General features: G+C 30.0%; 2 protein-coding genes across 4 annotated transcripts in view; both read right to left on the bottom strand.

The window, feature by feature from the left end:
* Window positions 1–5,574, bottom strand: part of LOC136978118 (F-box and leucine-rich repeat protein 13-like) — a gene marked incomplete at its 3' end in the record, with an annotated part of 38,474 nt that extends 32,900 nt beyond the window's left edge. Inside the window, exon 1 of the mRNA XM_067273778.1 lies at window positions 5,242–5,574. The remainder of the gene's footprint in view (window positions 1–5,241) is intronic.
* Window positions 5,575–17,007: 11,433 nt separating this feature from the next.
* On the bottom strand, window positions 17,008–65,540 carry LOC136978132 (uncharacterized). Of its 3 annotated transcripts, none has more exons than XM_067273789.1 (7): window positions 65,525–65,540; window positions 56,450–56,918; window positions 30,077–30,685; window positions 18,614–18,696; window positions 18,379–18,515; window positions 18,130–18,293; window positions 17,008–18,045 (listed from the first exon to the last, which is right to left on the bottom strand). In XM_067273789.1, the coding sequence occupies exons 2-7, from the start codon at window positions 56,834–56,836 to the stop codon at window positions 17,869–17,871; spliced, it is 1,557 nt and encodes a 518-aa protein (XP_067129890.1). In that variant the 5' UTR covers window positions 56,837–56,918; window positions 65,525–65,540; the 3' UTR covers window positions 17,008–17,868. The 3 variants fall into 3 exon arrangements, with proteins under 3 accessions (XP_067129890.1, XP_067129889.1, XP_067129891.1); XM_067273788.1 differs by lacking the exon at window positions 65,525–65,540 and adding an exon at window positions 64,450–64,551; XM_067273790.1 differs by lacking the exons at window positions 56,450–56,918; window positions 65,525–65,540 and adding an exon at window positions 37,709–37,909.
* Between the last annotated feature and the right edge of the window lie 6,549 nt (window positions 65,541–72,089).

Here is a 72,089-nt window from a genome sequence, read left to right as displayed (position 1 = left end):
AATTTATTATAATTTAGAGGAATTTCAATATATACACTTTTATTTTTTAATTAATTTCAATAGTATTTTAATTATTATTTTTTGAATTTAGTGATATGTACTAGGTGTGCTTAAGTACCTCATTTCACTCATCAAACTTCAATGGATCTTTCCAATTGCATTAAAATATATTCATTACTCTCCGGCATTTCTTTCTTTTACATATAATAAACAAGTAATCTAAAACTGCTGATTTATATTTTATAATATATTTTAACATCCTCAGAAATTTTCTGAATTAAAATTTAGGCTAGATTCTTTTTGGAAGTAGGATAAATTTTAATTGATGTTTCAGGTGCTTCTTAATTTTGAGTAGTAAATTTTGACACCAAAATTTGCTACTTGAAATTTTGCCTATCAATTCAAATTTAGCCTACTTCCAAAAATAATATACCCTAAATTTTAATTAAGGAAATTTCTAGGGATGTTTCAACATACTACAAAATATAAATCAGCAAAGTTTTAGATACTTTGTTTATTATAAGTAAAAAAAACAAAGAAATAAAAACCTGAGAGTAATCAAAGCAATGGAAAAGATCCATTGAAGTTTAATGAGCATACATACACTCTGACATCAACTTTGCCAGTAGACTTAATATTGTAAACTTTGACCTTGCATATATCTGGTCACAGGTCAAATTGGTCTAGGTCATGATGCAATATATCTGTTTGCATCATGACCTAGACCAGTGCTTCTTAAACTTTTTTTATTCACGACCCCATTTATGATTGTGATTTTTTTCGTGACCCCCAAAAAAATATAAAATAAATGTATATAAATATTTTGCAATATACATATGAAATACAATGAAAATATACATATATATTGAAGATATATACAAATTTGCAAAAACAATAGTGGTGTAATACCACAGTTCACTCTTGTGTTACAATAGGACAGAGACAACTGAATACACTGAAAAGCAACAATACTACATTAGTTCACACTACAATCAGTGTTGTTGAATCATTGTCTCGCTGCACTCGAAGTGACACAAAATGCAACTCACGAAAGCTAAAACACAAAGCATGTCATTTTCAAACTCTCACAAATTATTTTAATGCATGGATTTCGCTAAGCGACCCCAAATGGGGTCGCGACCCATAGTTTAAGAAGCCCTGACCTAGACCAAAGTGGATTTTTTTCTTATGCAAAAAATGATTTAAATTAATTAAGTGATTTTTGAGCAGTTAATTGTCATACAAACATCAAACTCATCATAAGAGAGCTTCACTTCACTACACACTCAATTATTAAATTCAAACGTATTCTAAATTCAAAATAAAACTTCAGCAAAATTTTAAAATTTTATCATTTAAACATTTGTATTTTCATAAAAAATATTAAAAATCAAAACCTTTGATAAAGATATTTTCTAAAAAAAACAATTAATATATCAATTATTTAATCTTTGTCTCCTTTTATTATTTGTTTATTTCTTTAAAAAAGTTGTTTTAATTTGTTTGGTTTTTTTAATTGTTGTTTTTGATTTTATTGTATTTTGGGGTGGAAATCCTTTGTCAACTGACAGTTCCAATTAAAAAAATATTATACAAAGTGTTTTTAAACTAATCAAAGAAATAATGAAAAATAAAAATAAATAAAACGTATTACTATTTTAAAGAAAGGTTACTGACAAATATCTACAAGTTAACAAAAATCATATTAAAATGAAAATATAAATTTTTTGTTATAGGATTACAAAATAACATTACATAAATATATCTTCATAAAATTCAACTTCTTAATATATAATCAAAAATTATAAAATTAATGCAATTTAAAAAGTAAAATTGATAATTTTAAGAAAACAGAAAACTATTTTTCTGTTTGAAACACTGAATTAACATCTCTATTACAACAGCATATTAAATTCTCTTATATTTAATATAATATAAAAAAATGAACATAGTGTCAAAAATTTTTTAACAAGAAAATGTTGATCGAACGATTGATCAAATATTCATACAACAAGAAATCATTATATAAATGACAAAGTAACTAGAATTTTCTTTTCAAATTTATTAATTATGGATAATTAATAATTTAGTATCAAATAACTTAGAATTTATCAAATAGCATACATTCTTGTGTATATTTTTCACTACAGATCTATATTCACTTAAACATATGAAAAGTATCAAACTTAATGCATTGATACAATTTTCCCCATGAAAATTTTTTATCATAAGCTCATCATTTAATTTTTATTAATAATTATTTTTTCTAATTAATTTTTTAAATAAAAATATATTATACACTTACAAGTATTATACTTAATATTTAATCTATTACTATGATGTCAATGTCAATAAATATAAAGCACTATTTTTTAATGGAAATAAAAACATATAAAATCTATTTATATTCATTCCCTTAAAATTTAAAAATATATATATTGTTTGCATTACAATACATCTAGAAAGTTTAACAATAATGAAATCAGTAGCAATGGGTTTACATTTATGTTAATAATTTTGAAGTTATCAATGAATAATAAGGAAGTCCTACATAATTTTAGATAATAAAATTCCTATCTATTCTAATGTCAGTAGATTGTACACTTTACTAAAATTTAATATTTTCTAAAACAGTTCAATTTCAGTAGATTCTTATGATAACAGAATATTTTATATAGATTAGAACATAAAAACTATTACTTCAACTAAGTATTTTCATCATGCATATTAAGATAAGGAATTCTCATTTTTATCACTTATTTTCATTAAGAAAAATAAGATTCTGAACATTTTAAAATCTTAAATTAATTTATGTTTCTTTTTAAACAATTTTTTCTTTCTTTTTTTAAGCACAAAGTACAGAATCCTATATCTCAATAGAATGAAAACAAAGATAATATATTCACTATGGAAAAGTTCTAATTTTATCAGTAGCAAAAAAAAAAAAAAAAAAACCTATAATTGTTTCTTTTATGGTACTTCTGTTAACATCAATAAAAAAAATTTTTTACCACCAGTTAAAACTGTTCAAATAAATTTGTGTAATGACTTCAATATGTATAAACTTTTATTATTTACAATTATATTTATTTAATTTTAAATCTGTTATAAACGAAAAATAGCAGTTTGTAGATGACAGAAAAACATTTTCATTTATGTTCAAATGTCACCATGATGGTAATTTTATGTTAAAATACAATAATTTATAATTTATCAAGAAAATTATTTAATTATTAACAAATTCAAATTTTATATTACAGTATTTTTAATTTCTTTATATTTATTACAAGCATAATTGTTTATATTCTCATGGTATGTATCTTTTATTTTTTTCAATCAATATCGATAGAAGATGCTAGTAAAAATAAATTCTGAAAATATGAAGAGTTTATCACTTCATCTATCAGTTAAAATTTATAAAATTAAAAGTACAGTACATACTAAAATAGTATAAACAATTCTACTTATTCTATAATTTTTAAACATTGTTGGGATCAAAAATTATCATATTTTCCGGCATATAAGACGACCCCTAACTTTTACAGTTAAAACATAGTTTGGGATATACTCTCCCTATAAGACAACACCTGACTTTTGAGAAGATTTTCCTGGGTTAAAAAATTGTCCTATACACCAGAAAATATGGTAATAATACTGTCATTAAAGTTCTTTTAAATAAATTGAATACTCAAATTTTAACAAATATCATACTTTAAAACAGAAAAGACATCACTTAACTGAATGTTCACAAATTACATTTTTAAAATGTGTAACATAATATTGTAATTTCTGCATAAATAATTTATAAGAAAATTTCATGTGCAATTTTAGAAGTTACATTTGAAAATATTTTACTTAATGAGTAGAAAAGTATACAATATTTTTTAATCTAAAACTAAAATGAATATATGATTAAGAGAATAAAATTATTTTTGATAAATAATACTTATTTACGTTCTAATGATTTAAACAGACACACAAAAAAAAAAAAAATAGATATTGAACGTGACAAATTTCACAATCATAATTTTTATTCTTGATCTATATATGCTTACAAATACTTATTAAAATTTACAAATAAAAGTTATTTCATATTGTATAAGATGAAATAAATTAAAATGATAACATAAGATAAATATTTAAAATTTTGACCCTAAGTAGTGTACATTAACAGGAATGATGATTTTCCTGTTTCAGGGGCCTCAGAAAATAAGGAATCAAATAACGAGTCATCATATTAATTCAGTTTAAATTTAGTAGGCAATATCTTTACTAAATTTAAATATTGTTTAATTTATAACCGTACAAAATTTCATTACTTTTATCCATACCATAACAGATTTCATATTACACTCGATAAGAAACAGAAAATAATGAAAATTTATTAATATATAAATTTAAAGGAATAAATTCTTCATTTTAATCAATTTTTTAAATTAATTTTTTCTTATATTAATATTTTCTTTTATTTTCTACTCGATAAATAACTAAATATCTTTGACATACCCAACATTGACAGTTTGATCAATATATCAATATTTCGCTTCTTTACAATACAGTTTTAACAGAAGGGGGAAAAAAATCTATAAGAAAACAAGTGAATTTCTGAGAAACTTCAAACTGTCAAAATTAAATTTAAATTATATTTAATTATTTTGTATTTTGTATATGCAAAAGTATTGTAGCTTGCTCTCTCTCATATATATATAAAATATAACAAAAATAATAATAAAAAAATTAATTTTTTTTAATCTGATTGTAATATGTCATTTCCTTAAAACAGTATATTGCAGCTATTATTTGAATATAACAGTAAATATATATTAGGTAGTATAAGTGAAGAATATAGGTATACATCTGTAATTTCTATAATTTAAATTTCATTTAAATTATAGAATTAGTAATGCCAATATAGTAATAAATTTATTACAAATATTTTAACTATTTTCAGTATGTAAAGCAGAAATGAATAAACACAAGTAAGAAAATTGAAGATACTGGATAAACAAAATATTAATGTATTAACTACATCAACATAATAATACAAAAGTGGTTTTAAAGAAATTTATATCATTATAGTATTTGATGTAAGCATATATATATTATAATTACATAACTTATTTTTTGCAATTATAATTAAAAATTATGCATCTTTTATTATCACTTTTTTACAGTGATAATTAGCCTATTATTATTATTACTAGAAATTGAATGAATTTAAGCACAAGTATTTAAACTTACCACTAAAATGAGATGTTAAAAAAAAAAGAAAATCCATCATTTGCTTTGCTTAAAAGATTCTTTTGAAAAATAAGATGAAGAAGAATAGGAAAAGCTCAATATTCAAAAAGCAGGGAATTTTCCTTAGATGCCAAGGTCACACGATCAATTCTTTTTCGGCGGTATTAGCCACGATACCGTTATGTATTATATCCTATACCGCTAAATATTTTATATCGGTTGTAAAATTACATTTAGGATAAGAATTGCAAGCGTCAATCGTTTCAACATAACCAAATACTTAATCTGTCATCTGATTAGCTCGGTCTTGTCCGCCATACGTTTCGTCATTCGTCCGCTACAAATCTGATGGCGCTAGTGTATAGATAATTAAAAATATTGTATTATTAATATTGATAATTTATATATATATATGTATATATATAATTTGTTATTATTATTATTGTATTTTAAATTAAAAGTAATTTTTATTAGAGAAATATAAGTCATTTCATTACATAGATATATAGAATTTAAAAACGTTTCTATTTCACTAAAATATAAATATAAAATTGTTAAACTTATGTAAAGGTGCCAGTATTTGTCAAATAATTAATTCACTAGCAAAAATAATTCTATCTATATCATTTCTTATAATTTAAATTTACATTATAAAATTGGGATTTAAATGTTTATATTATTAAGGAAACTGATAGTCACTGTTTGTATGGAAAAGTATACATGACATATATCAAAATGGTGGCTTTTAAGGATATTTTACTACCTTCGGAAGCAGTGTCGTCTTTAGAACGTAAGGGGCCCTGGGCCAGAAGAATGTTGGGAGCTCCCATGAAGAAACAGAATTAATACTAGATTATAGACTTAGGGGTCGCTGGTGTAGGTAGCACTGGCGAGACCGGTTACGGATATCGTGCTATCACCCTTTTAACATATCCCAGAAAAATCTGTTGACCTTTCTTTTTTACCCAGTGAGATTTTTCACCCTATACTCAATACTTCACACTACGTGTTGGAGGAGTGATTTCAATCGTATTATTAATGGTTTCTTCATTTCAAGTAACCTATTTGTTTTCTTTGTAACTTTATTACTTTCGGATTCAGGGCCCCGTAGGCCCTCCCCTAAACACGACACTGTTTCAAAGAGCTCGAGTTCGCTGTTTGCTCAAATGAAATGTTTTTCTTCGTTTTAAACAACCTTCTTTTAGGCCTGTTAATAAATGATTAAAAAAACTAAAAAAGAAAAAATCAGAAGCAAAATCACATTTTGTAATGACTGTAAGACATTCTTCTACTGCCATGATGGACTTATATTCCAATTTAATTCAAATTTCCGAATATTTATACTCTAATAATTTAGGCCATCAGAAAGAGATATACTGTACTAAGCATAAAACAGAGGAAGTTGCTTTTACTGTATTTAGAAACTCGAAAAACTTTTATATATTTATTCTTCGTTTTCGTCAGTAAGAGGAAGACATTAAATGGTCCTCCTAGTGATAGGCTCTGATTCAAAATTAATCCTGGCTCTTGTTATTTTTAATAGATAGGTCGGATCAAGATGATATTTTCACTTTCCTGGCTGTTATAACAGAGGGAAAGTATGGCGATCGGGCGAAAAATGACCCCCAAGATTTTTACATTTTTGGACTTAGGTCACCTTCAAAGATCGAGAATTGCAAAAAAAAAAAAAAAAAAAAAAAAAAAAAAAAAAAAAAAAAAAAAAATTTGGAGTTTATTCTATATGTATGAATGTTAGTGGTGTGTAGGGGACACGATTTTGTTCACCATGTTTGAAGCTTAATAACTTCTGTGCTTTTGGTCTAAAATTTCTGAAATTTTGCAAGGAGATTTGATTATTAGGAGGATTGATGCTATTAAATTTTGGTGATTAAAGGTCCAGGGGTGGGGAGATAAAGGTGGTCGTGTGTATCTACAGTAGGGTGGGACTTAATGACGATTTTATTCGTTATTAGCATTTACAATTTTTTTCATAAACGGCATCCTTACCCTCAAAATGAAGCTTCTTGCCGTTTTATAATAGTTAAAAATATAAAAAGTTTTAAATAAAATATGATAACAGATGGCGCCATCAAAATTGTTGGGAAAGCTGAGCAATTGGTTGTTGGTTTATTCAGCATTGAAAATCATAATGAACAGCCTTTTATTACTGAAATAATTATTTTTAGGGATATGCTTTTTGTTTTTTTTCTTTTCTTTTTTATAGAAAATGCTCTAATTTTAATTTTTATTCAAAAATAGAAACTTTCTTCCACCTTGAAAAATATTTTTGTTGTCATCATCAACAGCCGTCTAAAGCCCATTGCAGAAGATATGTCGGCTCCCGTCCCTCACCACCCGGCCGTTCCATTGTGGGCCTGTACGAACCCTTAAAGGGCTTGCTAAAAGAGGCGCTCTTAGTGCCCACAGGGCGGAAAGAGTTAAAAAAAGGAGCCCATTGTAGGACATAGGCCTTCTCGTAGATAGCCCATTTCCTCCTGACTTGGACTAGTCTGCGTTACTTTGTACATGTTACACTTAAAATACTTTATAAATTCAAGTAATAATTAGTTAAGTAAAAAATTTTTCATTGCTTGTTTTTTATCTCCGTTCTGTAAGCGTTAAGAGGGCCTTTTTAGCAAGCTTATCATGAGTTCAGCCAGGTCCACGATAGCGCGACCGGATGGTGAAGGGTAGTGTCTGATATATCCAAGACGGACTACCCCGAAAAATTCTTGGGGTTTTTCGATCCGTCCGGATTTAATCTCGGACTCCGCAGAGCGGTAAGTTGCCACTTTACCAGCTCAATCATCTGGCCGTCAAATTCGATCGATTTTTTTTTTTATGCATTGGTTCTCTGCATGCTTCGAGGTGAAAGACACACCCATTGAAAAATAAGACATTAAAAAACCGACCAGTTAGCATAAAAAATAATTTTAACTTGACAGAAGTATTAATTAAACAGTTTTATCTAAGAAATATACATTATAAATATAAGATTTTTCATACAGAAATATTTACTATATTTAAGTGAAAATTAGGACTGGGAAGAAGTATGTTAAATGGGTATTTTTAAATATAATCGTAAATTTTACAAAAAAAGTTTACTGTGTAAAAGCTTCAGTTATATAAATCATATATAAACTAAGAGAGCCTTTTTTCAAATCCATCATAGGTTCGGTCAGGCTGACAACGAAGCGGCCGGGTCCGACAAATCCGAATTAGACCATTCCCGAAAAATATCCGAGATTTTCGATCCGGATCTCCCAGAGCGATATGGTTTAGGTTTATTCGTATATGGGAACGCGATATATGAATGATCTTCCAAAGGGAGGTACCTCCCGGAAGAACTTTCTGAAGGAAACTGGTCCCTATTTAGGTGTTACTAACGTAAAGAAAACCCAGAAAACTCGCCATGTAATTCGTAATGCAGCCAGATACGCATATAAGGCATTGTCTCTCGATGTTGAAAACTTGGCAATTAAAAATATATGCCGAATTTTCTGTTAGCTATAAGAGAGTTAAGGAACTAAAAGATTGTTTTCATTTTTTGGAATTGGAATATGACAATGTCATTCCACACGTGACAACAAGATGGCTATCTCTATTTAAGACTCTGGAAAAAATTGTTAATGGCTGGTCAGCAATAAAACTTTATTTTGTACAACAGGGTGAAGAAGATACACAAAACCATTTGGAACTTTGTGAAGGACAGTGAAGATGAGATTCGAGACGATGAAGATAATTTATCTTTAGCCGAATGTTATATTCACTTGTGCATCTTTTTATGGGAATTATGAATCAGCATATTTTACAGCTTGAAAATCAATTAGTAACAAGTTCCGGATTGAATGGCATAATGTTATCTCTGAAAAATAAACTGGAGAATAGATTAGAAGATCAATTTTTCAGTAGTAAAGTGAATACAAGTTTAGATTTCCTAGCTGTCTATGAGAAACAAACATTTGTTAACTCTTTCCTCCCTGTGGACACTAAGAGAGCCTCTTTTTAGCAAGTCCATTGTGGGTTTGGCCAGGCCCACAATGGGACTACTGGATGGTGAGGGACCGGACCCGACACATCCGCACAGCCCACTCCCCGAATCTGGACAGGCTTCTCCGACCTGTATAGATTCGATCCCGTATTTCCCAGAGAGATAGGCTGCCATCCGGCCGTCGAAATCCCGTTAGTTCGTAACTGTACTTTTTTTCCAATGGGGGATGTTAAGATTTACATGCTAAAAGAATTCGGTTAGTTCGAAATACGGCTACTTCGAAGTGAAACTGCGATATCGTATGTTAACTCGTTCGTTTTGATCGATGTACTTCTATGCCAGTGGTTCTTAATCCGTGGACCACGGAACACGGGTGCTCCGTGAAGCCACTTCAAGTGTTCCGCAAAAAAACAAATATACAATTAAAAATTGTTGCATAAGAAAAATCAATACAATGTAAAATAACTTTTGTATGGGAATGCAATTAGCAAACACTATTGTCGTCATCTACTAGACCGAGTGCGCTTGATTTCAAAAAGGTTTGCCACCCCTTCTTTAAAGCTGTTGTATTGTAAGTGTTCCGCCGAAAACAAATATCAAAGTTTAGTGTTCCCCGACTTCGAAAAGATTGAGAACCATTGCTCTATGCTATAAGAGAACAATAGACCAAGAACAATTCTAATCTGGTCAATATGTTTGTCTGTTTAGTTATGGCAACGCAACACTTGGGCGATCTGCCTGGGATACCTTCCGGGAGGTCTTTTTAAGGGTAACTGGCCCCCTGTTCGACCGTTACAGAAAAATTCACGTGGCCAAGCCGGCCTGGCGACGCGCGAACCTACGACTGAACGTCTAGTGTTCAGAGAACGAAACCGCTTGGCCACTGTGGGCTTGGTTAATATGACTTTGCTTTTACACTAACACATTTTCGGGTGTCACCTTACATACGGACTACATCCTTTTTTCTCTCATTTCATAAAATATGGCTGGTTTTTGAGATTGCAGGATTGGGCTATTGATATTTGTAGAACTCTAGGCTACTACATTAGGGCGACTTACTACCTTTTGGGCCACTTTAAAAATACTTTGGGCTAAATTTCGAGGAATTCTTCTTTACTTTTTATAAAACCTATCTGGGGACCTGTGAAGTTCTCGTCGGACACGTGTTGTTTACCTGTAGTTTATTCATTTTATTATTATTTATTTATTAACAAAAATAGCGTTCCGTATAAGTAACCGTATTTCGTTTCAGTTATGTGGCATTTGGTATATTATACAGAAATATGTAAATCTCGGATAATTCGAAATTTGATAATTCGATGTCGCGAATATTTCGTCCCCTGAATTTCAAACTAACGAGGATTTCTTGTAATATTGCATTAATATTTATCGATGATTGACTATATTTTAAAACATTAGATAAAAATATGTATCGCGATATACTAGTAAATAATAAATATATGTACCATTTTTCACCCAATACAAGTTTTTTTATTAACTGTTTTCAATCTACGTGCATTAAGATGGCCTTTTTCTGTACAAATCTTTATATTGGGGCGGCCGGGTGACGAGTGATGAGCTACGACTTATCTAGATACACCATTGTCGAAAAATGCCCGGAGTTTTTCGCCCACCCGGATTCGATTTCGAATTCCTAGTGCGGCAGGCTGATTCGTTGCAGTCTCGATTCTAATTACGATATAGTATTAAAATTTTGTTATGACAGTAACAATTCCGCATTTTTGTCAGTCGTCGCTGTTTAGTATTTTCCGTATTTCTATGAATGTTATCTCAATTCAAGACATTGAACTTAGGGGAAAAAGAACGATTTATTTAACGATTGTTTACTTGGAAGTACAATGATACAACGATTTTCGTTCCTACACGTACATTCATTTGCCATTTTTTATAAGAGTTACATTTATTTTAACGTCACAGAACCGCGTTTTAATTGATTATCGTCCTCGAAACGACACAGAAATCTTTATATGTTTAATTATAATAGATAAGCGGTTTAGATTAATAAAACAATATTTTTTGCTATTTTTATTTTATCTACTAAAAATTTGTCTTCGCCGATAACATAAGTAAACACTGAAAAAAAAAAATAATAATAAATTAGTCCATAAATAAAGTGCCATATAAGCTTGTCATAATAACATATTGCTCGTTGGGCTGCAATACGAAAAAAATGTAGACCTATAAATTCCCACTCTGTCTTTAATCTCAAGAACGGAGTTTGATAAATGAAAACCGAGACCAGATATGGAAAGCTTAAGAAACAGGACGCCCCGCTTAACTATAGACGAACTGCCGATGCAAATTGGAAGTTACATTACTTCAATTCAAAAATTTTCCCCGAAAGAAGTTAGATAAATGACCAGCACAACTCCATTGCTATGATGTACAGGAGCAAGACACTGCTAATTTGAGATGGAGAGCATATACTTTAAATTAAATTAATTAAAAAAATATAATCAAAAATTGCAGCCCGGCCTTGTAACCATGTCACAATAAATAATTACTTCGGGCCTGGGTGTGAAAGACGGACCTGATGTAGGGCTCGTCTCTCACACTAACAGTCCACGTGGGCCAGGCCGAACTCATAGTTAGTGCCCATAGTCTGAAAACAGAGAGAGAAAGAAAGAAAGAAAAACAAAAAACATGCTGTGAGAAAGTATTTTAATATAGTAGTGTTTATTGCTGCAATATTTAATATTGTAAAATTTCATGCTATCGGTATACATTACTTATAAAGTTTTAAATAGTCTCTGGTGTTAAGTGGATCTTATAGATAAGGTAATAGAATTAGCCAGAATATTGCTAGTTATGAGAAATCCCAACTGTAACGAGGCCAATGAAAATTGATACAAAACAATGTTCGGCTCGTAACACTGTGATAAATTATGGAAATATAAAACGGGTTCAAACTCAAATCTACTATAACAATAAATTGATACATTAGAGTAAGATGTTTCGCAAATAGAAATATTATAATCTCAAAAATTTTAATATACACTCAAACCTCCGTGTTTCGAACTTAATTCGTTCCTAAAAGTTGTTCGAAAACCAAACAAATTTTCCCATAAGAAACAATATAAAATGGATTAACCCGTTGTTTCTGGAATCTTCCTCTCTTTCTCTTTAATTGGTATATTCTTTAAAACTTAGACAGTACTTTTATGTATTTGATATCTATTAGTGGCTGTTTTTATTCTAAAATGATTTTTAAAAGCGGCTAATAAAATATATTTAAATCAATCTATTTTTCTGTTATCTAAATATTTTTATCTAAGTAAATTAATACTGATATTTGTCAAAATAATACTTTGACATAACAATGAATTATTATTCTCGAAAAGAATTTTCGAAAAATCCAGCAACGAGTTGCTTAACTTTCCTGGCAACATTTGGTGCCCAGCGCCGTAACTAGCCTTTTATGCGCCCGGTGCAAGCTTCTGTAACTATGCCCCAAAACTTGATCCAGGTCATTTCTACGCCCCCCGGGTCTGCGCCCTGTGCCTGGGCACCGCTGGCACCGCCCTAGTTACGGCACTGTTGGTGCCGCCCTCTGTTATAATATTTTATATTTTTAACTATTATAAAATGGCAAAAAGCTTAATTTTGAGGCTAGTGAGGGGTTTAGAAACAATTGTAAGTGATAGTAACGAGTAAAATCGTCATAAAGTCCGACCCTACTGGAGATATGACACAACTCCCTTTATCTCTTCATTTTCTCAACCTTTAATCACCAAACTTTAATAGCATCAATCCCCCTCATAAACAAACCTCTCTGAAAAATTTTAGAAATTTTCGGAGTTATTAAGCTTCAAATAGGATTCCTCCGTCACACACACTAACATCCATACATACAGAAATTACCCCCAAATTTTTTGCATTTCTCGACGTTTGGAGGTGACCTGAGTCCAAAAATGTAAAAATCCGGGAGGTTGCATTTTGACCGATCGCCATACTTTCCTTCTGTTATATATACCGGCAACAGCCGGGAAAGTAAAAAGATTACATGTTCTTATATAAACTTTTATCAATATAGCTAGTAAGGTACCACTTTGATTACATCGTATATAAGAAATTCTTTTAAGAAATATTTCAAAATATCATTTATATTTTATTGATAAATAAATTCCCTTTTCTCTCTAAATTTATAAAATTCCAAATTCTTTTCTTTTGAACCGTGAATTTCTTTAACTTTATTATAGAATTTTTAGTAATATAAGTTTCACCATCGATATGAAAACAATTGAGATACTTAATAATATAATCAATCCGAGTTTAGTCCAACAGTTTGTCTAGTTTTATAACATCATTTTGCCATAATTTCGAAGAAGTTTAATATTAGAGTTATGGAATAAAGGACTGCTGAAATCCGATTCGTATTACTGTTACAAAACCATAAAATATTGAAACAAATTTCGGATGGCCTTCTGATCTGTCTCTCCTCTGATCTTCCTCTCGGTCTCTTCCTCCAACTTGAGACAAAAATACTAAATTGCATTAGCTTAATTATTAAATAGGTTAATAATCCATAGACGTCTCGCAGGGGTCTCAAAATTCTTAAGTTGTGACTCCGTATTATTAATCAACTCCAATAAATTATGTGAAAAATACCATTAAAAAGAGTTTCTAGGGTGGCCAATCAGTTTGCATGTAGGGCCTTCTGGTACTCTAAATACTAGGAGGCACTATGCACAAACTGATTGACTATCTTATTAGTTACGAAGTATTATTAATTATATACAGAATTTTGAATCAGGCACAAATAGAAAAATAGTAATGGAAGCATTTCGTACGAGTCCTTCCGGGAAGAGCCACTCCTTACAGATCGTGTTGGATTATCTTATCAATCCATCCTTAATTAGAAAATCTATCTAATAGAATAATTTATTTTTTAAATATTTGCATATTTAGTATTTGAAACTTCAAATTTTCATATTTTCAGTAAATATAATGAATAATAATTACATTGATTAGTTTCAGCTAAAGCAGGAACTATAAATCATTCTGAATGTGGTAACGTCATAGATTTATGAGGTGTGAGAAAAAGATGAGATGAGAGACGGACCAATCACAAATGTGAGTTCACCCCTCTTGGAAAACCATCATAATGTGTGAATAAAGTCAATAAAAGTATATTTTTTTACCAATTTTCGAAAAAATTAATTTATTCACACACAAAACAATAAATTTTAGGGTCTTGTGTGTCATGGACTCGGGTTAAATGGTCCTGTTGACTCTCCTCTATCGAGTCTATAGGCATATTCTCATTAGGCTGCAATTTGAAAAAATTGCAGACCCATAGATTCCCACTGTCGTCCGTCTGTCTGTTTTTCCTTAATCTTGAGAACAAAGTTCGGTAGATAAAGTTGAGACCAAAGGTAGAAAGATTAGGGGTTGCAGGCCTTGACTAACTACATACGAACTTCCGCTATAGATCGGAAGTCATTTATTCTAATTCAAAAGTTTTCCTCCGAAAGGAGTTAGATAGAAAATCGGCACGACTCCACTGCTAACAGGAAAAGTATGATGTACAAATTATGTATGCTGTACAAAAAGTATAATGTTCAAATTAACTAAATTAAAAATATGATTAAAAATTGCAGCCCATTATTGTGAAGATGTAACAATAAATACAGTATCTATTCGTTATTATTAACAATTATCAAGCACGATTGTTAATTATTGTTCGATTTAAATAGGCTATATAATTAATTATTGGTAAAAACTAAAGAATGGGGGTATATTTTAAAACTCTAGCTGAACACTTAAATTTAAAAAATGTCATCGAATTAGAAACAATCATTAAAATTAGTAATAGAATTTTGAAGACAGCCTGAAGTATTTATTATATACAACAGAATTATTTAAAATAATATATCTACTTTAAGGTTAAAAAATTTATTTATAAATTAATTTTTTGACGTAAAAGTAAACGCCTAGATTGGCCTAGAAATAAATTAGATACAAACCCTCTAGAAATTAATGATATAAAATAGTTTCTAAACAGAGTTATATTTTTAAAAGCAGTGAAAAATTTAAAGTTGCTATCTTAATTAGGAATTACATACTTAAAAATTGAATTTATCTAAAAGTGATGTGTCTACATATAAATATGAAAAGAAATAAAATAAAATACAGTATATATTTTATTTAATAATTCTACTTGTAATTTTTACTGATGGTTCTGACTTGATTCATACATAACGTAAAGAAACTACATTATATATATTTTTTATAGAAAGGCTACAATTATGTACTTCGTATTTAGTCTGGAAAATCTATTAAATTATGTAAACAATTACAAAGTTAAATATGGAACATATTCTTCCACACATAACACCAAAACGTAATGTCTTTTAATATGTTATTATATACATTTTGTATTGTATACGTCATTCTATATGTTGTGTTAATTATGTGTATTAGTCATTATCTATATTATTTTGTGTTTATTGTATATTATCGTTGGGTCGTGTGTGTATTCTATACAGTACCTCGAATTATGTGTATCGTCTTTATGTAAGTTACACTAACGATCTATTAATAAAGGATGCTCTATCCACTAGCACCATCTGCACGAAAAAATAAGAATTAAAATTATAATATAATTATATATAAAACGTAATTGACATGATTGCATAATTTATATATGAATTTTTTTGCATACGAAAATATGAAAAAAACATCATATAAATGAATTTATTGAATATAAGAATAAATAACCTCCAAAAATATTGTTTAAAAAGTTATTTTTGTGAGCGTTACTAAATACTCGTATCAAAAAATATCGTAAATTATTGTAATTTATTCGATTTTTTTAAGTATTAATAATTCAAACCATATTACGTCATTAAAAGGAATGATGTCACAAAGAGTTGCAGCGAATTATTAATAAGATCAAGGACGGGAACAGATCTTCCTGCAATTATGCTGACTTAAATCATTCAAGTTAATGTAGTGTGTGTTTGGTATGTACAATAACTAAACGGGATGCAATATATATGACGTTTTAATAAATATTCTTACAAACAAGTAATAACTTTTAAGAAAAGGCAAGTATTTTCTACTTTAAACATTCGTTTATAAATTATACAATGATTAAAGTTCTGATATCTTATCTTATTATATTTATTTATGTAGATAAATAATTAAATTTTAATGCACTTTACGTGTAGCATAGTTTCTCTATCTGGTTTTTCTGTACAAAAATATATATCTGCATAATCATTTCCATATCTATTTATTACTAAATCATTTTTAATATCTAAAAACAATAAAAAGCATGTGTGCAGATAACTAAAAATTACAAATAGTAATATAAATTATTTTATAATCGATATTTATATACTTTTGTATACGAACGAAGTTTGAGGTTAGCCTTTAAGATTTCAAATTTCCTGTATCATAAGAATATTTATGAATATAGAAAATAGAGTCTGTATTATAAAATATTGTACAGGAAGAAATTGAAGTCGTAATTTTGTCTCGAAAATCTCGTTCTTTACGGTTCAGAACGAAGTTTACGATGCAGATCTTATCACTGGTAGCTTGTTTAAGCAGAGTATAATAGGCTTAATAATAAGCAGTAATTTTCAAAATTTAATTAATTATACATACTGTGCTCTAGATTACATTTACTTTAATTTTAAACTGGAAGTGTACAAGCTTAATGTTTTTGCATATTTTTAGTTTAGTATATCCCACCACAGAACTATGTATCCACGTTGTACTGTACTTAATTCATACTATACTGAGAAATAGTTATGTAAACATATACAATGAAATATTTATCCAAATTTAAGGCTAAATTCTGGCTATTTAGTCTATTTAACTTAATCGGCTACCTACTTAAGGCTAAATATTTTTGTATACATTTTAATCATGCCTTCATTTTAAGGTTTGAAGTGTCCTGTATCGTAAGAGTAGTCGTTAATATAAACAGAATGTACTGTACATAGTAAACATATTTATCCTTAGTTTACATAGTAAGGCCGAATGTTTGCACAAGTTGATAAACATTTATAGCATTGCATTACAGATTTATATATTTAATCATGCAGTTTAAATGCGAATGAAAAGGTGAAAGTAATCAAAAGATAAAAATAATATTGATTATAATTTTTATTTTTCAAAGTAAGAGAAATATGGACACAATCTATATTATTTATATAATTATAAACTACGGGAGAACATTTTTATAGTACAAACAGATTGTTATTATGGAAGAACATTATTTTAACTGCTGAAAAAAAGCAATTTTTTTTCTTTTTTAAAGGACGATACAAAATTTGAATTCAATACAAGAGTTGATGTCATTTTCTTTTTTTCTTGTAGTTTATTTTTTAATACAGTAAACAACGAATGAAATATGTACAAAAAAAGAACGAGAAGTTCTTATATTAAAAAAAAGGAATGTGACGGAAATAAATAAGATATGTGTAGTATATAAACACATCCACTCGGACATGTAGTATCAATAAATTATGGAATGTTTAAAGCTTTTACATCAGAAGAAACTTAGACCGGAGGTGACGATGATATATCACAATCTTTCCTTTCTTTTAATCTCCGGTTTACAGAAGAATAAATTTGATGAGAATTTTTTTGTATATAGGAATTCATCTCGAATCACTACACTGTAAGAGTTCCAGATAAAGTTCGGATTGCAAGAATCTTAAATACGAGTCCTGTTCCATCAAAGCCTGAATTCTCCTTTGAGCCTGATCAAAAGAATGTCTATCGGGTGTAGCCAGACTATTCATAATGCTATTTCGTATCGTCAAGTCCAAGTTTACCTGTAGAAAACACGCTTTTATTAGACTTATTCCGTTAAAATCAAACTATTCTCTAGTATAAAAGTTATTGTAAAATATCCTTACCTCTTTAGGAGACTGTGACGCTACGAAATCATTATAAATTTTCCTAGCTTTAGACGATAACTTATTCGTTCTGGCTTTCTTAAAATCTTCGCATGCTAACCAAAATTCTATATTTTCCTCGCTGAATTCTCGAGACAAGAAAGCTCTGAACAACGCTTGGCCGTCTGTTAAAAAACAAGGAAAAAAATAGGTGAAAAAAGGGTGGAGGAAGAAGAACAAAGAGAAAGTTCGATAATCAATCTAACTTACATTTACTTGACATCAAATCTTGAAAAGAATCCGCCCATTTCTGAGCTTCCTCGGGAGAAGGCCTGACAGAATTTTGAATAGACGAATCGGTGTGACGTCGACGAAGAAAAGTCAAGCGGAGTTTCGTATCTTGCGATCTAAAAACGAGATTTAAAAAAAGTGTCGTTTAGACGACCACTCTACGCTTTCCACGGTTAATTAGCACTAAGTGCGATGGACTAAGAGTGACGCTTACAGTTTTTTCTTGTGTTTTTTCTCGTCTTCGTCTTTAATCCCGGTCGATGACGCGGAATCTGCTGATTTTGTCTTGGAAACCGGCTGTAAATAAAAAGAAAATAACAAATTAACATGGCACATAAGGATGCCGATAGGTTTAAAGGGTAATAATCGGTTTTAAAGTCTGGCAATTTCTCCACTCTGGTATTAAGAAAAAGAAAAGGAAAAAGATAAAAAAATGAGACCGCAAATGACGTAAGCGCGTCATTTATAGACCATATAAATATAGACCTTTTGCTTAAACCGCAAAACTAAATAAAAAAAAAAAAACACAAACCAAATTTACGATATAGAAAAGTAAGGAAGAACGCTGTCGTCGTACATCAAACGTTCGTTCGTCATTACCGACCTTCGTACGTTTCCGCCCCGAAATAGATTCGAAATTTACACAAGACACGGCCAACAAAGAGAGATACAATAGAAAGCATCCCAATGGAAATAGAAGACTTTTAGACGAATCCCCCGAGTACGTGGTGGTATTTCTGCAGCAAATTTCGAAAGGAAGGCAAAACGAGACGAACGTAGTAACGCAAACCGAAATACGTAATGGAAAGCAACTTACCACGATCAATACCTGCAGCATTTTGCCTAAGAAGTGTCCGATTAGATTCCAACGGTTAAGAGAAGTCGCGCTATCCTTCGCCACGTAAGCCACTTTTGCTAGATATCCCGCCGACGGGTGTTTAAACGCTACCTCCCGACTACTCGCACCTAGACTAAATAAATGTCGACTGTCCTACGTCATTCCTGGCTCGCGCCGCCAATGGTTTACCACTGCCGGTGACGTCACCGCCAATAGAGGTAGCGGATACGCGCGCCTCTTTCCTATTTTAAAAAAATTCGTATTCGATTTTCGTAAGTCCTTGTAAACGTCTGGCAACGACTACTTTAATGTAACTAACGATTCGGCTCTGGCTATTTTTTGGCGGCTTCGGATGCGTTTTATTGTACGGACGATGTGGATAATCGCTGGTTCTGAGCCATTTATTCCTTGTAAATCGGTCGATACCCCTTATTAAACGGAAAGGAAAAAAGTCCACCCGTCTTACCAAATCGGATTAATTACATAGGCGACGGTCGTTACTCGTTTAACAAAACAATTGGCTAAAATTCATTTTTTACTTATTACTTATTAATTTTTGCAGACCGTCGGCAGACGAGTAGGGTGATCGGGCATCGCCTTGCGTATCCTTATATAGATTTCCACAAATATCCTCTTGCTCGCTTCATTAAACTTAACGATGAGGCGAGAAATGGAGGGTTTTGGAACGGTATTCTTTTTAGTTTATTTTTGTACACGGGCACGTCTGCAAAAGTTACAAATTATGCGCGAAATTTAATTATCGATTTCTCAACTCGCCTTTTTTGCCTATGCGGTCGACACACTATACAAAATCCAACAACCGGTTGCTTAACTTTCCCGGCAACTATTATGATATTTTATTTAAAATATTTTGTATTCATAAAATGGAAAATAGCTTAATTTTGAGAGTAGGGGTGAGTTTTTTAAAAAAAATTGTAAATGCTAACATCCAGTAAAACTGTTACTGAACCCTAACCTACTGGAGATATGACACGACCCCTTTATTTTCCCATCTCTCGACCTTCAATCACCAAAACGCAATAGCATCGATCTAATTAAACAAACCTCCTTGCAAAATTTCAGAAATTTTCGACAAAACGCGCAGGAGTTATTAAGCTCCAAAGAGGGTGAACAAAATCGTGCCCCCCACACACACATACAGAAAAAAAAAAACCCGAATTTTATTGCATTTCTCTACGTTTCGAAGTGTCCCGAGTCGAAAAATTTAAATTTAAAAATCTTTGGGATCATTTTTTGACCGATGGCCATACTTTCCCTCTGTTATATATAATAACTTGGAACGTAAAATATGCATGGCCAATGACCTTTCGTTTACCAACCGGACGTTAGTACTTTACCACCAAGTTTCCCAAATTTGACGCTTCGTTTTTGTAAATGTCAGAACATATTTATTCTTTTTCCTTCGATTTTGTATTCGTAATTAATTAATTAATCTGTAATTATCATATCAGCGAGGTCGAAAATTATGCAACAAAATCATTAATGTTTGTTGTATAATCGGTATATTTATTATTTCAATCGATACACGTATAATTGATTAAAATAATTCTAATCGGTATTTACTTTAATTTGTAATTAATTATAACTAATTAAAGTATTTTGTGATATAAACATTTAAATACTCTACGTCATAGTTAACATTGTTCCGGCCAAAACGAAACCGCAATTTTAAATTCCAGTTACCATTCTGTGCCAAAACTTAATTTTTCTCTAGGGAGGCCCAATTTGGTTAAATGCGAATTAAATAAGAATTCCTTGGTAAAAACGCATCGATGAGCCCAAATTTAGTTTGAGGCGATTTATAACATTACTAAAATTAAAATGGATGAGTAAACGAAGGTGACGATGTACTAAACTTCGTGTCGAAATGCGTATGATTTACATTCGGTAAAACGTATTTCGAGATTTCGAGGACTGGCCCATAGTGAAAAAATGTCGGTCTGTAATTTTCTAACATTAGAATTGCCAAAAATTAGCACCAGAAGCGGAATTTTAATGCTTTTTACAGAGCCGCCATCATCATAAATTATTGCTTCCATTACTATCGTGAACAATGCGTTCTCATCTGGTTTTCTTCCTCCTTCTCTTCTTCTTTTTTTGATTTATAAGTCGCGGTCCTTAACTGGCTGCGCTCTCTACTTGTTTCTTCGTTAGCGAATATACTCTCGAGGCAAGTGTGGGTGAAAGCAGTCAAGGTTACGCACTTCGAAATAGCAAATGGTGAGTCAAAGTTGAACCGTAAGAGGTCACGTATGACGTGCGGGACGTGTAAACGAAACACTAACATATTGACTGATCGACTGCTTACAAACCTCTTTGTAATTCAAATCTGTTCCGAAAGGAACTAATAAATATTTATGCGCGTTATAAGCTACATTTTTAGAGCGTTTCCCGATGTAACCCATTAGAAAAGTCGTGTTAAGAAGCGATGAAAGATGGGCGAGGGGAGAGCGCGCGCACGTTTTAGCATGTGTTAAGCACGTGTGACCAGGGAATTAAGATAACACCTGCAGCATTATACCGTGCCTTAGCGATTAAACAATGACGAGAATTTAGGGACGATGTTTTACGGTCGAAGGAATCGACGCTGATATAAATCCCGGACGCTCTTATTACTACTGGCGTGACGTCACAATATTTTTACCGCAATTTAAAAGCTATCAGTCTACCAGAGATACGGGAAACACCCGCCGAGGGTTTAAAGCGCGGCCAACTAAAAATAACATCGACGTCACAGATCACGTGCCGGAAAGATTATAACGCGCGGAACAGTCGCGGTAGAAATTGGGTCAGCGGCTGTGACGTCGTGTGACGACATCAGAGAAGAGTCGATTAGTCGAAAGTGCAACGACCTATCGTTTATTATTAATAATTTTGCTTAAACTTATTACAGTTTATCCAACGTTTAACGATTAATTAGAGTAAACATCTCCGATTAATTTTTCCTATTTTTGTGCATTCTTCTATACGAAACTACTGTTGTGCCAGTTTGCAAATTAGTACGTTGGTAATTTTGCACTAAATCATAGCTAAATTACCTAGAAAGCACGAATTGTTAAAGTCCGTACCGCATTATAGCTCGCGCCCGTTCAGACATATATTGTACTACAGTACTGTGACGTCAGAAACCCGAATGGACGAAAGTCCGAGGCGCTGCGGTGGAAAGTGGGTCATCGGATGCTTAAAAAGTTCGATTTTGTTAGGTTCGAAATTTTTATAATCTACTTCCCGCACTACCAACTTCGATTGTTTATTACCGGGAAAGTAATGCAAGGAAAAATACGGAATTAACGTCAGAGTGACGTCACTCTCGTAGCCATAAATTGTTATCCGAAATCAAACGACCGAAAAAGTACTATAAAATTTTGAATAATTATAACTTGGCCAACTTTTCCTTATCGAAACAAATCATAAAAAAATTGCGAAAGGTATAAGATGGGTGGGTTAAAAGGTAGAGACACATAAGTTAAATACTAGTTGCAACTATTTTACGCGCATTGAGAGTTACAAAATGCATTATGCAATGGCCAAATCTGCCCTTAATCGAGCCGAGAAACGTTAATATTTCGTGTAGCGCGCTATTTCGCCTCTTTAACCTAATTCTTTTTATCCTTATCTCATTAAATTCAACTCTCCAAATTATAAATCACGATTATCAATCATTCTGTAAATCGTAATAAAGGTTACTTTACCAACAATCAGAAGCAGAAAAAAGGCGTCATTCACGATTTTGTATCAACAATCGACACCTATTTTCTACCTTATAATTTAATTCTATTCTTATACTCCAATGCTATTTATAACCGGAGATGAACATCGGTTTATTTTTAGATCAAGGATAATTATACTGTATATATACGTTTTTATAGACCTATATATGCGAATGATTTAGACAAGGCCAGTGGCTATTGTGTCGCTGAAACGTTTCGATCTTGGAAAAATAACAGTATATATTTAATGAAAAACGTGTCTCTTAAACACGTCAAAAACACGACGATGTAAGGTTACTATCATTATCGTGTACGCGGATTATGACGAATAACAGAAGCCTGGAAAGTAAATGCCAATTAAACTTACAATTAATCGTGTGCGTGCGCGTTAAATAGATGCGTTTTATTTAATTTTTTCCGCACTACGCGCCTTCTATGTCGAAATCCCAGATACTAGTTCGATGACCAACCGTATATACATTCTTCGGTTACCATAGTAACGTACGAGGAACCATACCTTGAGAAATTAAAATGGCCCAAGCAAACAAGAGAACCATCGATTGCTTTAAGCGACTATATAAGTAAATAAAAGAAAATCACGCAACCCGAGTAAAAATAAACTTTAAAAAAGAAATTCTTTTTTTAATCATCGAACCGATTTATCATAGTTTGTTTTAGAATAGAACAAACACCTGTTAAAATAATAAAAATAGAAATGCCAAGGAGGCTAGATAAATTTCGATGATTATAAGAGAAAGATTAAAGACGGATGAATTGCGTAAAAGACAAATTTGCTTTCGTGGCCTTACAACTATAGATCTGTATTGCGCTGTGTAAACCGAACGAGTGCCTCCGATAATTTCGGTCGAGATTATTATTAATATCAATCGATCATTTATCCCAAAGACGACGTTTCTCATGCGGCTAATTAAATATTGCTTAAGTAAATATTATCGATTTATTTAAAAAAATATCCAGCAATGAGTTGCTTAACTTTTCCGGTGACATTTGGTGCCGCCACCTGTTATGATATTTTATTAAAAAGAACTTTTTATATCTTTAATTATTATAAAATGGCAAAAAAAAACTTCATTTTGAGCGTAGGAATGGGTTTTACAAAAAATTCTAAATGCTAATAACCAGTAAAATCGTCATTAATAACACTACTCCCTTTATTTCCTATCCCCTGGACATTTAATCACCAAAATTCAATAGCATCGATCCCCCTAATATACAAATCTCTCTGAAAAATTTCAGAAAATTTCGACAAAAAGCACAGAAGTTATTGAAATTCAAAGAGGATGAACAAAATACGTGCCCTCCCACACACACTAATACGGAAAAAACCCCTGAATTCTTTTTGCATTTCTCGATGTCTCAAGATCTCGAGTCCAAAAATGTAAAAATCTGAAGGAGTCATTTTTTTGACCGATCGCCATACTCTCCTGTTTTCTATATAACAGCCAGGAAAGTATATATATATATATTAACGAAGCCTTTTCCGTTAGTCGATAACATCCTTATTTATCTAATATTTTGATAATAACGTAATTCTTTCGTCACCCGTATCGTAGGATGTAAAGTTCTTTGTTGCTAGAATTGAATGGTCACTTTAGAAAACGATTGCCGTTTTTCGATCATAAAGGCCGATTGATAAATGATAACGAGAATGAAGATTCCAAAATAATATAGAATTACGTTTCCTTATAATAAATATTAATGATGATATTTTATTTACGAAACATTCTTGGAATTTAATGTATAGTTTATAGACGAACTCTCCCATTCAAACCACGTTCTAATAACGTGTCGAGTGGAAATCCATCCACTCATTCATATTTCGAAACGTATCTGTTTCTAAATTCATCTCGTAAAAATTAAGATTTACAACCTTTCCACGAAACTTTTTCTTGTTGTTATTATTATTATTAAACTAGGATTATCTTCTGACGTAGATCTAAACATTTATTTTGTTTCAGTTCTGTAAACAATCTTGTAATGGCCTACAGAAGATAGAGTACTAATAGTACAGAGGAGCATTGTATTATTATTACTTTTAATTTAGTGGTCACGCACTGTAGACTGCTCGTCCCTCGACCAATGCTACACCCTATCATAATTACGCAATATCTTATTAAAGTCCGGAAACGAACGTTCCTAAACTAATTAAAAAGATAGTGTTACTTACTTTCGGAGAAACTTACATTACACTGCCCGGCCTTTTCCGTACGTGATAAATATTCGTGTACTACGATTGGTGACGGGCGAAAAATAAGTTATAATTAGCGAGTACAACTTAAGTTTATAACAGTCTGTGTTTATTTAAATTTTTCATTTTGAATTACTTAGTGTAATACTTGCATCACACTATCGTAAGCAATAAAAAAAAAAAAAAAAATCCAGCAACAAGTTGATTAACTTTCCCGGCAACATTTGGTGGCACCATCTGTTACGAAATTTTAAGAAAACTTTTTGTATTTTTAATTATTATAAAATGGCAAAACGCTTAATTTTGAGGATAGGGATGGGTTTTATAAACAATTGTAAATGTTAACTAGTAAAATCGTCATTAAGTCCGACCCAACTGGAGATACACACGATCCCCTTTATCTTCCCACCCCTCGACCTTTAATCACCAAAATGTAACAGCATTGATTCCCATAAAATTTCAGAAATTTTTGATAAAAAGCACAGGAGTTATTAAGCTTCAAACGGGGTGAACAAAATCGTGCTTCCACACACATCAATATATTCAGAAATTATCTCTAATTGTTTTGGATTTCTCGACGTTTAAAGGTTTCCCGAGTCCAAAAATATAAAAATATTTGGGGGGGATTATTTTTGGCCGATTGCCATACTTTCCATAACAGCCGGGAAAGTAAAAATCTCCATTCGATACTACTTTTAGGAATTAATTATTAAATCGAATGATTCTAACCTACGTAGATAAGGGGACTGTAATTTACAAACCTAGTCTACGCAAGAAAATCTTTAATATGGAAAAAAATAAATAAAACAGAACCTGAAGCTTTCCTTATTTAAGTTTATAATATTCGAAACGCCTATTTTAAGAATACAAAATTATTTTCGGGGCCAGACTCGATTCACCGTAGTCTTAAGCTGTAATATATACTAGGCCCCAAGATGTAAGGCTCTAAGCTACAGACTTATACCCGAGGTCTAAAGCCAAATCTTGTTTATATATTAATATAATCAAAGTATATTTTAAACTAGTCATTCCGCAGTTTAGTAAACGCCAGTTTAAAATATTAATTAAATCATATTGACGAAGGGTTGAAATTTTAATTCGTAAGTTTACACTGTTAGAAAGAGTATTTTAAACTCATTCATTTCCTAATTCTGACGTTTACTTAGTATAATGACTAAATGCGCTTTATGTACTGTACAGTACAGTTATTAGATGTAACCTTAGTCAACTTAAGAAACGGAAAACAGCAAAAAAATCAAGAAGGAAAAAAGGCAAGACGAAGCGTAGGTGTTTATCACCATTGAATAACGCAATTTAATATGTAGTTATAATTGTTTTTTTATATATATCTTTGAGTGATTCCATTTATCCGGTTTTCCAAAATCGGAAATGCTTTATTTATTTATCAGATTAAAGATATTCTCGGAGTTCATTACACACATTTTTTCTCCCTTATAACTATTTCTTCTTTTACGCTGGCCAAACTGAATAGAGTATTGTAAACGAGAAATTTTTGTTTGGATAAAATGTAAAATATTTTATATTAATAACGACAAAAGCCATTAAGTTTACTTTAAAAAGTTTTAATAATTTAACAGGAAATAAGCAATTATTTATTGCGACATCGTCAAAATGCTGGGCTATAATTTTTAATCATTTTTTTCAATTTTCAAAATAATAGTTTCTTGTCCATGTATATCGTACAGTACCTTTCCTGCTAGCAATAGAGTCGAAAAGTTTGGGGAGAGGATTTCTAAATTGAAATAACATAACTTCCGGTTTGTATAGGAGGATCATATACAGTTAATCAGGTCCTCCTGCCCGACAGGTTTCCATATATAGTCTTGACTTTTTATCTAACTGCGTTTTCGAGATTAAGGAAGAACAGACAAACGGACGGACGACAGTGGGAATTTATAGGTCTACAATTTTTTCAAAATTTCAGCCCAACAAATTTATTCGATCCGTAAGGTAATTACCTAATTAACTTCTAACCCGAGTAGATTTACGTACAGATTTATTTTGTATCTTATAGCATTATAAAATCGTTTATTTAAAATCTTATTTCGAATATAAACCTTAAAAAAATAAAATAAAAAAGAAAAAAATCATTTAAACGTATTTCCTTCGGCGTAATCACGTTTCGAGCAAAGATTCAAATAGGAAATTTATGAGATTTCCATCGAAATTCGTGACTTATTTTTAGAGTTCAAATAAAAATTGCTGCCGACGATGGCACTTTTTTCATTCGCGCGAGATGTAATATTAAATAAAGAAGCCTTAGATCCAAAGTTCACTTTTTAAAAGTAAAAGTGCAACGAACTTTCTTAGCTTAACTAAAGTATAGAATGGCAACGTCGCAATTAACGTTTGTCGTCGCCTGCGAGTTTCGAAGATTTAAAACACGATTAATAAACTTTTAGACACATACAAGTATTATATAAGTGGAGAATCGTGTGTTTGCATAATACAACGACGGCTAAAATATATGACATATATATACAATGCTCCTAAACGCCACCATGTGTATGTTTGACTCGTATTTGCGGTAAGTTTCAAAGACAAAAATCTAAACAAAAATATACCGTATAAATGCTCCATATAAATATTAAATTTTTAAAACGGACCGACAGCTTTCCGGCTTTCTTAGTTACATTATCTGTTTACGGTGGCCGTGGCACGGAGATAATACATAACGATATCAGATATACAAAATAAAAGGACGGCGTGATTTGTAGAATTTCGGGTTCCTTGCTCTATATCGAATTTCGCGGGGCCTTCCATTCTCACCGTAGAGTTACCGAACTGCAATCGATATAATCTACCGTTTGTTATACTAAATAAATCGCATTGTAAACTTGCTGGGCTGCAATTTTAAAAAAAATTGTAGACAAACTCCTTCACTGTCGTCCGTCTGTTGTCTGTCCTTCATTAATTTTGAGAACGGAGTTAGATAAGTGAAAGATGAAACCCAATTTGGAAACCTTAGGGGCAGGAGACTCCAATTAACGATATACAAACTTCTGATGAAATAAAGTGTGATTTTCGGTTTGCAATTAAATATTTCCCCCAAGTGAGTTAGATAAATGACTGGCACGACTGCATTGCTAACAGGAAAATTATGATGTACAGGAGCAAGATGCTAATTTGAGGTGGAGAGCATATATTTTAAATTAAAAATTGCAGCCCGGAATTATGACTATGTCGATAAATAATTGCTCGTTTTGTCATTACTTTTCAATTACATTTTTTTCCAATTTCTCGAGTTTATTCCGATATTTTCGGTTTAATAATAATGTTGCCCAAGTTCAAATTCTGATTTATTTCCACGGAAATTTATTAAGCTTTTAGAAAATTTGAGAATTTAAACCCTATCGTTACTAACTGAAATTTTGTAATAGAAAAGAAAATCTAAATGTTTGTTTCTAAATTAATAAAATTTAGTTTAATTCAAAAATGTGAACTTACAATACAAACAAAGTTTGAGTCCTTAATCAATTTTTATCCTTTATTTCATCCAAAATCCATTCCATAATAAAATTTACTTTTAACTATTCTGTAGTTATAATAATTAGCCTATTTTTAGTATTTTCCCATCAATTAGTATGGACGGTAGACCTCGAAGATCTATTTTTGGCGAAAAAATACTTTTGTGCATTCTATCGGATATTTAAACAATTGAATAATGAGATACATTGTTTTCGCTAAATAATTATGTACATACTAAAAATAGAAAAAACAATTTATTACTTTCCCGCTGTTATATATAAAAGGGTGGAAGTGTAGCAATCGATCAAATAAGATCCCCCCCAAAGATTTTTACATTTTCGGACTCAGGTCACCTTCAAAGATCGAGAAACGCAAAAAAATTCAGCAGTTTTTTCTGTATGTATGGAAGTTACTGGTGTGTGGGAGGCACGATTTTGTTCACCCCGTTTGAAGCTTAATAACCCCTGTGCTTTTTGTCAAAAATTTATGAATTTTGCAGGGAGGTTTGTGTATTAGAGGGATCGATGTTGTTATTAAAGTTCGAGGGGTGGAGAGATAAAGGGGATCGCGTGTATCTCCAGTAGGGTGGAGCTTAATGACAATTTTACTGGTTATTAACATTTACAATTGTATATAAAACCTATCCCTATCTTCAAAGTTAAGCGTTTTGCTATTTTATAATAGAAAGATAAAAAGTGTTTTTAATAAAATATAACAGATGGCACCAACAAAATTTTAAATGTTGCCTGGAAAGTTAAGCAACTGGCTGCTGGATCTTCTAAGATTATAAATGGACACAAAATTTGATTAGAAAAATAATTATACGAAACTACAAAATTTCATTATTTTCAATCAGACAAAAAAACTTTTATGATATTTTTTCACGCATTCTCTTACTTATAACGCACAAAAGGAAGGTAGTAAATGTAATATTTGAATTACTTCTTCATTCTGACGCGATTATTGCATTACTGATACAGACAATGGTTAAAACTACATGTAATTTGTATTTTACTCGTCAGAAAAATACAACCCGTAGATAATAATATGCACCACGTATTTGATGATTCTTCATTATTGAAATTCGACGAAAACAGCTTCTAGAAAATACGTAATTATATTTGCATAACGTTCAGCAAGAGACATTTGAATGTTTAATATTCATGAATATTTAAATTGTGTACAAGTTTCATATATGCAATTTCGTATAGAATTTATGGAAAAGTTTCATTTAACTTACTGTTTTATTATATCAAAAAAATGAAAATGTCTGCAAGAAGATTTGAATTTTGTATAGTTTTGACAAAGGAAATGTTTGGATGCAAATTTCATTCGTATAAATAAATATATATTTCAATTCAATTGAAAATTTAAAGTAGAAGAAAAAGAAAAATTGGAAAATGCACTTACTCGTTTATCTCTTAGAAAAAGAGCATGGGCAGGAACATCTTTCGTGCAACCGGCACTTTGGGTTCTTCTGAGCAATCTGGAGAAGGTGCTACTCCTAGAAACGCTCATCTTTTCCGTGTTATCTGCGGAATTCTTCCTCAACTTCAATTGTTCGGCGTTATCTGCCGAATTCTTCCTCAACTTCAATTGATTACTCCAATATCGTTCGTCCTTATTAGGTTCGATATTTTCCAATCTGTCTGTGCTCAAACTCTCCCTTAGTTGAGGACTGGAAACTCGAGGTTCTCTTCTTAAGATACGACGAGACCTTTTCTTACTCTCCTCTTTAGTTTTATTTTCTTCCAAATTGTTGGTATTCAAATCACATTTTTGACCAAACTCAAACGTCAGATCCGAGGAGTTATAGGAAGGAGTCTGTTCGCAACTCGAGGTCCACGACGGACTACTCGCCTCATCCAAACCTCCATCTTCGTTCTGAGTATCTACGGATTCCGGCTTTTGATCTTTTGTCATGGGTGCGATGATACCTAATTTGACACTTTCTTCTTCGGCTCGATCACGAAGATATCGTTCCATTGCAGCCACGTTCCATTGCTTGCCGCCTGTTACCTAAAAGAAATAACAGAAAATATATCAGATCGAGCATATAATAAACGACGGTCTGGAAAGTGAAACGTCATTCGGCTTCCCTTACATCCTTTATTAAACAAGATTAGGAAACCACGTTTCCTTATATACCGAGCAAACCCCGCATTGAATCAAAAAGGAAACGCGACCCGCATCCTTATTTTAAGGATAATAGCTGATAAATGCTATTAATGATTGGATAATGGTTTCACGGTTTGATTTCGTTAAAAGCTAATTAGTATTCAGGATAGCATAATGTATAGTTTGGTTAAGGTACCACGACATACAAATTCTCAAGTAGCAAATCCACTTTTCAATATAATTCTCGTAAAAGTACATTCATTCACATCATTAGAATAGTATCTGGTGGGCTTCCACAATTTATAATATATATATTTTTTGATTTGCTGATAATATATATTCTAATATTTAAAGAAGTTTGACTTACTATCGTAATACGTTATAAATTAAGTGAAATTATTTTAAAGTGTATAATATTCCGGATTAATAAGAAAATGTCATAACACACTTGCAATATATAAAGAAACATCAACTATTAATTAAAAGAGTGAAAAAATAAAATTTATTTTATAAATAGAAAAATTAAATCATGGTTTCCAGTTGGCAACAATCCCAGACGCCATCTGTTGACAAATGAAACAAATACGATAACGATATACTCTCTCATATTAAATCAATTTAGAGTTTAAATGCATAAAATCATTATACTTAAATATTGTATAATGTTAATTAATCATTTAACAAATATAAAAATTTAAAAACTAATTTATTTACATCTAGATACAAAAAAAGATGTCCGAAAAGATAATACCAGCATATTAACTTCTAAAAACGGCCACCGTTTTTCGAGAACTTTTTTGTATAAAAATGTGTACAAAATAACCCGTAAACAACGGCCCGTCGATGGCCGTTGTTCGGAGGTTGGAGCAGTTTGCCTGTATAAAGAATATAAAAAAAAAAAATCAAAATAAATTTCTCCTTCACAAGATGGCAGCACTATCAAATTAAATCTTTTAATATTGTATATTGTATCCTCGTACGCTGGTAAAATCTTATAAGATGTATTTAATTAAAATATCTGAAAATAATAACTATTAATATAATACTCGTACTTAACGAGATTCATTTTTATTAACGTTTTACACATCTTTTGAATCTGGGGATTTTTTTAAATAAAAAATTTCTATGTTAATTGCTGCTTGGTATTAAAACGAACTGCCGTGGTTTGTGAACAATTTTAATCCATAAAATTAATTTTATTAAATTGTACATTCCGTTATGTAAAAAAGGAAACAAATTTCTATTTTAAATGGGAGAAATGCCAAAGTTTGTAACAAACCACGTTAACCTTCAAACATAACAAGAAAAAATCTAGCAACGAGTTGCTTAACTTTCCCGGCAACATTTGGTGCTGCCATCTGTTACAATATTTTATTTTTAAAAAACTTTTTATAATTCTAACTATTATAAAATGGCGAAAAGCTTAATTTTCAGGGTAGTGATGAGTTTATAAGCAATTGTAAATGCTAATAACGAATAAAATCGTCGTTAAGTCCGACCCTACTCGAAATATGACACGCCCCAACTTTATCTTCTCACTTCCTCGACATTTAACCACCAAAATTTAATAGCATCGATCTCCCTCATAAACAAATCTCCCTACAGAACTTCGGAAATTTTCGACAAAAAGCACGGGAATTATTAAGCTTTAAAGAGGGCGAACAAATCGTGCCCCCCACACACTACATCCATACATACAGAAAAAATCCATTGCATTTCTCGACGTTTTAAGGTGTCCTGAGCGCCAAAATGTAAAAATCTTGGCGAGGGATCGTTTCTTGATCGATCGCCATACTTTCTCCTCTGTTGTAACAGCCGGGAAAGTAGTAAAAATAACCACGAGAAAACTTCACGTGAACAAACCATAAACACACGTACTACACTACACGTAGTAATTAATAATGAAATATATAAATGCGTCATATTCCGGAGTTATTTATGCGATCCAGTTATATTGTTTCAACATTTATATATCAATATTTATTGCCTTCGATTTTTATTTCACTTCACTCGCTTTCCAGTTATATATACTGTAGTCACCTGAAGGACTTCTTTCCTACGATACAAAACGCTTTGTTACGAATATATATTCGAATATATTATTCGAAAGGCATTGAAATTCATTGAAAAGTCAACAAATAACCGAAAAATGTTGGAAATATTTACGATTAAATATGGCAAAGATTTGCTAGTAATTCCTAAACTGAAGATATCGTCCTCCAGAGAAAGACTTCTGCCGGAAAATATAAAATCAATTTTAATACGAAAAGTTTTGCAGAAATATTCAAAATTTCTTTATCACCATCACTCACTAAGAACGTTTATAATATATCAAATATCCATTTTAACTAAATTTTTTACTATTAAATATTATTTAACTATTGTAACAGAAATATTTGAATACATTTCTGTTACATTCTGTTATATTTAAAATCTTTACGCAAATTTCATAATATTTTATTTTGTTCGAACTGTATATTTGACTCGAATATTTCTCATAATTTATATTAATTGCCATCACGAAGAATGAGATAAATTCAAACGCAAACAGATATTCTTTCAATTTAAAATAATGGACGCAAGAATTTGTCGAAGCAAAGAAAATAAAAATTCATTAACGAGTTGCTTAACTTTCCCAGCAACACTTACAACTGTGTCTGGCGCCATCTGTTGTGATATTTTATTTAAAAAACTGTTTATATTTTTAATTATTGTAAAATGGCAAAAACTTAATTTTTAGGGGAGGGATGGGTTTTCTAAACTATTGTTGGGATGGGTAATCTAAACTATTGGCATTTGCCAATAAAATCGCCATTAAGTCCGACCATACTGAGATATGACACGACTCCCTCTATCTCTTCACCCCATCGACCTTTAACCACCAAAATGTAATAGCATAATACACAAACCTCCCTGCAAAATTTCTGAAATTTTCGACAAAAATTACAAAAGTTATTAAGCTTCAAAAAGGATGAAGACAATCGTATCCCTACACACAAACACAAACATCTGTATGTACAGAAAAAAAAACATTCAAATTCTTTTGCATTTCCCGATGTTTCAAGGTCTCCCGAGTTCAAAAATTTTAAATCTCGGGGGGTCATTTTTTAAACTGATTGCCATACTTTCCCTCTGTTATATATAAGAGAGCCAGAAAAGTACAACTCGGTACCACTTCTCGTTTAAAAGCACTCAATGACTAAGTAAGTGAACTAATAAAATAGTCCGTTTCATAAAAAACGAACCACGCTATTGGTATGCTTAATTAATTAATCGCTGGCTACTTAGAAACACCCGTTGTATCTATACTGATCATAGTCTTTAAATCGATACATCACAAAATTTATATATATAAATTACCATTGTATATATATTTAATGCATTAATATTAAATAATTTTCTAGATTTCTTGCAATAAATGATTGTAAAACTCAAGAAGATCCCAGTGGTTGGTTATAAATTTATAACGCAGTTTCTCATAATTTTCATATTCATATATCGTCAAAATTTATAAAGTCAATATAATAAACGGTAAAAGCTTAGAGGTCGTATTTTTCAACGATAATAAATTATTCATTAAGTTTCTGTTTAATATTTATTAACGCTATTAAATACTTCATTTTATTACCGAATATGATTATCAAATAATTACATTTATAATGGAAAGAATATAACAATATTGCCGATTAATATTGCTTAGTTGTTTGTAAACAGAGAAGTTAATTATTAAATTTATTGTTTAAATTTGTGTGTTACCCTGTCCAGTTTTTCGAGACAATAAATGCCAAGTAACGCTCTAGAAAAAGCCTATAAATTTACATTTTCAAGGTTTATCTTTAAGTTACTGTAAGGATACTTTTTTCAGTGTCTTCCGCATTAATATTAGCAATATTTTTTTAAAATTTAATTAATATGTCTACTTGTTTTCGGATGAATTAATTGCGATGATGAAAATTTCTATTGTTTAATACTAGATTTCCACATACACTCGAGATATTGCGAAAAGTTAAATGCTCCTCAAGAAAAGAAAAAAAAAAAAAAAAAACAGAAGAAAGACGAATTAAGTGGCGTGAAAAACATAGGGGAAAATATTATTCCGGAAGTACAGTGAAACCTGCTAATGTGACCACCGAAGGAACCGGCTCAAGTGGTCACCTTACACAGGTGGTCACATTAGCAGGTTTCACTAAAAATAGAAAATATGAACGAAAAGAAACAAAGAACATAAAAATCATCTTATTCTTTTAACGACTATGGTCAAATGGACTAATCCTGGTTTCTTTCATTTAAGAAAATATCAAAATGTACTTCGTAGAAGATGATGCCGACGACGGATTTATACGTTTCCAAGCTTTTTACATCCATAAAAATAAAGAAAAAACTCGGCTATTGCTCCTTCGCTCATAAAAAAAAGTGTAGAGATATAGAAGTTACAGCGGAACAGATTGTGTAATATAGCACTAAACTAGACAGAACCTTACAGACAAGTTAATTTAAAACGTGTCAACGACTCGAGTTTCCAACGCCGAAAACAGGGGGGGGGGAAATGTATATATATATATATGTATTAAGAAGACTTTTTATCTAAGTCTCTGTCAAACGGTAATAAAAATACTATTTGTTATTAATAAAATGCAAAAGTTACATTTTTATTTTAGAAATTGATCTTGAATTTAGAATTAAAAATCCTATTATTACTTTATTGATTTAAATATAAAGTAACGGATTAAACGAGCTTACACGTAAAATTTTACAAAGTACCATACATTAAAATTTTACAGCCGTTACTGGGACACACTTAAGTCAGCACTCGAAATTAAACAGTTTACTATTTAAACTACGCATCTTTATAAGGAAAATACTTAAAATTTTTCTTAAGAAAACTGTTTTACAAGTTGCAAGTTCTCGAGAAGGCATTCTTTATGTAGCCTACATTAAATACAGTGAAACCTGCTAATGTCACCACCCGTGTAAGGTGGTCACTTTGAGCCGGTCACATTAGCAGGTTTCACTGTAAATAAATTAGTATAATTTAAAAGTTACATATAAAAAACAAAATAAAATTGGCGAAAAAGTGCCATCAAAATGCCATTAATCTTTCATATATGAAAAAAAACCACGACGCTATGTAATTATATAACTTTAGTTTTATATTTACTAAATTTTATATTATATAAAGTAGAATATAATATATATTCTAAACACAGTTTAAAATTATTATTTATTTGCTATTTTTAAAAAGTTTACACACAAAAAATAGTGAATGATGAACGTAAACAACAATTTTGATATAGGCATAAATCTCGTTACTACTTATTTTGCTTTTAAAAGGTCAATATATTTACATTTTATTACATTACCTCTACTATTAGAAGAGGATATTTACCGCATTAAGAGTTCAAATTACTGCCTATAATTGTTATTTTTGTAGTACGTAATACGAAAAGTTCATCTACCAGGTTATATAGAAAATCGTTAAAAACCGCTTCGGATTAATAAATTTAAGGGGTGAGATTTTCATTAAAACATATTCATCAACAGATAACATTGAAATGTTTTCAATGTCGGTGGCAGATTCCTTCCATTTTCTTTCCGAAAATCGAATCGTTCTAAAAATACTTCGATCATCCGTCGAGTTCTATTTATAGAAGCAAAACAAGATTGTCCAACTCCCACGCAAAGCAACAGCAATCTGATCATTTTTTTAAATAAAACAATACGCCTTTCTGCCAATGTTTACTCATACAAAAAATTCCTTAAAATACGATTTAAGATAAGCATAAATACTAATGATATGCACACGCTATTATAAAGCTTTATGTTGTAGTTTACGACATAAAAATCGTCGCGTTAAGACAAATAAAGTCGTATTCGTATGACGTGATTTAGCAATACTTGCATAAGACTAAAATAGATCTAATTCTATTGGTTACTTATTTAGAAGTGCAATTTAAATATAGAGTCCGAATTCGTAATTACATTTAAAATTTTGATGTTTAGAAAATATTAAACTGTAAACGCCATTTTCGTCATTAAAATACGCTGGAAAATTTGTAAAAATTTGCAATTTTCCAGCAGCTTTTACAATAAAATTTAATTAAACAACCGCCAGTCATTGTTTCTCATTTTGTAAACAGTAGATTTATTATTGTGTTATATCACAAATTTTAAATTTTATTAAATGTAATTTGGTGGTAAGATTATTCTTCATTAAAAAAAGGTAAAAATTTAAGCCTTCGTCAATAGAAAATAATCATTTTCTATTAATTAATGGAAAATTCTTACATAAATATTCTAATTTATTATTAAATTTTAAAAAAATTTATTTAACTATTATCTTTATGTTTTAATTGATAAACTGTGCATTTTTAAATAGAAAAAACACAAAAAATTCGATTAAAATTTAATTTCTTAATCAATAAAAGAAAATAATAATGATAATGATGCATAATTTTAACTTTTTTAATAAATTCTTATGCACCTTAACCTTTATCTAAATCCAATTTTACGACAGAAACGAATGAAATAATTAATACCTTACGTAATACCTGTTACAATAAAAGAGCAAAAATAGCATGGAGATCGACACCATTTTCGATGACGTAAAAAAATTACATCAATTTCGATAACGTAATGCATACGTGCGGTCCCGAATTGCGTCAGAATTTATTTTTTTATTTGTTTGTTACGTGTACGAAACGTCACAAATTTGAAAATTTAAATCGTTTTAAATCATTTTCTATTAACTTAATGCGTATTAAAAAGATAATATATATTAAATAATATTTTATAAGCGTTTAAAATCGGATTTATTGCAATAATTATAATCTTTTGTTTTGGTGGAAAATTTTTATATAATTTAAATATATAGAGAAAAATATCGGGTGGTAGTTTAAGAATCTATTAGAAGCGATAATAGTTTACCTGTATAAAGCCGTCCACGATTATGTTCAGATGATTACGGATTGTTGTAGAAAGAGCTTTAACTGGCAAAGTCAACCCGCCAATTTTACCGCAGTCTCCCTTTCTCTTTGATATCAGCCCCGTTGCGTTGTCATGGTTACCGGCTAGGCCCGCCGTGATTGGTAGTTTCCTTTTGTCGTCTGCCATAGAACATGTATTCCGCTGATTTAAAATTCACTTTATTCCTTTTATTTTATTATTTAAAGAAACAAATATTTATTTACACTTCATAATTTAAAACTTAAAAAATAAAAAATTTTCCCTCTTTACTCAGACAGACGACTTTTATTCGTAATACATCGGTTTTCGAGATTATAATTTCAAATATTTGAAATATGTTTTTATTCCACTTTATAATTTTTATTTTATATTTTATTTTCTTACGGTTATTTTTTTAAAATTAATAATGGTTAAATTGTTTGCGAAATTAAACGCGAATATTTATTTTTTTTTAAATTAATTTTTTTTATCCAATTACATATTAATTATAGTTTTTCGTTTTTAATGTTATGCAATCTGTTTTAAATTTCAAGGAAGGTAATTATAATTACATTCTATTTAATTTTGTAATACTTCGTAAACAAATACATATATCTCTCTTCACTAATATAATTTTTCATCGGAAGAGTGCGTGATTAGAAATATCAAAATAAATTTTGCTTTTTCATAATTTTAAGAATTATTATTTATTTTATTTATTATACAAAGAATATCAGCATTAATTTGTAATTTTAACGCTACACTTCTTTCATATTTACTTTTAATTAACATAGTTGTACTTAATCGAGATTAAAAGTAATTAAATTGTATATCATTAAACGTAATCGTTCGTTTAAATTGTGAGTTTATTATTATTTTTATCGATTGTTATTATTATTATTATTATTTCTAAAAATGAATGATAAATCAATAATCATAAAAGAAACAATTTAAATTATTATCCAATCGTATTCTATTATTTTTTAGATTGACCGTTTGAATTTCTAGACGAGCGATGATTGGTTTAATTTAAATTTGAAAAATGTGCTTAAAGAAAGATGTTTTTCTCGATAAGAGATAAAATGAAATAAAAGTAAGAGGAAACTCAGAATAGAAAGTAAAACGTTGTTAACGATGTAGAATTCCGTTAAATGAAGAAACAAGAAATTTAACAGGACATAACCCGAAACTGGTCTTAGTCCAATTTTTATAAAACGAAATTCTAAGAAGTCAAGGAACTATTATTATTTCTTATAAAAATCGTCTACATCTATTTTTATAATTAAAAAAGAGAAATTTCACAAGCTTTTAACATCTTATGTTTGCCAGAAATACAGTTACAAATCGATTATGGTAAAGTAACTTAAGGGTAAAGGTCACAGGCAAACAGATTCAAAGAAAACAAAGACTTTTTCTTTATTTAAATATTTTTTATTTTTATATAAATTCATTAACTGTTTTTTCGGTAGAGTTTTTTAAGTGTAAAGATATTGAAAAGAAGAAGAAGAAAAAAAATTAGTATTTGTATGGGCATGAACGAAAACGATATTGTATGCGACTTATTTCCTGTGCTAGTATCAATAACAGTACAATTCTTAAAAAATTTAAATATGTTTTAATGCTGGATAGCTGCCATATTATTGAATTTAAATCGGATAATGTTACTTCTTTTAAAGTTATTTCCGTTTTATTATCGCAAGTATTTTTTTTTTTTTTTTTTGTGTGTATGTATGTGTGTGTGTGTGTGTGTGTTATTGCGTTACGCGTTACACAATTTTCTGCTTTCTATTTATTAATTAACGACACTTATAAAAAATACTAACTTCAAATTACACATTAAAATTTTTAAAAAATTCCATCTTAAACATTTAAAAATGTAACTTTTGATACAGGTTAATTGACTCGATTAAAGATGGCGGAATTGTTTATATAGAATTTTGTAGTAGTTGAATTATTAAATAATTTATTAATTTTCTAGAAAATAATCTAGACTTTTCGAGGACCAACTTGTGTTTATTTTGACTGTGTAAAATTGTGTAATAAGTTTGTAAATAGAACGAAATTGTTTAAATTTAAGAAATAAGTTACCAATGTTTTAAAGAATAACACGGATTACATTAAATTATAAGGATTACGACGTAAATGTAGTTCTTGAATTTATAATATGACCTTTACAGACGGGATAAATTAAATCCTGTAATGTTGATGATAATTTACGACTACCCTACAACTCCTATTAGAGATTAATTTTTAATTTTTAATTTTTGAATTCGAAATTTCTCAACCCTTTTAATTAAAACCATTATTTATATAAATATATTTTAAAATCGACGCCTACCCTGAAATTCATTGCAAATAATTTATCCGAACATGAAGTGCGTGGTACAGTACGTCTGTACGGGTTATAAATTAAAAAGAATAATATGTAATTATAAATTAACTCTATATGTTATTTCTGTTATCTAAATTAATTTTAATATCGATTTTTTTAAGAATTTGTTATGCATGGTTGAAAATTTCTGTTCTTCCTGTCTGGAAATAACGCTTCACTGGTCATGAAACTCAAATCTAGAAATGTTACCGATTCATAAATTAGTACAGTTGAAGCATTCTTCGAGTTCTTCAGTCCGAAAATGGCGGACTTTTACTAAGTACTTGACACTTTCTAGCAGACGAATGTCCTTTGAATTTCCAAGTTTCGAATTAAAATATAGCTAAACCTCCGAACGACGGGAATATAAAAAAAATAGCCGCTATTGGGAGGTGGTCATCATTGCAGGTTCGACTATATTAAGTTCATAAAAATGACTTTACTCGAAACTCGTACATTTCCTCATAATTTTTAATACATTAAATTAAATTTTATGTTCAAGTTTAAAATTAATAATAAATTTTACTTAATTCCCCTATGAAAAATTTGCAATTTTTCCTTATAAAAATTGAATGTAATGTTAATTTCCTTATGGTTAATTAATTTATAACAAATAAATCAAGTTTAATTAAGAAAATTGCCAAGATGCCTTCGGTGATGATGTTTCGTTTTACGATAATTCAGTTTACGATCATTTAAAACAGGGGTGTCCAACCTTTTTGTTTCTCTTGGGCCACAAGTATATTATACATACTTGTGGCCCAATCCTTAAACATACAAGTATATTTAAGGATTAACATGTCTAGATTATAGTAATAAGTATTAGAAATTTATCACGAAAAAAGATATTTTAAAAAATTACTTCTACAGACACTTTCAATTTTTACTTAGAAATAGATAAATTCATTTGTTATAAAGCAGACAAACAAAAATTTATTTGAAAAACACAAATATTTGTTTTATTTGGATCTAAAATTAATAAAAAAACGACGAAACACCATTTTAAAGTGCATTTTTATTGGACTAATATATTTATAAATAATAAGTAGCCCAAAAAGTAGCCGATGCGCCAAATGATATTTTTTACGCCGAACTAAACAAAAGATAGCCAAATTTGGCGCAAAGTAGCCGAATCTTGCAACACTGGAAGGAATGCTAAATAAAGCTGGAGTTGGGACTCAAAGGACTATAGACCCAAACGAGGAGAAAGGAGAGAAAAGACAAAAGATAAAGAAGTGAGGAAGGTTGGAAAATTAAGGGTCAATGTTTGCATAACAGAAGGTCTATTTAATCTTTCTCACTACTTTTTATCTTTTGTCCTTTCTCTCATTTCCCCATATTTGGGTCTATAATCATTTGAGTCACAACTCCAGCTTTATTTAATATTCCTTCCTCATTCACACATTTCCAAGTATTTGAGAATATTTCCTTTCCACTCAGAAATAAAATATGTATACAGATTTACGGCTTTCTGAAACTTCTTTTTTGAGTTTATGCCGTTGAAATAAATAAATAAAAATTTGTTGGTTTTATTTACACGTTTATTGGGCCGCGGGTTGGACATCCCTGATTTAAAAGATAAAAAGTCCGCAAAGTCTGGAAGAATACCCAAGTTATAAGTTATTATTATTTACGTTTTTTTATGACACAAGAAAATACAAAGTGCAGAACTTTCTAAACAAATCGACACGTTCATTAGTACATTATTAACATTACTTGGAAGGAAATTAATTCCAGGATTTCCGAGACTAATCAACTCGCAGCATATGCGCTCTTCAACAATTTCTCTTTCAAGGTCGTAGACTAAGAAAGAAAAGCTGTTGCTACCAATTTTACAGGAATGCAAACAGTATACGATCGATAATTACCATTTTTCTGATATCAAAATTAAAATCCTTACCACGTTTTTTGTGTTATGACGTTCTTCTACGCAATGTCAATATTTTTGTTTATCGAAAGTATAAATTATTAATAGTTACAAATTAACTTCCGCCAGTAAATTTTTATTTTAATCCAACATAAGATGCGATTTTCTTTTTTTAAAAAGACAGCCGAGACGTCAGAGAAGAGAAGCAATGTCAGCTAAAGATAAGATATTCGTGGAATTGTAACTGGCAGTTTACGAAAATGGCTGACTTCAGCTACTGTAAAGTGTCAAGTGTTCAGAAAAGTGGTTTAAAAAAGAAAAAAAATTACAGTAACGTGTTTGCTTTCGGTCCACCAAGTTGATGTATTGATTAAGTTTATTGTGTGGGTATTAAATTTTGATTCGGAACGATTTAAGTGTAAACCAAACGGATTTAAGAATTTTTAATGCACTCACTACGCCGTACTAGCGAATTAAAAATAAAAAGGATTTATGCTCGAATAAATGCCATCTGTTATTATTTTAACTTCTACTTAGGCACATCATGTGAAAATTCTCATAAAATGCATCCATCTGGGAATTTTAAGGATTTATATAGGAGAGTAATGAGTCGAAAACTGTACATTATTCGCTTTGATTTACTGATTTAATCTCCTCGTATGTATTACATCTAGGGTAAAGGAATACAAAAAAAGATATAATAAATTTTAATCAATAAGAAAAATTTACGGAATGATTTAATTAAAATCAAAGGTTTCATAAAGTAAATTTTAGCAAACTGTTTAGAATTCTAGAGCCGATTAAGTAGTTAATCTACCAACTTCAAAAGACGAAGAATATAAAATAAATAAAGAATTAAAAGGATCAAAGTTATTATGCTTATCCGCGTGCTTAAATACGTCATAAATAATTAAGAAATTGCTTCCTAATTGTAGGGCATGACCTAATGGGAGATATGCCAAAATATAGATTATGAATAAGCTTTTTACTCTTCTAAAAATAGTGTTGAGAAAGTGCCAAAGACACAACAAATTGATGAATTAATTTGGAAAAAAGAAATACTCAGATTTGGCAACAATTTAACTTTATCAATAATAGTAATAATAATAATCCACTTGAGAATGTAATAATAATCCACTTGAGAATAGTAATAATAATCCACTTGAGAATAGTAATAATAATAATCCACTTAATAATACACCGCATGAGAACGTTGTGTATAGGCCTACATTTGAAATGTTTCAAAGTGGGCATGGGCATAAATGTAATTTTCTTACCGAAACACTGTTACGTAAGTATCTATTTTAGCTACAGGTAGCCAATAGAATGCGTTAAGTGAATCTGTATTGATCTTACTATTGTTTGGATGATGCTAATCATCAGAACATAGACTTAATTGATGATAATTAAATTTACACAATCAGTCAATTTGTGTTACCTTTAATGATTTGATAGGAATCCTTACATTCCACATTCATTTAATTAAATTCCATATTTCTTTTTTTGATGTAAAAATGTTCAATTGTAAAATACTGTAATATATTTGTTGTGTAATATATTTTCTTAAAAGTTTTTGTGTAATTGAAATACAAGTAGAGAATGTAATTAAATTTTCTTATTTTTCTTTCTTTCTTTTCATATATTATCATATTTCTTTGATTAAAATTTTGTTTCTGAACATTTAGAAAGTGAAGAAAAATGACGTTTCAACCTTGGTATAAATGTATTAATTAAAATACATATATGCACAGTTCTACTGTATTTAATTAATTACAAATTTCCTGTTGACAAATTAAATCTTTAAGAAAGAAATTTATAAAATAAAATTTTTTAAATATTAATTTTTTTTACAATAATTAATTAGTTTATAGATGAATGCTCTTTATTTATTTTCATTCTTAGTAGTTCAGATTTTATCCTGTTTGAATAAAACAGAGTTTCATTTTTATTTTATGTTGTAGCATAATAATTCCTTCTAAACAAAACATTTTTTTTAATTTCTAAATTTATATCCATCGATATTTTCCTTTTTATATAACAAAATTTAGAATAATAAATCTTACATTTTGTTTTTCTTAAATTAATATCTTAAAGTTAATTTCAAAAGAAATTTATCAAGTTTATTTTCTTTTTAACATATAAACTTTATAATAAAATAAATTAAAAATTATTTTTTTAAATACAATTAAATCAAGTATTTATTAAAAATATGTAAAAAGTTGCAAAGTAATATTAATTATTTATTTAAAAAAACAAAAAAACTTAATTAAATTTTTAAAAAACAAGATAGAATATATTTACGAGTCAAAAACTCTATATGTAAATCCTATTATTTTGAATTTAAAATACTTTAAAACAACTTATAACAGACCAACAGACGTTAAGAATAATGTAGATGCATCTTAGAAGGAAGTCAAGCGAGGAAGGAAGATGAGTTTTTCATCATTGGAGAAAAGATTTTATGACAAAAAGTAACTGACCTTTAAAGTTATTTATCATAAAATCTCTAGTGAATCCAGTTAAACGCAATACATTAACGTACACATTTTTACTATTTAAACAAAATCCCCCTTTTTTTCCTCCCTGCTAACAGCATAAAAGATTTAAATCGAATTCTATATTTCTTCTAGACCTTGAACTCGTGTTTTGTTGAATTCACTTTCATTTATTTTATATTTTTCTTAATATATCTTTGAAACAAGCATTATCTAGTATTAAATTCATGTATACATCGTTTCCTAAACATTCAAGTTTTATGTAAATTCTCACTCAATATACGAATAAGTGACGATAAAAGAATGCTATTATATATTTTTAATCCGTCTGTTATTGAAGTATTTATATTTAATATTTATATTCCAATATGCTATATTATTTCCACGTTCTTTTATAAAATCATTTTTTATAGGCCTATACAGAATTATTATGGTATACTTTATTAGGTTATTGTACTTTCATAAAATGTTGAGTTAAAGTTATATAAGAATTAAACTTTTTAAATTTAAAAAGTGGAAGAACTATCGGGCAAATCTCGATCGAATTTGATGTATATACTTGATTTTCCTGATTTTCTGGGAAAACATTTTCTTTCAAAATTTAGTCACTAGGGAGAAATTTGGCTTTACTATTCCTTTAATGCGTGTATTACGTACGTTTTTAACAAATTTCGGATGTAAAAAGAGTGGCAAAATGTTCTTAATGTACGGTGCGTGAAGTACTTAAGCGAGCATCAGCGCCGAATTTCGCCCTAACGACTCAATTTTCAGAAAAAACTTTTTCCCGAAAATCAAGACCAGTGTTTATGCCAAATTTGGTTAAAATTTACCTAATAGTTCTTTCTATAGAGAGCTCTGAATACCCGCTTTTTAATTATGATATCCCTGTAATGAACTTTCGGGGTCCTTAAAAAGTTCAGTGTATCAGGAGCCACAGACAATATAAGTCTATGTGTGAGTGAACGTGGTTCTGTATATGAAACGAATTAATATGCGTACTTCATGTGAATCCGAACCTAAAGAAATCTATATTATTATTATGTAAATATATTTTATTTTTAATACACAAGAGGATACATATTATTAACGTATAAATCATTTTTAGTGTGGGATTTTTGTGGGAGTAAATTTAATACAACTTTTCCTGAAAATTATTCGGTTTTTAATATTTGTTTTTAGTGTAAACATGGGAGTAAAACCATCAGACCTTGAACTGAGATTTGATAATTAAGTCGTACAATATTAGTTACGAGAGACTTTAATCTCTAGATCACCATATTTACTTTTATAAAACTTAATAAAAATCGATGGAAAAACTATTAAAATTCTTTTAAATTTGCATATCGATTCGATTTCATTAATAATTAATTAATCTTAATTAAGAATTAACTCTTGAACTTTTCTTGGATTTATGTATATTAGTTATTTAATTAGTATAAAAATCGATATGTATGATACTATAAAATAATAAAAATCACAGTTATTCGCCTCCAGTTAAAAATGAATTTATAAAAGTAAAAAGATATTAAAATGCCTTATTTGACAATAATTTTGATGACACAATTTAATGAAAAATTCATTTTAAATGCATTTTTCGAACAAAATTTGTTTATATTTTAGTTTTCAAACCTGATATGATTTTACTCGTTATAAATAATTAAATATAATTAAATTGAAAAAAATACTACAGAAAATGAATTTTATATGACTTTAAATATTTAAATTTATTTTAATCATAATTTAATAGAGATAATGTGAAAACTCATACTTGACTGTACACAATGAATTAACATTTTGTTTAATCAGCATTTTAAAATCTTTGTTTAAGAGAATTGAGATTTAATAATTGTTAAATTATTATTTGTGTGATCCATATGATGTAATTATAATTAATTTTGATTTTATTTTATAATTTACGTGATATTTCCTTCGTAGCATTGCTCTTATCTTGCTTTGAGAACAACTTACGACTATAAATTGTATAATGGCGGATCCAAAAAGGAAATAATCATTCCCTAGACATGATTTAATTGGATCTTTGATCGAATCGATCAAAATTAGTAATTACATTTTATGTAACAAAACAATATAATCTACTTCATAAATCTATACTGTGATATTCGCTCAATTATTTAGCTAATATAAACTAAGTAATGAGCCTATATCACAATATACATTTATGTAATCATCTACGAGTCTATATACTAGTGACTATATATAAGAACTTATATTTCATTAAATTTAATATGTAAAATTCGCACGCTGTTTAATTAAATATGAAAAAAATCCAGCAACGAGTTGTATAACATTCCCGGCAACATCTGGTGGCGCTATCTGTTATCATATTTTATTTTAAAAATTTGTTATATTTTGGACATTATTAATAATTTTTTAATAATTTGAACTGATTATTTTGCGTCATAATTAGGAGAGAAACTATCTTAAACATTTTTCAAATTCTTAATTTATGATAACATAGAGTTATTCCAAAAATTACTGTTTCCATTTCCATAAATGTGAAGGAAACGAGTTTATTTCTTTGTAATACGCTGGATGTTTCCTGCTCTCGTATGTAAATTTTGTAAACATGTTTTCTATTCTTCGTCATGCTTGTAAATACTACTTAGGATTTGTACTGTCTTTCTCAATACTGTCCCACTGTAGTAAAGCTGTTAATTCTTACTCCATGTATTTACAAATTTTCTCTACTCTCTGGTTAACATTTCTCAACAAATATCGTATTTATTTTTCATACTTTCTCATTCATTCTAGCTATTCAGTACTCTATTGGGACCTTCTCTCCTCTTTCTTATCATTTTTCTCATTCTCTCACTCTCTTTCTTTATTCAGCCTAGACTCTCGAGTAGGCTCTAATAATAATAATAATAATAATAATAATAATACGCATTTTAGGAATAAAAATAGCAGCATTTATTTAAAACCATTTTTAAGATTGAAATTTATTAAATACATATTCAATGATGAAAATGGAATCTTATATTTATAAAGGAATTTAATATATTCATTTTAAAGGATGATGATTACAGTATTATATTTTGTATTAAAAATTAAATATATTGATATCATAAATTCACGAAATACTCTGTATATCATTTCATGCGTATAGCCTATGTAAAATTATTATGAATTATTCATAATATTACCGTTCCATTATTATAAATAGAATATTTAAGTTTAAAAAATGGAAATATGTTTAATTTAGCGAATATTTTTAATAAAATATTTGAGATATTCATTAAATTTTTTGTGAAAGCTAAGACACAGTTAATAGGAAAAAATCATTCTGCTAATATGTTATCATTTATTTATTATCATAATAAACTTTATAAATTTTTTTATGTTTAGCACATTTACACGGTTTTTGAGCATATTTCTACATCCCTTTCAATTATCAAAATTTATGTCTTCTAATTATATGATCAAAAATTATCATTTTCAATTAAGTCGACTGATTTCTTATAAAAATGCACATAAATTACATTTAAAGCGACAGATCCTCGTATCGACAGAGAAAATCAGAATTAACATATTTCATATGTTAACGATGATCACTGTAATATGACATATTACATATTACAGTATATTACAGTGATCATCGCATCTACTTCGGAAATCATCTTATTAAAGATCCTAACGTTGGTGGTTGTTTTTTGACCGATCGTCATACTTTTCCTTTGTTATAGAACAGCCGGAAAAGTAATAATATATCGGGAAACATATAAAGAGTTGTATAATAAAAAATTACAATTACACGATTATATATTACTCTATTCTGCGGGCCGTTTACTATGCGTAGTTCGAAAACAATCACCGACTGGATTATACAGGCTGCAACGGCAGTTTAGAGAAACCAATTTTTTATTACAAAAAATAATTAATTAGGCCTACTCTTTACCAGAATATTGGCAGAACGGAGAAAATCTCGAGAACGTAGTTAGATAGATGACCGGCACGACTTCCTTGCTAGCAAGAAAAGTATGATGTACAGGGGCAGACAATACTAATTTGAGGTGGAGAACATATATTTTAAATTAAATAAATTAAAAATTGGATCTCGATGTCACAATAAATAATTGCTTGTTTTAGTTTGTATTATTTAATAATATGTTTAGTATCGGAAATTTAATATTTTATACAATAATTAATGCTTATCTTTAAACATTTTAGAATTGGTACACGAGTGAAAGGCTGCATTTATTTTTTCGAAAATAATGCCAGGCACTGTTGTGTAGTGTCTGCGTAGTGCAGCGGGTTGCAAATTTAATTATGATTCATTCGCTTTCGACATTTTTATTATCTAATCTATTATCTAATCCGAACTTCTGAAGTCAGTCAACGATTACAAAAGATTCTGACAGATTTCAGTAAACAGAAAACTATTATCTTTATAAAATATTTTGATGAAAAAGATATTATTAGAAAGAAATGTGTCCTTTACAAGGGCAAGTATAAAGAATAATTTTAAAATTAAAATATAAAGTGGGTCTTAGGATCTTTCCTTCTATCTTTTCGCATTCATTATTAAGTTCGGTTCCAATTATAGTAGCCTATTCCAAAAGACTCGATAATGTCGAGAATGGTAAGATGTAAACAGCTATTCAAAAGTTTTATTGATCATAAAACTTATCCAGAAGACAATATATTTACAATAATATTGAAGATATTTTTTCTTAGTTAGAAATGAATAAATGTAACCTTAGTAGAAAATATCTTCTAATTAATAGAAATCTAAATGTAACTGTAATAGAAACGAATAATTATTCGTTGTGACATAGTCACAATACCAGGCTGCAATTTTTAATCATATTTTTTAACTTATTTAATTTAAAATATATGCTCTTCACCTCAAATTAGTAGTGTCTGCTCCTGTAAATCATACTTTTCCTGTTAGCAATGCAGTCGTGTCCGTTGTCCATCTAACTCTTTTCGGAGGGAAATGTTTGAATTAAAATGACATAACGTCTAGTTTGTACGGGAACTACAAATACAGTTAATCGGGTCCTCCTGCCCCTTAGGCTTAAGTATTTGGCCTCGTCTTTCATCTAACTCCATTCTTGAAATTGAACAGATGATGGACAGATGATGACAATGGGAATTTATAGGTCTATAATTATTTCAAATTGCAGCCAAAATTTCAAATACCTTAGTGTGATTTTAATAAGGAATTTTAAAATTTTGTTATACAGATTAATTTCTAAATTCGGAAATTGAAAACAAAACCTAAATCTAATATAAATGAGATAATAATTTCTATAACCTTTGTATACAAGTTTTAAAAATCCAGCTAGGAGTTGCTTAACTTTCCCGGCAACATTTGGTTGCGCCATCTGTTATCATATTTTATTAGAAAAATTTGTTATATTTTTAACTATTATAAAACGGCAAAAAGTTTAATTTTGAGGGTAAGAATGAATTTTATAAAAATTTGTAAATGATAATAACGAGTAAATCCGATCGCCCACACGATGCCCTTCAACTCTCCATCACCTTGAGCTTTAATCACCAAAATTTAATAGCATAAATTCCCCTAACAAAAAAACTTCCCTGCAAAATTTTAGAAATCTTTGACAAAAAGCACCGGAGTTATTAAGCTTCAAAGAGAGCGTAAAAAATCGTGCCTCCTCCCAAACACCATAATAAAGAAAAAATCCGATTCTTTTTGCATTTCTTGACGTTTTAAAGTGTTCTGAGTCCAAAAATGTAAAAATCCTGGAGGGCCATTTTGTTGGCCGATCGCCATACTTTTCCTCTATTACATATAACAGCCGGGAACGTGAAAATTAATGATTGTTTAAAATTTTTTAAGCAAATGACGTTCGATTTATTAGAAATTTTACGTAAGTAAAAAGATAAAATTTCGTTGCATTACAGTTAACTTTTAAAAAAAATTGATGGAATTTTATGAAGCGTTGATTCAATCATCTAGCAACAAAGATTCTACGTAATCTTATGGTGCCAAATCCATTTTAGAAGGAAATTTTTAAATTTCTTTCTTTTCCCTCTTATTTATTTTTGTGGAGAATTTGCAATCGAATTCGTGTCTAGTGAATTTTCGGGTCATGATACGAATGATATATTGCGTATGCGACACAGATTTTTAAATTTCTAAGGCTGTAATACAGTTATAAAAATTCAAGATAAGAAAAATGAGTTTAGACAACAAAATAGGCCTAAGATATAAACAGAAAATGATACGATTAAGTAGAAAGTTTACTGTTCTAGATCTCGTTATAAAAATCGAAAAACTTTCTACAATATATTCAAGAGACAGGAGATTAACTGTTTGGCATACAAATTTCTCTTTAAATCACTTTATGAATTTACAATAAACCTAATATTTTTTAAAAATAAACTTTTCTGGTGCTTTTTGGTCATTAAGATGCTGAGTGGATGCTTATTTAGTCAGTTCTTTCTACAATGTATAAAGTTAAAGCTGAAAAATTAGCAAAAATCTTTTGTTTTTCCAATTACAACTGCACCTTCTCTACATATGAAATCTTATTTTCTTCTTAGTTTCGCTAATATACTTAATTAATTAAATTAATTATATCGATACTATCGAAATTGTTAACAGATGGCGACACAAATGAACATTAGTAGCGATTAAAAATGTATTTTATCAAATAAATTCAATGTAACAAAAATTGCTTTTAAAACATCGAGAGTAATAACATTAACTTAATTTAAATACTTGGCATCACATAGCGATGATGCAAGTGATTTAAAGTGTTACGTAAAGAGATCAATGATGAATCGTTTGATAAAGATGGTGATATGAAAACCTGTGGGACAGGAGACCCCGATTAACTATATATGAATTTCCCAAACAAACCGGAAGTTACGTCATTTTAATTTAAATATTTTCCTCCGAAAAGAGTTAGATAGATGACCGGCACGACTCCATTGTTAACGGAAAAGTATGATTTACAGGGGCAAGCCACTACTAATCTGAGGTGGAGAGCATATATTTTAAGTGAAATAAATTTAAAATATGATAAAAAAAATACTGTAGGCCCGACATTGTGACCATGCCACAATAAATAATTGCTCGTTTGGCATGTCATCTAACGAAATTACCTACGCTTATCGATATATTATTTGTGTATAAAAAATCATATTTTCTACGATTAATGAAATGAAAGTTCGTAATTAAACGATCGTATAATTATTTAATTCAAAATTAAAAAAAAAATTGTCTTAGAGAAATCGACTTTAATGTACAGTACATCACGTGTTTATCTTGTTCTTAAATTAGATACCATTTTTAACTTGCTAAATATAGTTTCCAGTCTAGTTTTCTGTGATATTTTGCCGTCGTAAGTCAAGGCCATCACCTTTTTTAGTTTTCTTAAAATTTGGCTACTGTATCTAAACGATGTCAAAATTTTATATACAACTTCACTAAAAGGAAACGTTGGTGATTGGTTACGAAATCCACAAACTATTGGATTTATAAGAATATGTAGTTGTAATTTAAAAGTTGTTTAAATATATTATACTTATTCACGTGACAATTTTTATTTCACACTATAATTGTAAAACGTGACAAAATATAATTGTAGAAAACTCCATTAAACGGCTGGAAACAACCAATATCTTTCGCAGATACAGTACAATAACTTATTTAAAAGGACCTGCAACTTTAAAAAGTTTCTTAATTTTCCCGGCAACATTTGGTGGCTCCATCTGTTATCATAGTTTATTTGAAAACTTTTTATATTTTTAACTATTATAAAATGGCAAAACGCTTAATTTTCAGGATAGGGATGGGTTTTATGAAAAATTATAAATGCTAAAAGCGAGTAAAACCGTCATTAAGTCGGACTCTACTGGAGAGATACACACTACTCCCTTTAGCTCCCCACCCCTTCGACCTTTAATCATCATAATTTAATAGCATCAATCCTCCTAATAAACAATCCTCCCTGCAAAATTTCAGAAATTTCGACAAAAAACATAGGAGTTATTAAGCTTCAAAAATGGTGAAGAAAATCGTGCCCCACACACAATCATCCATACATACAGAAAAAACCTCGCAGTTTTTTTTTTATTTCTCGACGTTTCAAGGTCTCCTAAGTTTAAAAATGTAAACATCTGGGAGGGGGATCATTTTTTGACGATCGCCACATTTTCCCTCTGTTATATATTATAGCCGGGAAAGTAAAAATGATTCAGACATAATTCGAAGTATTTGAAAAGAGTGATAATCTTCTAGACTTAAGTATCATTTTATCCCATGTTGAAGGAGGACAACAAACAAAAGAACTTTTGTGAATCGATTTTCTTTTTGCGAAATGAAGATAAACAGCTCGAAGCAAAACGAAAACTGAATATCAAACGAGAATACTTGATACGTCGAGTAAACTATTGGCAAGCTGTCAAGCTAAGTAATAACATACACGTGACTACTTCAATTTTATTTATATTCGGCTAAAAATTAGGTTGTGACATTTGTCTATTGTATTTCTGCAATTATTGGAATTATCTGGATAATTTTGTAATATGTACTACCATAAGTTTTGAATAAACGAGTCACGAGATGGATCTAGTGTTTTGTGAATTGTTTTATTCCTATAACACTAGACACTTAAAAAAATTATTAACCTAATTAAAACCAGTTGCGAGTGTATTCGTAAATCAAATGATTGCAAGATAAGTTGATATGTGACAGGTATAAAAGAATCATGACCTCAAACGAAAACGCCTAATTTCTTAGGATAAAAAAGAGACAAAGTTTAGTAAATCCTTCATTAGAAAAAGGATTTAAAGTCAATGTCTGGAAAGTAAAGATGTCAAAGAAAGTTAAACAGAAGCTTTATCACGTGGCTCGTCTAAGCGGCTTTATTGTCACGTGAACACAAATAACTATTCCGTGCTATACAAATTCTACAGTGTTAACGTCCTCAGCTTTATCTTGTGCCTCGTTCTTAATAAAACAGAGAAATAAATTACACACGCGAAGTATTATTTTTCGTTTGGATAATATGATTCACGAATCTTACTAACCGTGACGTAATCGCCAGGATTGATGAGACTGTAACACGTAACAGTTGGCACGTCATATAAATTGCACAATAGGAATAACATGTAACTACGTCACATTAAAAGTTGACAATGTCATTTAACAAGCGATTCATTTATATTGAAGAATCACAGTTTGTTTTTTAACTAATTGTCTAACATTTTAAAATGTCAGTTTTCTTTGTTTGATTTTGATGCAATTCGAGAGGCCACCTTAAAATATTTACCTTTATTCATGTATATTTTTTAAATAGAACCATAAGAAGGAAATATGCGAGTCATAAGATTCAAAAGAATAAATTTATAACCATTCTCACAATACATTGACGTCAATAAGACATTAAAAATAGCCGAAATCTCCGAAAAATGTCACTAAATCATTTGCTAAATTTTAAAATTACGATGCACTTATTTTATGGATAAACTTAAAAATTATATTATTAGAAATTTTAATAGAATATAAACAAAATTATTTTTAATATATCAAGGTTTAAGGTTCATTAACGATTACACCGGAGCGATCGCGAGCTCTCCAACTATTACACTAAAAGCTGTATTATTATTTTAGTTGGTTCTACAACAATAAGAACTACGGCAAAATAAATTAATGAGAACAATACTAAGATTCGTGATGTCACACTAGATGTCTGTAATATGGTAATGTTGCCAGCGAAAAAATCCCTCGGCTGGCAATTAGTGACACGTTGGTGGATTGCGTCGTCGCCCATAGTTAAAAATCCAGCAACGATTTGCATCACTTTCTCGTCAAAAAACTTAAAATTGTATGTAGCGCCATCTATTAAGATATTTTATTTAAACCTTTTTTTATATTATTAATTATTATAAAATAGCAAAAAAATCTTAATTATGATGGAAGAGATGAGTTTTATAAAAAGTTGTAAATGCTAATAACGACTAAAATCTTTATTAAGTCCCACTCGAGATGGGATGCAAGACCCGTCTCTATCTCCCCACCCCTCGACTTTTAATCACTAAAATTGAATATTATCGATCATCTAATAACCAAACGTTCTTGCAAAATTTCAGAAATTTTCGACACGTGAAAAGGCACGACACGAAAAAAAAGACACGAAAGTTATTAAGGTTTATAAATTTTATTCGTATAAGACAAAGCGACACATGAGCGATCTGCCGAAGGAGATGCCTCCCGAGATCTTTTTGGGAAACTGGCCCCTATTTACGAGTTACTAACGTGAAGAAACCCGAAAAATTTCACATAACCAGGTATTGATTCCATCTATAACTACCAGTGTTTGATGACTTTATCCAGTGACTTTATCTGGCGGGCTAACTTCAAAGTGAGTGAACAAAATCCTGCCCCATATGTTAGATATATGTTAGTGTTTGGGTGTGGGGACAAGATTTTGTTCACCCACTTTGAAGCTTAATAATTTATAGGTCTTTTGTGGAAAATTTCTGAAATTTTTCAGGAAGGTTTGTGTATTAGGGGTATGGATGCTGTAGTTGGGGCTCATCAACGTAGTCGGGTTTTTAGACTTTAGTCGTATAGGCGGTATCGTGGTGGATCAATCCAGACGATATGAGTTCACTTCAAAATATACATAAGGTACGTTTGCCAAATAAGGACGAAAGATGGCTTTATTCTAAAATAAAGCCATCTTTCTTCTTATAAAGAGAACGCTGACATTTCCACAAGATATTTTTATGTTTTTGAAAGCACCTACCTTTTAGCAGCTTTATCATGAACTACAGCAGTTGAAGACGATTCCGCCGTGTTTGATACAATTGAAGTGTGAACATCGGCAGAACCCGTTGTCTTAGTATTTCAAGGTAATATGATAAGTGTTCTTCATCTTTTGGTAACTTGATCATGTTATATGTCATATTAAAGTAAATGACGAGTAGAATAGCTATAGGTACTGATATTTTCCAGTTAATGTGCATTTATTTATCTGTTAGTAAAACACTGGCGGAGAATGTATTATTACAAAAAGTTTTCGAATGCTGCTAACTTTAATTTTCATATTTTTGCAAGTACCATCGTGTATGTACCAAGTATGTTATAGTATAACTTTCAGATTATTTCTTCTAATAGTGAAAAGACAAAACGCCTTAAAACATTAGGTGGACTTTATTTGCCAAATGTACCTTATTTAATTTCGAAATATTTGCGACGTATACGTTCTCCCCGAATGAAGTTCAAACAAAAAGATCCGTTGTTCACTAGAGAAAAGTTCGAACCTATGTTGCCATCTCTTTCTAAGTTATTTTCATTTCATTCAGTTGGTATGGCCGTTCTTGGCAGCTGCAATGCTACTAAGTTTTGGTAGTTAAAGACCGACGGGTGAAGAGATAGAGGGGGTCACGTGTCATATCTCGAGTGGGGACAGACTTAATGAAGATTTTAGTCGTTATTAGCATTTACAATTATTTTTAAAATAAAATTCGTCTCTACTTTCAAAATTAAGTTTTTAACCATTTTATAGTAATTAATATTGTAAAAAGTTTTTACATACCTACTGAGGTACTGTACATACCTAGGAATTCCAAATATAGAACAAATAGAACAATTTTACAATTATATTTAGCAATTTGCAATTTTATATCATAATTTATAAATAATTCTATAGCTTTAATTGGACATATAGGTTGTAATGCACAATGATGTAGAAAGACCTCTAATCTTCTGTACCCCTTGGCACCGAAGGTGTTAGTTGATAACGATTGCGTGTTATGAGCCATATCATAAAGCTAATAGCAGAAAAAAACAGTTTAAACAGGCCTATTTACCCAGATAATGATAAAAATAACCGAATACTGATTACAATAAGCAAAGTGTTTATAATGTGAACAATAATAAACTTTTATTGTTCGCGACATTTAAAATAATTTTTCATAATTATAAAAAAATATTAACTACACCAGAATTTAAAATTTTTAAAATTGTAAATAAAAGTTGAACTTACTTTCCCTTTTCTCCACGTTAAATTGATCCTATTGGTCCATTGTGGTTTGGGAAGAGGGGTGGAAACATCAGATCTTCCTTCATTTTCATTACTTTTTTTCCTTTGATTTAGGCGAGAGTTTTTTGGAAGCGATAATCTCCTAGAGATGAAGCTTCTCAATTTATCATCGTTCGGAACATTTGTCTTGCGAGCACCTCTGGGAGAAAGAAAGGATGATAAACGTTTATTGAGATTTCTAACCGGTTGAAGAAACCCTTCATTTATCCATTCGTTTTCAGTATCTTTAGGCAATGATCTTCGCTCGGTTTTCTTTTTGTTCGAGGATTCATCCTTTGCTTCGATTTCCCTTTTCCTAGTAAAGTTTCTGAACGATCTTTTGCGAATCATCTACTTGGACAGATGCAAAACTGGTTCCAATATCTTCAGTAATTTCAGCAAAGACTGCAACTACTCGAATGTTTTTTGTTAACTAAAAGAACAGAAAAGAAAATTGTAAGAAACCCATCTTTATAATTAAATAAACTTAACAGGATTATATTTTTTGTAATGCTTCTTTTTCTTATCAGCTAATAAGGAGAACTCTTTCAAGTGACGTGAAGATCTATCTCTTAAATTGTCTATAATTAAAAAAAGTTATTAAACTAAACCGGTTAACATTTTTATACATTTGAACTGAACAATAACTGTTTTTTTAAATAAAAAAGATTATAGAAAATTGTTCTAAAACTCTACAGTTTGCCAATATTATAATGTTTAACTAGACAATAAGTCTTTAATGTCAAGAATGCTGTTAGATAAATGAAATTCAAGACCAGATATAAAAAGTTTAGGGACAGGACGCCCCAATTAATTATATACGAACTTCCGATGCAAAACAGAAGTCAGTTATTTCAATTCAAAAATTTCCCTTGTAAGAAGTTAATAGATGACTGGGACGACTCTATTGCTCACAGGAAAAGTATGCTGTACTGGAGCATGCCACTACTAATTTGAGATGGAGAGCATATATACTTTAAATAAAATAAATGAAAAAATATGATTAAAAATTGCACCCCGGCGTTATGAATATGTCACAATAAATAATTGCTCGTTTACACTATTTAAAGTTAACACCGAAAGCAATTTTGAAATTTCGTATCTTTTAAAAAAATGTTATATGTATGTCAGTTTTCGTGCAATATATATATATATAAATCTTTTTTTTCCTTTCAAAATTTCAAGTTATCAACGCTATAAATTTGAATTTTCTATAATAAATTGAACAATTTGTTTTCTTCTTAACCATATTAGAAAGATAAGTTTACACACCATTTAAATATTTAAAACTTTTATTACGTAATATAACTTTTAGTAATTTACACACGCAGGAAAAGATTTTTCCATAGAATATTAATAATATATTGATACTTTCCAGATGTAATAAACATAGAAATCAAATATTCTTATATCGACGCCATTCTTCTTAGGAGATACTCCATATGGAGAACATTGAACCTGTAAGAATTGAATGACTATTTTATAAAAGAAAATAGCTTTAGATGCTGAGAAATATTCAACAATGTAACTTGTGTAAAAAAGTAATCAAGAAAAGGACAAAATTCTACAGAAACATAATAATATCAAGAAAATAAGAGCAAAATGGCGGTTTTCTGCCAATAAATTTCTTAATATAAAGTAAAATAAGTTATTTGATCGTATTTCGATATTTTTAGGAACTGTTTCAACTGTTACAATTAAAAAATTTCAGCAACGAGTTGCGTAACTTTTCCGCAAAACCTTAAAATTGTGTATGGCTCCATCTGTTACCAGATTTTATTTTCAAAACTTTTATTATTATTATTTATTATAAAATAGCAAAAGCTTAATTTTGACGGTAGAGACAAGTTTTATAAAGAATTCCGATTCCACTTCATATTTGATGCCTGACCCGTCTTTATCTCCTCACCCCTCGACTTTTAATTACCAAAATTTAATAACATCGATTCCCCTAATAAAACAAAGCTCCCTGCAAAATTTCAGAAATTTTCGACAAAAAGCACAGGAGTTATTAAGCTTTAAACAGGGTGAACAAATTCCTGCCCCTCGCACACAAACATCTATACATACAGAAAAATTCCCCGAATTTTTGCATTTCTCGACGTTTCAAGGTCCCCTTAGTCCAAGAATGCAAACTTCTTGTCATTTTCAGATCGATTTCAATACTTTCCCTCTGTTATATATAACAGCCGGGAAAGTAAAGACCATTGAAAAGGTATTAATCAGGTAATCTATATTCTTAGATTATTATACTGCATAATAATTATCTGCAGAATGCCCACCGTATACCACACATTGGTTAAGTTCAAATTGCATCCCAATAACATTTATTAATGTTATTTAATTGTGAAATAATGAGAAGATTTTGTGATAAGTTTTATCACGCACCCATAACAGTTACTATATACAGGAAAAAGTAATAAATTGTTAACAGAAATTTCCTCTACTTCCATCTGTTGATGTTTATCAATACTAACAGAGAATTTACACTTTAAATCGAAGTAAAACGAAAAATTTAAAGAAATTTAAGTAATTTTAGAGATTTTATTTGTTAAATTCAACTTTACAAATTTTTTCACTAATATAATCAATTCAATTAGTGAAATACTTCAATTAAATTATTGATATACGTTAAAAAATTGTTTAAATCACCATCTTCGATCTGTTTTTATCGATTATACATTCAAAAAAGCAGGAGAATTAATATTAACATCGTTACTAAATTCCTTATTTGAATTTAGAATTAATTAATAAATTATTGTTTAAATAATGAGTAATTGATTGAGAGTCTTTCTAATTCTATATAATTTAATTAGATAAAATAAAGGTTATTTTCAATTGATTTAGTATTTATCAACATGGAAAATAATCTTCCATTATTTTTTGACATTTTCACCAGGCAACGAATTAATTTTAGTTCAATATTCTCCTTTTATTTATTAAATTAAGCGTTTATTTATAGATCATAAATGAATAAACAAATAAATAAAGAATATTCCAGATAGGAAAGACACCTAAAATAGTTATAAAATAATTTATATTTCGGAGAATTATACACAGTAAGACCTGTGAACAACGGCCATTGACAGAAACATAAAAAACACAAAATAGCCTCCGTTGTTCGGAGGCTATTTTGTATGTCTGTAAAGAAAATCCAGCAACGAGTTGCTTAACGTTCCCAGCAACATTCGGTGGCGCTATCTATTATCATATTCTATTAAAGACACTTTTTATATTTTTAACTATTATAAAATGACAAAATAGTCGGCCTTTTAGAGGTGGTCTTTATTGGAGATTCGACTATAATAATAATTATGAGAGAGATTTGTGTTTTATTGATCATTTAATAATGGTAGAGACTAAAGATTTGTTGTCTTTCCCTAGAGTGTAGTTTGTTTCGTCAAGGTTAATCAAACACCAGAAAACCACTATAATTGGCTTATTGTTACTTTCCTATACTTAATGTAATCTGAATTCTACAGAGAAATAAAGCAAAACAGTTTATATAGAATTAAACTAATAATATAGTAAAACCTCTCTAAGCAAGACATTTGTGATTCGAGAAGAATGTGTATAATTTAAGGAAGAATTCAGGTTAAAGGAAAATTTTAATTACTGTTTAAGAATTTCCAAACTTTATATGCCCAATTATAAATAACAAAATGTGATCTATGTGTGCATGTCATATATGTATATAATATATCCTTTCGTATTAACACAGTGTTATGCGTGCACACGCGCTCTTCAGGTGTCTGCTGTATGGAGAGTTTTGAATCACCTCGGGCATTTTACGTCATAGCAAAATACTTAAGCGATTTTTGAGTTTAGATAGAAAATAACGTTATTCGATATATTATTAACTTGCTGTAGATCAATATCTACAATAGAGATAAGATAATATTACAATTTTTCAGTTATAGAAGATTGAAAAATACTATTATAAATTGTTTTCTGCAACAATCTGGAAAGGTTTATATTAAATAAGCGTATAAAATACGTTTCAAAAGATTTATATTTCTTTCCGAATTGAATTTTTATGTAATAATATGTGTTATATGTTAGAATGTTTGCTGCAACTTTTTTATATTTCTATTTGAAATTTATATGTTTTTATAATAATATCAATAGAATAACTTTGCAAATACTGTATTTTCATGCTTTAATACAATATTTATATCCATTTTTAGCATTTCCTAAAAGAAATTTAACGCCTATATAAAAAAAATCCAGCAACGAGTTGCTTGACTTTCCCGGCAACAGTCAAAACTGCGTATGTGGCGTCAACTGAGATATATTTTATTGAAAAAACAATTTTTATATTTTTTAATTATTATAAAATACAAAAAGCTTAATTTTGAAAGTGGGGGTGGGTTTTTATAAATGGATGTAAATGCTAATAACGAATAAAATCGTCATTAAGTTTCACCCCACTCGAGACCCAAGATCCCATTTAACTCCCACCCCTCGACCTTTGAAATAACGTAACTTTCGGTCTAAACTGAAAGTTACATTATTTCAATTCAAATATTTTCCCCCCAATGGAGTTAGATAGATGATGGTATAACAGGAAAAGTATGATGTACAGGGGCAAGCCACTACTAATTTGAGGTGGAGAGCGTATATTTTAAATTAAATAAATTAAAAATATGATTAAAAATTGCAGCTTGGCATTGGGACCATATCACGATAAATAATTGGTCGTTATTATTACAGATTTATAGTTTAAAACCTCGAATCTTTGTGATAATAAAATAGAGATTTAAAAAGAAATCATATACTCAATCACTTGCGATGCACATTATAAATTTTATTATAGTAGAATACCTTATTAACAGAATATATTATTCTAGAAATAGAGATAAAGATTATTTTGAAGTTTTCTAACTAAAACAGATATATCTTATCTAAAATTAATACAAGACGTGATTACTTTTATTAATAAATAAGTTTCGATAAGAACAGAAATAAATCATGGCAACAACCAGAGAAGAATTTCGATAGTTTCTTGTTATTTTTAACACAAAAATTCTTTTGTTTTCTTAAAATTTCTTTCATAATAACAGTATAACAACACAGGCTACATGTAATCTGTAAATAGAATAAATTTGTTTTATTCACTTAGAGCAGGGGTCCCCAACCTTTTTGTACCTAAGAGCACATTCTAGAATACCGGCCGGACGACGGGCACCATTTATTTTTTCAAGGTAAATTTATACTTGGACATAGTTAATAATACATACACATAATGTACAGTAAACATTTAATTCTAAAAATGTAATAAAACATACACAAGACTATTAACAATAATTTTTACAAAACAAGTAATTACTAAACAATGCATACAAAATCTACAGAGTATAAAAATTCTTTATGAAAAATATAAATCTGAAAGTAAATGTGATTTTTGGCATTGCATTTCATTGGCCATGGCTTCGTAATTAGGAGAGTATGATGATATTCCTGCTCGTAAGCAATCGTCAAGGTGTTCATCTGTAAGTCGTAATCTGTACTTTGATTTTATGATATTCAGAACGGACCGGTTTATTTCACTTCAGGTATGGGAAATTTGGTTGGAGAAGATTTGGCGGAGGGGAAAAAGAGATCGGTCGCATTTCGCTTTGTGCTTTTATCTGTGTTGGACGCCATTTCTACTTTTGAGTGGTTAATCATTAAAAACGAAAAAAACTTTTACATAGCATTTTATTGAAAACCGAAATATTTTTATTTTTATCGTGGTCGCACAGCGGCGGGCACACGTAAAACGATTGGCGGGCGCTATGGCGCCCGCGGGCATAAGGTTGGGACCACTGACTTAAGAGTATGTTTCTGAGCTTTTACGTTCTTACTATGAAACATGTAAAATAAAATATTTAGTAATAATTAGTTAACAACTTATAATTATACGAGTCATTTAAGCAAAATATAGTCAAACCTGCTTTGTGTTTGTCACTGATGAGAATATAGAAAATCCCAGCAACTATTTCGTAACTTTCCCGGCAAAAAATTTAAAATTGTGGTGACGCCATCTGTTATGATATTTTATTTAAAAACGTTTTACATTATTAATTATTATAAAATGGCAAGAAGCTTAATTTTGAAGGTACAGATGAGTTTTTTTTTTTTTTTTTTTTTTTTTTTTTTTTTAAATTGTAAATTATAATAACGAGTAAAATCGTCATTAAGTCCGACCCTACTGGAGATACACACGATTCCCTTTATCTCCTTACCTCTTCGACCTTTAATTACCAAAATTTAACAGCATCAATTCCCCTAATAAACAAACCTCCCTGCAAAATTTCAGATATTTTCGACTAAAAGCACAGGAGTTATTAATTTCTATTTATCATTTCCTTATAAGTATTTGCTTTATTAATTTATAAATGAATCCAAGCTTCGAATATAATAATACAATGTCAATTGTTATAAAATATATTTAAAACATTTACAATAATTAAATAATCTTCAATATTAACAAGAAATTTTATACGTTTATTTAACATTATATATATATATATATACTAAAACAATTAGTAAATAACTAAATCTTGACCTTTTCTGAACGTATGTTTAGAATATCAATGTTAATTAACACTAAATGTAAAATTTAAATGATATTCTAAAATTGGCTGCTATTATAAATTATGAAATTTAAATTAAATAAACAAATTATTAATGCAGCAGTTTAATTTAGTTCGTGCATAAATTAGTTGGAAAAATATTTCAAAATTGTAATACTAAAACATTTTAAAACTGTTATCAACTGTACTGTGTATAGAAATATGCATGAAGTTATTAATTTAAAATTGCATACAGTGCAACCTGTTAATGTAACCACTGAAGGGACCAGCTTAAAGTGGTCGCCTTACACAGCCTTATGCAGGTGCTCACATTAGCTGATTTTACTATATTATTTCAGAATAATAGGTAAATTTATGAATAGAGGTTAAAAAAATTCTTTTTTCTTAGTGCCACAGCAGGTCCACAATGAAAATGGCCGGATAGTGAAGGTCGGGTGCGTCACAATTCCAGCTTGCAATTTTCAATCATATTTTTAATTTATTCAATTTTTCAATTTAAAATGTATGTTTTCCATCTCAAATTAGTAGTGTCTTGCCCCTGTACATCATACTTTTTCCGATAACAACTGAGTCATTCTGGTCATCTATGTAATTCCATTTGGGGGAAAGTTTTTGAACTGAAATAACGTAGCTTTCGATGTAAACCAGTCATTCTTATATAATTAATCGGGGCCTTCTGCTCCTAAGATTTCTATGTGTGGTCTTGTATTTCATTTATCTAACACCATTCTTGAGATTAATAAACGACAGACAGACAGCTCGCACCTGAACGATAGTCTGGCCACGTGGAGTTTTTCGGATTTTCTTCGCCTGTCAAACACTAAACAGGGAAAAAGTTTACCGTAGAAAGTCCTCCCGTAAAGCAATACTTTAAGGCAGATTTCCTATATGTTGTGTTGCTTATTCCACTAATCCCAATCCAAATTCTTGGAAGTCATAAAGTATATACATCGTAAAGCAGTCTTATACTGTATATATACTGAATATATACTGTATATTCGCCTGTTAAAATGAATAAAAAGATATACTTTTACAGGTATTGTATTCTCTAACGTTTATAAATTAAAATCAAGTCAGTTTACTGATATTTTCTTTAAATTATATTTAAGAAATTATAAATAGATGACTGGCACGACTCCATTGTAACAGGAAAAATATGATGTACAGGGCAGGAGAAAGCCACTACTAATTTGAGGTGGAGAGCATATATTTTAAATTAAAAAATTATTAAAAATACGATTAAAACTTCTAGCCCGGCATTGTGACTATGTCACAAGAAATAATTGCTCGTTCTACATACAGTTGCTATAGAAGAGAATTAGAAATTGGCAAAGTTTATTTTAATTACTCTAATCTCATTTGTAATTTAAATAACAATTCATTTACCTGTTTTCATATCTTAATATATTTCTATCACTTTATATATATATTTTTATTTTCTGTTAAGAATCAGAAAAATTATTTTCGCGAAAAAATTCAATATCGCCGTCTTCGTTGATATACAGTAGACATTTTGCAATATCTCGAGGGCAATTTTTCTGGTTTCAGGTAGAGTTTTGACACTTTAACATGCTATTGTAATCTCTATAATTAAAATAATGAAAAAAACACCTTTTCACTAATTCTATAGGTAAATTTTTCACCAGTTTATTATAATTCCTATCTAATTGGCATATAAAATATGGATTTTTTTTCATTGTTAGTAACAAATCCAGTGTAAATGTATTATATTTTTCTTAAAATTTCGTCATATTTGTGTGATAATATTTATTGATTTTTATAACTTGCCAATATTTATGCATCTCATTCGTTCATGTAAATTGTAATTCTCATCACTATTCAGGTAATTTGCATAAGTCTTGTCACGATCAGTTTTTTAAGCATATATTAATGCTTGTCGTTGCATGACATTTAAATGATTTACGAAGAAAATTTCATATCATTATCAGTATCATAATTTATTCACTTATATACTTATTTATTAGATTTTTAAAAATGAATTCGACCTCGAATTTATGCAAATTAGTTTTGAATCGTAATTTAAATATATTTTAGTTAATGGTGAAAAATTCTAATCCTCAATACCAAATTGTATTAATGTAATTTAATGTATAAATTTTCATAATTAATAAAGTTACATTTAAACATGTCTATATATAGGATTTAAAGTGACTAGAACTAATGAAAATTTTTTGAATATATTTTGTTGAAGTAAATGCAAATTCTTGCTTTTTATCTATAAATTTACACAAAAATAAAGGTGTTTTTGAATGAACTGAATCATCAAATAGTTAGAAACAAAATGAATTATTTGAATGTTTATTCATTCAAAAGCATCGTGTTACGTAATTTTGCGTGTTTTAATCAAACTTATAGCTCAGAATTCAAGTTTAAACATATAAGTATATAATTTAGATTTGAATAAGTCCACAAAAAAACTATAAAAATCAAATTTACTTACCAGAAACAATAGAAAAATCATAAAAATTCGGAAATTCTTTCTTATAGAGTTACTGTGATGCTGCTGTTTTTAGACGAGAGCCCAAAGAGTGTTATTAAGAATATTGAGCAGGTGTTCGGCAGTGTTTACGTAATACCAGGTGTTCAGAAAAGTTCTTTTCCCAGTGATACAGGTGCTTAAGCTTTTTATAGTGCAAAATTTTGAATTTCCAAGCAAAGATTCAATATTGTCAGCTACTTTAATATGACAAACTATTGCGTTTGAAACTGAAAACGAATTTTTTCCCCTTCAATGTTAGGCATATAATGTATAATAAATGATTAGCTTTCTTTGAAAACCAATTTCAAAAGCCTGTCGATTATAGAATTCATAACAAAGAAGTAGATTTAAAGTTTATTCACTCAATTATATTCATCTTTCTTATTCACAGCAAAGCAAAGTCTAATTAAGGTTTTTCGTTTTTATTATTTTCGATTATACGTTCAAGAGAATATAATTGAATTATTTTTAATTTATATATAGTATAGTTCGTTTATTTAATTAAAATTATAATAAATAAAGTGTAGTATACAGTATATTAATTTGACAAGTTGATCTTCTCTGGCTTTTTTTTCCTCCACCATCTTGTCTTTTTTAGAGCCTTAAATTGCGTTTGAAAAATTTTCTGAATATTTCTTCTTCACTTTTTCCATACAGTTTTGCCATACATGGACCAGACTAGCAATCTAAATGAGGGACGTGAAATGACATCTCTATCCGAACTATCTGAATAAGTTACTTATGAAGATATATAGTTGTATACATGTGTATATGAATTAACTTTTGCTTTAAAATTTTGAGGAGAAGCCAGATTTCATCGACGACAACCAACTGACATTCTTGTCCGCTTTTTATCTTTCATTTCTGTATTTTTAAAGATTAAATGACAGAATGGCCTCTTTTTTGATGATAAAAATACAGTAACTCTATTCATTGTGAAATGGCAGCCTGACAACTTACAATACTAACTAAAACTAAAATTCGTTATATATCATTTCATGTTCAACGAAAAATTATTTATTGTGACATTATCACAATGCCGGGATGCAATTTTTAATCATATTTTTTAAAATTTATTTGAAATATATGCTCTCCATCTCAAATTAGTAGTGTCTTCCCCTTTTTCAAATTGAGGCCCAATAATGTAAGAGGGAAATGTGTTGATGGACATTTTTATTAAAACTTAAAGAATATAATAATTTCTTAGATACAAAAGTCTTTCCTCTTTTCTTTTAGAATAAATGTTTAACAGGATATCGAAACTTTGACAGAGGATGAGAAACGAACATTTGTCGGTACCATCATCATCTCTGTGTTTATATTCAAGTAAATTTTTTTTTATTTTTACTATATGTTACCGTTTCTAATGAGAATTCCATAAGTGACGACTGGCGTTTCTTTTTGTTTTTGAGGTCGATATTCCCGGAGAGGACGTTAACCACACTTCGATATTTGATTTAGTAAATCTTCTTTACTTTGGGATCAGTTGTGATTCACTGCATCCCATTTCAATAAGTAGTCTGTCAACCGAAGTTATATCTAATAAATGTATTAAGTAGACATTCTGAGTGACAGAAATAGCAACAGAGAAGTGTCGTGTCGATCATACACCAAAATGCCATTGGCTTCTCAATCGGCACTAACTCGTTAATTTAGATCATAGAAAACTTTAATAAATTCAATTTAGTATCTTACTTTCTATTTATTTCTCATTATGTTATCCGTACGTTTTATTTAATATTTATAATGCAAAACTAAAGCAAAATTCATCAAAACTAATTTTATAAATTGTATAATAATTTAATTACGTATTTCGAAATCGTTTATCCGAGGCATCGGAATTAAAAGTAAATAAGATTCTGGTCAAGAGAGAAAAGATTTAAAGGCACGAAAATAAATTTACATTAATTTTTTTTAAAGAAATATTGTAAGCCAACATAAAGACGTTGAAAGAGTGCGTTAAAGAATATTACAAATAATTTCTTTTAAGGCACACATTTTAATTTATTTAATTTAAAATATATGCTCTTCACCTCAAATTAGTAATGTTTTGTCCCTGTACATCGTACTTTTCTGTTAGCAACAGAGTCATGCAGGTCATCTAACTCCTTCAAGAGAAAACGTTTGAATTGAAATAACGTGACTTTCAGTGCAAACTGGAAGTTCGTATATAGTTAATTGGGGCCTACTGGCCATAATCTTTCTGCATCTGGTTTCGACGTTCATCTATATAACTCCGTTTTCGAGATTAAGGAAGAACAGATCTCCCAGGAGGCACCCCCCTTGGCAGATCGCCATATGTCGCATTGCCTTAATCGAATAAAACGTAAAGCTTAGAGACCACACACGATCAACTAAAACAGCGGTTCCCAATCTGGGGTACGCGTACCCCTAAGGGTATGCGATAGGTTGTTTAGGGATACAGAAAAAAGTTAGTTATTATGGCAGAAAAAATAATATATGTATCACAAATTAATAGTATTAAAAAATTATTAGGTAAAAATGTTCCTTGCAACCAGTGCCATAACTAGGATTTTGGACGCCTATGGCCAAGAATAAAAATGGCGCGCCTTTTTAATTTTTGTTATTAAATAAAAATAAAAATGGTGGTTATTTCTGAAATATATGTTCGTAGAAATTACAGATAATAAATACTATATAAATATAATTATAAAAGTTTTTCTGTGTTATTAATTTCGGATACATATTATTCCGAAACCTTTTCGTTGGCGCCTTTATTAAATCGGCGCCTATGGCGGGAGCCACGTTGGCCATACCCTAGTTACGGCTCTTCTTGCAACAATCACAAACTTTATTATACATTTCAAAATGCAACAATAGAAATAAAAAAAAACTTATGCTGCCGATTGTACAATGCAATAGATCAATAAATGTTGTGTAGTCGGTCAACAGTAGTGAGGATACCATTATGCGTGATTAGTGATTATGCTACGGACTTTTGATGATGGGGTGTGTTACCGTTATTAGCGAGGTTGAGACCGAAGTTTTAAACGCGAAAACGTGTACGTCGGACGTTCAGCGCCGCTTTTCCTGTAAGCCTAGAAGTTTGACAATGGCGTTTGGAATGTCGAGCATGATTCCACTGACTTTCCAAACGCCTTTGTCAAACTTCTAGGCTTACAGGAAAAGCGGCGCTGAACGTCCGACGTACACGTTTTCGCGTTTAAAACTTCGATCTCAACCTTGCTATTATTATTATCTCTCAACGATATTCCCACGTGTTGTTTGAAAAAAGTATTTTTTGTTTATAAAAAGTATTTTTTATTAGCGAGGTTAAGAGGAAAGAGCTTTTTCTTCCTATCTATATACAGTATTAAAAATAAGTATCGCAATAAGCTGAAGGCAGTTCCAGATTTGAGATTATACCTCGCATCAATCGAACCTGACATAAAAAAAATTATGCGAGAATAAACAAGGACAAGACTCACATTGAACTCCTTTAATACGAAATTAAATACTTTCAAGTTAGTTTTTTTGTGCAATTTCATTTTTATTATAATTTTTTATATTTGTACTGTAAATGTATTGATTTTTAAATATATGAACATAGATATATTCTCTTTATCAACATTATAAATTAGCTTTTTTTTTTTTTTAAAGTTACAACATGTAGAATTAACAATACGGTTACTCACTAAATTTCTTAAATGAGGGGTATAATCTAGAGAAATGACATGTCACAGAGTACACTAATGAAAAAAAGGTTGGGAACCGCTGATCTAAAAGGTTGGCCAATGTGACTTTGCTTCGACTATTTTACGCAAAATCTCCCGACTTTGGTTCTTCTCTAACATATTTTTCACAAGTGCGTTTTTTTTTATAATCCGTCGATTGGTTCCGGGGATCAAACGCAATTGGTACCTGGTACGAAACTAGGTGACGTAACAGTACTTCGGGTCGTCCGGACTGGTATAATTCTTACGACTCGTTTAGCAACTCGAGTCGTAAGAATTTAATGATGTCCTTACTTTAGTTTCCTTCTGGCGCCACTGCGTCGGGAATTTGTTCTGTAGGACTCCAAGGAATTTCACGAATGATGCAAATGAAGGAGATTAATAATAATTTTGCCAAGTCCAAATCATGATGTAATGGAGTCGATTCGATTATCTCTTATCAAGCATTTGTTTAATTTCTGCAATCAGTTCGGTTAATTCGACTTTTCTCAATCAATATAACCGCGTATATACTATACAGATAACAAAATATTAATGTTCAAATAATATTAATGAATTATGAGATGTCGTTAGACATTTTTCATAATTATACTTACAGACGAGGAAAAGAGTAAATCCAATTTCGTAATGCTACTGGCTAATTAAGCAATTACGGAATAATTTGTCATTATTTACTTTAATGTCGATAATTTCGTTTATAAACTCGATAATCTTCCAATAAAACTTGGATTTCGATTCCAATTTTTACTTAATTCACTAAATTAAATGAATTTTTGAACATTCATTTATGTCTAGATTTTCTAATCTTCATATTTGATTTGATATTAACTATAGTATTATATTATTATGTTATTAATGTTTCAGTTGGAATTTAATGAAAATCCCGACAGGATTGAATGTCCGACACCGTCAAAATCCTGATGGGATCAAAATTTCGAAGTATCAAAAGGCCGACAAATCAAAATCCCGTTACGATCAAAATGTTGACACAATAGAAAGCCCTGTATTTGTTTTAATTCCGACCTTTCTCTTAACGCAAGGAGACTTTCGAAAGAAAATTTTGACAAGTAAATTATTATTGTATTTTATGATAGATAACTAAATAAATCGTTTAAAACATATTAAGTAAGGGTTTCGGATATCGCTGGATGACTGAATCACCTGAAAAGCTCATTAGGCAGATAATTGAAGTGTTAAAGGGCCTTCCGTTTTAATGATTTCAAGTTAGGGTCTAGATAAGAACCCCAGAAATTCTTGGCGGTTTTTTTTCGGATTTGTCGGGCTTCATCCTTCGAAACTCGGTCCTATTATGAAATAATATAGCATATTTAATAAAACAATAGTTCGGTTTTCAAACTTGGCGGTGCGTTTTTTTACAGCTTACAATTCCTTTCACAGTTGCTTTAAAGTGTATAATGAAATAATAATTCCTTTAAACTGTTTATAATAAAATAAATTGGAATAATTAGTAATGAAATAAATTTATAATGCACCGCCAAGTGTGCACTTGAAAACCGAAATATTGTTTTATTAAAAATGACATCGGCACCGATACAAAACTGTATATAACGAACATTCTCGACACCATTATTACGACTTTTAACGTCGGAACGATTACTTGATCACGACTCTCCATAGCAAAATTACGAATGTAAAATGTAGTCATTGAATGAAGGTTTCGTGCTTTATTGTGTTTCGTGTACATCTGAAATAAAACAGTAATAATTTGAAAACGATTAATCTATTCATGCTTGACGTCAGTTTCTATACTTGTAAGGTTTACAGGTATGTTTTTGGAGATATCACTGGTTTTTTTCATTTCGTGTGCTTCATAAACCGTTACATTAGTTTACTCATCTACAATGCTTTATCTGTGGAAAGCTGTAAGATGAAAAACGTCACAAACGTCACAGCTATAAGTAGCAAACGTCGGATTCTCCATAGTGGAGAAATAAATGGAAATATAAATTTGAAAATAATTTCTGAAATATATTTCAAATTATCATTTGGAGCAAGTAGCAAGAGTTGAATTTTTCCAATATCTTTAAATGGTATCTGGGGAAAATGCCCTAATTTAGAAGAATTAAATATTTTCAACAAATGAGAATGCATTTGTCGGGTTTGACGCCAAATGCTAAAGAGACAGCAAAAGCCATTTCATATATACCTCGGTCGACCCTATTTGGTTGTTGCCGTACTCTCGGAGAGTTCAGATATGTCAGTATTATTAAAAGGAGAATACAATCTCAGCAAGAATACCTTGAATTTCGTAGATATTTTGTCGTGATTTATAGAATCGTATATACGAATACGTTTTGTGTTGTAATAAGCGCAAATCCAATGATCACTACTATGCAGAATTTGTATATGATTGATATCGCATCTGACAGAAAAAATAATTGCAGGATTTTGGATATAATTTGATGATAAAAACGGATAAAAAGTACAATTTTGTAGAATATGAGCAAAAAAGTTATGTGCAGATCCTCTAGTTTTCCATTAAGGGCTGTCCATAAATTACATCCGCATTTTTCTTCAAATTTTTACTGCATCTCCTTCTCTTGTTCCAGTTAGTCCAGGTTTCTGTAACTCCCTCCCCCTTTTTAGACGTCACAAAACTCGATCTTTCATTCCTAAGTGATCAAACCTTTATCACTTAATATACTTATAATAAAATGCATAAACTGTATTCAATTTAATGAAATAAACGGACGTCCACTGAAGCTCAACCCCTCTCTTCCCCTTGTTCAACTTTGACGGACTTGTAGTAATCTTCTTCCTTCCCTTTCAGTGTGGACAGCCCCTTATGTATAATAGTTGCTTTATCACTA

The sequence above is a fragment of the Centruroides vittatus genome, unplaced genomic scaffold, assembly GCF_030686945.1.
Source record: "Centruroides vittatus isolate TY-2023 unplaced genomic scaffold, ASM3068694v2 contig_489, whole genome shotgun sequence".
NCBI classification, from domain to species: domain Eukaryota; kingdom Metazoa; phylum Arthropoda; class Arachnida; order Scorpiones; family Buthidae; genus Centruroides; species Centruroides vittatus.
Note: the sequence above shows the minus strand (reverse complement) of the source record. Positions and strands in the feature narration are given on the sequence as shown.

Bases quoted from the DNA above. Each gene is read 5' to 3' on its own strand.
- LOC136978132 (XM_067273789.1), bottom strand. From the start codon at position 56,836: ATGATTCGCAAAAGATCGTTCAGAAACTTTACTAGGAAAAGGGAAATC. The intron at 18,516-18,613 runs GTAAGCGTCACT...TCTCGTTTTTAG, and splicing joins AAAAAACACAAGAAAAAACT to ATCGCAAGATACGAAACTCC. The intron at 18,294-18,378 runs GTAAGTTAGATT...GTTTTTTAACAG, and splicing joins AGATTTGATGTCAAGTAAAT to ACGGCCAAGCGTTGTTCAGA.